At 37.0% G+C, this 72,089-nt stretch overlaps 4 protein-coding genes across 8 annotated transcripts; 2 read left to right on the top strand and 2 right to left on the bottom strand.

Moving 5' to 3' along the window:
• The first annotated feature begins 11,951 nt into the window (after nt 1-11,951).
• On the top strand, nt 11,952-21,650 carry LOC104110688 (uncharacterized). Of its 2 annotated transcripts, XM_009620225.4 has the most exons (5): nt 11,952-12,110; nt 14,120-14,246; nt 17,317-17,456; nt 20,304-20,486; nt 20,972-21,650. In XM_009620225.4, exons 3-5 carry the CDS (start codon nt 17,454-17,456, stop codon nt 21,026-21,028), a joined length of 243 nt encoding a protein of 80 aa, XP_009618520.1. In that variant the 5' UTR covers nt 11,952-12,110; nt 14,120-14,246; nt 17,317-17,453; the 3' UTR covers nt 21,029-21,650. The 2 variants fall into 2 exon arrangements, with proteins under 2 accessions (XP_009618520.1, XP_009618521.1); XM_009620226.4 differs by lacking the exon at nt 17,317-17,456 and having other exon boundaries at nt 11,953-12,110.
• Nucleotides 21,651-41,144: 19,494 nt separating this feature from the next.
• Nucleotides 41,145-44,792, top strand: LOC104110687 (F-box protein At2g26850-like). Of its 3 annotated transcripts, none has more exons than XR_011412782.1 (5): nt 41,145-42,478; nt 42,697-42,782; nt 43,224-43,396; nt 43,519-43,699; nt 44,200-44,404. XR_011412782.1 is itself a non-coding variant. In XM_009620224.4 (5 exons), the coding sequence occupies exons 1-5, from the start codon at nt 41,813-41,815 to the stop codon at nt 44,520-44,522; spliced, it is 1,182 nt and encodes a 393-aa protein (XP_009618519.1). In that variant the 5' UTR covers nt 41,147-41,812; the 3' UTR covers nt 44,523-44,792. The 3 variants fall into 3 exon arrangements, 2 of the variants coding, with proteins under 2 accessions (XP_009618519.1, XP_009618518.1); XM_009620224.4 differs by having other exon boundaries at nt 41,147-42,478; nt 42,703-42,782; nt 43,519-43,593; nt 44,335-44,792; XM_009620223.4 differs by having other exon boundaries at nt 41,148-42,478; nt 43,519-43,593; nt 44,335-44,792.
• A 428-nt stretch (nt 44,793-45,220) lies between these two features.
• Nucleotides 45,221-49,716, bottom strand: LOC104110686 (uncharacterized). Of its 2 annotated transcripts, XM_018775784.3 has the most exons (7): nt 49,292-49,429; nt 48,558-48,653; nt 48,103-48,195; nt 47,367-47,600; nt 46,827-46,929; nt 46,201-46,430; nt 45,221-45,665 (listed from the first exon to the last, which is right to left on the bottom strand). In XM_018775784.3, the coding sequence occupies exons 2-7, from the start codon at nt 48,596-48,598 to the stop codon at nt 45,443-45,445; spliced, it is 924 nt and encodes a 307-aa protein (XP_018631300.1). In that variant the 5' UTR covers nt 48,599-48,653; nt 49,292-49,429; the 3' UTR covers nt 45,221-45,442. The 2 variants fall into 2 exon arrangements, with proteins under 2 accessions (XP_018631300.1, XP_009618517.1); XM_009620222.4 differs by lacking the exon at nt 48,558-48,653 and having other exon boundaries at nt 49,292-49,716.
• A 1,479-nt stretch (nt 49,717-51,195) lies between these two features.
• Nucleotides 51,196-57,742, bottom strand: LOC104110685 (CDPK-related kinase 7-like). Its single transcript, XM_009620221.4, has 11 exons — nt 56,692-57,742; nt 55,893-56,023; nt 55,306-55,347; nt 55,120-55,228; nt 53,803-53,881; nt 53,423-53,719; nt 53,030-53,142; nt 52,434-52,541; nt 52,225-52,287; nt 51,933-52,100; nt 51,196-51,759 (listed from the first exon to the last, which is right to left on the bottom strand). The coding sequence occupies exons 1-11, from the start codon at nt 57,175-57,177 to the stop codon at nt 51,622-51,624; spliced, it is 1,734 nt and encodes a 577-aa protein (XP_009618516.1). The 5' UTR covers nt 57,178-57,742; the 3' UTR covers nt 51,196-51,621.
• Between the last annotated feature and the right edge of the window lie 14,347 nt (nt 57,743-72,089).

Raw genomic sequence — 72,089 nt, 5'->3', positions numbered from 1 at the left:
TGGTTGTCATACTATACCCTGCACCTCGTGTGCAGAACCAGTACCTACGGACACGGCGATTGCTAGTTTTTCGGAGCTTTATCTGTGGAGACTATCAAGGTAGCTGCTTGGCGTCCGCAGACCTTGACCCTTTCTTCTCTTCATTTGTTGTACTGTTCTATGTTTTTCAGACAATGTTTTTATCAGTCATACTTGTTATCATTTAGATGCTCATGTACTCAGTGACACCGGGTTTTGGGAATGTATTTTTATGTCATAAATTGTGAGATTTTCTATGAAATTCAATATTATGTTTTCAAACTTAATGGAAATTGCAGTTTATTGAGGTTGTCGACTTGCCTAGTATTGAGATAGGCGCCATCAAGACAGGTTAAGATTTTGGATCGTGACGATCTCTTAAAGCTAAAGAATATAGAGGGCATTTTTGTAAATAATTAATTTTAAAAAAATTATGCAATGCATTTTAATTTTTAATACACCACACCAAATAATGAATAAGAAATATTCTCTACATAACTAATAGTTGCATTACTAACTCATGCATTACTAATCCCCACATTACTATATCTTATTTAGCACTTGCCACGACCCCAATCCCAATCCGTTGTGATGGCGCCTAACACATCGGCTAGGCAAGTCCAAACATGATAACGAAGGCAACCTAATAACGAAATTCGTAGAAATATCATAAACCTAAGGTCTCAATACAATAAAAACTGCTAATACAAAGTAAATCCCCCCAGAAACTGGTAAGTACAAAGTCATGAGCTTCTACAACGGAGTACAAATCTGAAACTGAATAATAAATACATTGTCTCAATTGTAACAACCGTATGAAAAACAAACAAGTCAAACTGCGAACAAGGATGCAGCTCTACGTCGCCTCTAGCAGATAGTCCAATAAGCAAGCCTATTGCTGATAACTGGTCCTACAACTGGATCTACACAATTAAGTGTAGAGTATAATATGAGTACAACCGATCCAATGTACTTAATAAGTATTGTAAATAATACGGCAAGGTAAGAGAAGCACAAATTATTAATGATACTGGCTATCACCTGTTTAGTTTTATCCCTTAAACTGGTGCAAAACAATATTGAAATCAAATCATCAAGTTTAGTAAGAAAGCATCCATGTGTTTATGTGTACGGTTTCTCAATTACTCTACTCAGATAATGTCTAGGCATATAGAGGTGATATGCAGTTAAATCAGATAAATGATCAAGGAAATTGCAAGTAAAGATGAAATGCAAAATCCAACAAACACCGGTTAGATTCCCTCACTTTTCCATATCCGTTCCAAACCACTAATCAGTATTTCCAATATCCGCGTGTACATAATCAAGAGAGAAACAGGAGAGGGTGACCCTAGGGGGATGGATCTGTATCCACACACTGCATGGACCACTCACGTGCTAATAATAGAACCCCCACAGACAACTCACGTGTTGCACGGACAACTCATATGCTGCACGGACAACTCACGTGCTAATAACATCAATATATGGATCCGCACGGATAACTCACGTGCCAACAACACAATATGTCTGGTATGGTCACATGCACAACAACACAATCCATCCGGTATGGTCACAGGCCCCCAGTCCAATCATATCATACAAGAGCAAATAAACAAGTATACATGTATGAAACGAGTGAATAACAAATCTCACGCTTCTGTACTGGTATAAATGGCATGCTAGTGTAGGCATGTGCAAATGTACTATTATAACTCAAACCGGCAAATTTCATCAAAGATTAACATTTATGAGTTCATTCAAGGATTAAGCCCCTGCTTAGACTCAAACATGGCTCAAATAGTTCATAACAATTTCACAAGTGTGCGAAGCATCATAGCTTAAGGTTTGACAGTCAAATTCTAGGCTTATAAGAGCCCGAGCACAACCTGAACATGAATAAATAATCCCGATACCCGCACATGGGTTCATCCCCATGCATGTGTGCATCCAATAGCACATAACAATCAAGACAATTCAGGCAATCAGTGCCTCAACCAAGTTTATATAAGATACTTACCTGAAACGAATCAAATCACTCCGCTAGCAAGCCCTTCCCATGCGTATCGACCTCCGGAAGGCTCTAATCCCAATTGATTCCTTTAAAATCCCTCTTAAAATCACCACAAACCGAGCTCTCTAAGTCCAAAAGATGAAGAATGAAATAAAACCCTCGTTTTTGAAATTTATCTCTGCTGCCCAGTTATTGACTTTCGCGATCGCGGACCAACAATTGCGATCGCGGACCAACAATTGCGATCGCGTAGAACAAACTCACCCCAGCTCACAAATCCTCTTCATGATCGCATGAACTCACCCCGCGAATGCAGAGAACCACCTTCCCATGCTTATGCGATCACGATCTACCACACGCGAACGCAAAGAACATCGCGTGCCTCCCCAGCTGCCTCACTTCCTTATACGTGAACGCATTCCACTGTACGCGTTCGTGAAGAACAAGTTCCTCGACTTGCGCAATCGCACACATTACTTCGCGAACGCGAAGAGAAAGATCCACCAGTCCTCAAAGACCCTTCACAATCGCGAACCTTTCCTCGCGATTGCTATAAAGGATACTATAACACAAAAAATCAGCAGTCCCACAAAGGCAAAAATGAAGTCGAACTTGATCCGAATCACACCTGAAGCCCCCGAGACCCCGTCCAAACATACCAACAAGTCCTAAAATACGATACGAACTTAGTCGAGTCCTCAAATCACGTCAAACAACATCAAAAACACGAATCGCATCCAATTCAAGCTTAATGAAACTAATAAATTTCTAGCTTTTACAATCGATACCGAAACCTATCAAACCAACTCCGATTGACCCCAAATTTTGCACACCAGCCCTAAATGACACAACGTGCCTATTCTAACTTTAGGAACCAAAATTCGATCCCGGTAACCCAAAATTAAATCTCGGTCAAACTTCTCAACTCTCCAAACTTCAACTTTTTCAACTTTCACCAATTCAAGCCAAAATCACCTATGGACCTCCAAATCAATATCCGGACACACTCCTAAGTCCAAAATCACCATACGAAGCTATTAGAACAATCAAAACTCCATTCCTGAGTGATTTACACATAAATCAATATCCGATCAACTCGTTTAACTTAGGCTTTCAACTTTAGGACTAAGTGTCCCAATTCATTTCAAAACATCCCCAGAACCAAATCAATCACCCCGGCAAGTCACATAACAACAAATGAGTATAGAATAAGCAATAAATGGGGGAACAAGGCTATAATACTCAAAACAACCAGCCAAGTCGTTACATTCGGGTCTAGAATAATACATGAAGTCTCAAATAGGTGTGAATATCTGATACGCATCTCCCGTTCGGTCTCCCAAGTGGCCTCCTCGACTGGCTGACCTTTCCAGTGCACCTTCACTGAAGTTATGTTCTTTGACCTCAACTTTCGAACTTGCCGATCCAAAATAACCACCGGCTCCACATCATAAGTCAAATCTCCATTTAACTGAACCGTGCTGAAGTCCAAAACATGAGACAAATCACCGAAATACTTTTGGAGCATGGAAACATGAAACACTAATGAACACTCGGTAGACTAGGTGGTAATGCAAGCTTGTAAGCCACCTCTCCAATCCTCTCTAGCACCTCAAAAGGGCCAATATACCAAGAGTTCAACTTGCCCTTCTTCTCGAACCTCATAACACCCTTCATGGGCGGAACTCTGAGCAATACCTTCTCCCTCATCATGTAAGCAACATCACAAACCTTCCGATCATCGTAACTCTTCTGTTTAGACCGCGCCGTGCGAAGCTGATCCTGAATAAACTTAACCTTTTACAAAGCATCCTGAACCAAGTCAGTACCTAATAGCCTAGCCTCACCCGATTCAAACCAACCAATCAGAGACCGACACTGCATCCCATATAAGGACTCATACAGAGCCATCTAAATACTCGATTGGTAGTTATTATTGTAGGCAAACTCTGCAAGCGGCAGAAACTGATCCCAAGAACCCCCGAAATCCATGACACAAGCACGTAACATATCCTCGAATATCTGAATGATGCGCTCGGACTATCCGTCCGTCTGAGGGTGGAATGTTGTACTCAACTCAACTCGTGTGCCTAACTCTCGCTGCACTACTCTCCAAAATTGCGATGTGAACCGCGTGCCCTGATCTGAAATGATGGACACCAGCACACCGTGAAGGTGAATAATCTGGCGAATATAGATCTCAGCCAACTGCTCCAAAGAATAGGTAGTCCCAATTGGAATGAAATGTGCAAACTTGGTCAACCGGTCCAAAATCACCCAAATAGCATCAAACTTCTTCAAGGTCCGTGGAATCCCAACTACGAAGTCTATGGTGATACGCTCCCATTTCCACTCTGGAATCTCAAGCCTCTGAAGCAAATCGCCCGGCATCTGATGCTAGTACTTCACCTGCTGACAATTTAAGCACTGAGCTACAAAATCCATTATATCTTTCTTCATCCTCCTCCACCAATAGTGTTGCCTCAAGTTCTGGTACATCTTTGCGGCACCAGGATGAATGGGATACTACGAAGTATGGGCCTCTTTAAGAATCAACTCACGTAGACCATCCACACTGGGCACACAAATTCGACCCTACATATGCAACACCCCATCATCCCCAATAGAAACCTACTTGGCATCACCGTGATGAGACGTGTCCTTAAGGACAAGTAAATGTGGGTCGTTATACTGACACTCTCTGGTGCGATCATATAAGGAAGACTAAGAAACCACGCAACCTAGTTACTGACTAGGCTCCAAAACATCTAACCTCACGAACTCATTGGCCAAGGCCTGAACATCTGATGCAAGCGGTCTCTCACCAACACGAATAAATGCAAGGCTACCTATACTCACCGCCTTTCTACTCAAGGCATCATCCACCACATTGGCCTTCCCGGGATGATACAAAATGGTAATATCATAGTCCTTTAGCAGCTCCAACCATCTCCGCTGCCTCAAATTTAGATCATTTTATTTGAATAAGTGTTGAAGACTCCGGTGATCTGTAAATACCTTACAAGACACGCTGTAGAGATAATGCCTCCAAATATTCAATGTATGGATAATGGCTGCCAACTCTAAATCATGAACGGGGTAGTTCTTCTCATGCCAAGCCGAGAAAACTCCGAATCTCAGTAGCTGAAGATGGTCCGGGCCAACTCTGAATCGCCTCAATCTTTTTCGGATCTACCTTGATCCCCTCACTAGACACCACGGGCCCCAAGAATGCCACCGAACTGAGCCAAAACTCACACTTGGAGAACTTGACATAAAATTTCTCCTCCCTCAACCTCTGTAGTACAGTCCTCGCATGTTGTGCATGCTTCTCTTGGCTATGTGAGTACACCAGGATATCATTAATGGATACTATAATAAATGAATCAAGATATGGCTGGAACATACTGTTCATCAGATGCATAAATGTTGTTGGGGCATTGGTCAGTCCAAAAGACATCACAAGGACTCATAGTGACCATAACGGGTCCTGAATGCCGTCTTCAGAATATCTAAGCCCTGAATCTTCAACTGGTGATACCCAAACCTCAAATCAATCTTAGAGAACACTCTAACTCCCTAAAGTTGGTCAAATAAGTCATCAATGCTCGGCAAAGGATACTTGTTCTTAATTGTAACTTTGTTTAACTACCTATAGTCGATGCACATCCGCATAGTACCATCCTTCTTCACAAACAGAATCGGTGCACCCCAAGGCGACATACTAGGCCTAATAAACCCCTTATCAAGAAGCTCTTGAAGCTGCTATTTTAATTCCTTCAACTCTGCCGGTGTCGTACGATACAAAGGAATAGAAATTGGCGGAGTGCCTAGCACCAAATCAATACTAAAATTAATATCCTTATCGGACGGCATGCCCGACAGGTCTGCAGGAAACACATCCGGAAAGTCTCGCACCACCGGAATAGAATCAATGGTAGGAGTATCAGCACCAACATCCCTCATAAAAGCCAAATTTGACAAACAGTCCTTTCCAACCATCCGTTGGGCCTTCAAATATGAAATAACCCTACTACGAACATAGTCTAGAGAACCCCCCCCCCAACCCCACTTGATCGTAAGTAACCCCGACATCGCCAACGTCACAGTATTAGTGTGGCAATCTAGAATAGCATGACATGGGGACAACCAATCCATGCCAAGAATCACGTCAAAATCAACCATACTAAGAAATAAGATATCAACTCTAGCCTCCAATCCTTCAATAGTCACCATACATGATCGATACACACGGTCCACAACAATATAATCGCCCAGCGATGTAGACACATGAACAGGCGAAACTAAGGACTCACGGGGCATATCCAAATGACGAGCAAAATACGATGACACATATGAATAGGTGGAACCAGTGTCAAATAATGTGGAAGCATCCCTGTGGCATATTGATATAATACATGTGATCATTGTGTTTGAAGCAACGACATCTGGACTGACAGGGAAAGCATAACATCGAACATGTCCACTACCTGATCGGCCCCCCTTTAGGGCGACCTCTAGTTGTCTGGGCCCCACCCCGAACTAGCTGAGTGGGTGGTGTAGATGCTTGTGCTGGTATCATCAGTCGAGAACTCTGCTATGGAACCCCACTCAATAGTCTATGGCAATCCCTCTTGAGATGACTCAAGTCCCCTCACTCGAAATAACCCCTCCTTTGACGAAGTTCCTGCCCCTGATAACCTGAGGAACTGCTTGTAGAAACCTGAGAGGACGAAGCATGGCAAGAACTCTGCACTAGTAACGTAATGAATGATGTAGACCCAAACAAGCACTGTAATAACCATGGCTAACTGATGCACCACGATGAATCGGACGAGCCATCTGAGCAGGCCTATAAGGATGACCCATCCTGTGATGGGACTGTCCCCATAAGAAACACCGTTGAAACTGCCCGAACTACGAGGCCTCTTGGCCTCCCTCTCCTCACACTCCTGACTATGAACCTGCTCAAGTCGCCTAGCAATATTAACCACCTCGTTGAACCTAGCACCTAATGCAATCTCCTGAGTCATGACAAAGCGCAGTCCATATGTGAGGCCATCAATGAACCTCCTAATCCTCTCTCTCTCTCTCTCTCTCTCTCTCTCTCTCTCTCTCTCTCTCTCTCTATGTGGGAACCAACCAGATCGCGTGACGAGCTAACTCTGAAAATATCATCTCATACTGGGTCACGGACATACCTTCCCAGCGTAGCTTCTCAATCCATGCGAGTCTGAGGAACAAACTTCTCCATTAAGAGAACAGAGAACTCGTTCCACGTAAATAGTGTAGCACCGGCTAGCCTGCTCATTTCATAGGCCTCCCACCATCTCAAGGCTGTCCTAGACAACTGAAAAGTTATAAATGAGACTCAATTAGTCTCCATAATACCCGTCGTGCGAAGAATCCGCTGGCACCTATCTAAGAAGTCTTGAGCGTCCTCTGACTGAGACCCACTAAATGATGGAGGGTTGAGCCTCCTAAATCGTTCTAGCCTCTTTTGCTCCTCGTCACTCATAGGTGGACCCACCAGAGCCTGAGCTGCTATAACCAGTTGGGTTAGTAGTACCCCCGGTGTCTGAAGTCCCTGAACCACCTGCTCTGGAGTAAAGGCAGCGGGAGTCTGAGCACCTTTCCCGGCCTGAAAAGTGGAAGGTGCGGCCAAAACTGAAACCGCCCGAGCAAGGCTAGTGCATACAGTCAATATTTGGGCCAAAGCCTCCTGAAGGCCTTGATCACAATGGGCACAACTGGTGCCTGATCTGGTCCAACGGCTCAACCACATCTGGAATATGCTCCTGAGCTGGAGCAATGGATGGCTCCATAGGTGCTGCTCTAGCTGTTGTACAAGCTGCACCTCAGCCTCTACCGCGACCTCGGCCTCTCGTGGCCCTAGCTGGTGGTACTGGTGGCCGTCCACCCGATCCGGTAGCACGTGTCCTCACTATTTGTGAGAGAATAAAATAATTAAAGTTTAGTTTTCGGATTTAACAAATTCACACGACAGGACTACAAGAAAGCGAAGTTTTCCTAATGGTTCGGTAGCCTCTCAAAGATAAGTACAGACGTCTCTGTACCGATCCGCAAGACTCTACTAAACCTGCTCATGACTCATAATACCTATGAACCTAGGGCTCTGATACCAACTTGTCACGACCCCAAATCCTAACTCGTCGTGATGGCGCCTAACACACCGGTTAGGCAAGCCGAAACATGATAACAAAGGCAACCTAATAACGAAATTCTAGAAATAGCATAAACCTGAGGTCTCAATACAATAAAAACTGCTAATACAAAGTAAATCCCCCCAAAACCTGGTAAGTACAGAGTCATGAGCTTCTACAACAGAGTACAAATCTGAAACTGAATAATAAATACACTGTCTGAACTGTAACAATAGTATAAAAAAGAAAAGATAAGTCAAACTGCGACCAAAGATGCAACTCTACCTTGCCTCTAGCAGATAGTCCAATAAGCAAGCCTATTGCTGATAACTGGTCCTGCAACTGGATCTGCACAATTAAGTGTAGAGTATAATATAAGTACAACCGACCCAATGTACTCAATAAGTATCGTAAATAATACGGCAAGGTAAGAGAAGCACAAATTATTAATGATACTGGCTATCACCTGTTTAGTTTCATCCCTTAAACTGGTACAAAATAATATTGAAATCAAATCATCAAGTTTAGTAAGAAAGCATCCGTGTGTATGTGTGTGATTTCTCAAATACTCTACTTAGATAATGTCTTTGGCATATAGAAGTAATATGTAGTTATATCAGATAAATGATCAAGTAAATTGCAAGTAAATATAATGCAAAATCCAACAAAACAATAGTAGATTCCCTCACTTTCCCATATCTATTCCAAACCACTTATTAGTATTTTCAATATCTGCGTGTACACCATCAAGAGAGAAACACGAGAGGGTGACCCTAGAGGGATGGATCCGTATTCACATGTTGCACGGACAACTCACGTGCTAATAATAGAACTCGCACGGACAACTCACATGCTAATAACATCAATAAATGGATATGCACGTACAACTCACGTGCCAACAACACAATCCTCCCGGTATGATCACAGGCACAATAACACAATCCGTCCGGTATGGTCACAGCCCCCCAGTCCAATCATATCATACATGAGCAAATAAATAAGTATACATGTATCAAACGAGTGAATAACAAATCTCATGCTCCTGGATTGGTATAAACAACATGCTAGTGTAGGCATGTGCAAGTGTACTATTATAACTCAAACCAGCAATTTCATCAAAGATTAATATTTATCAGTTCATTCAGGGATTAAGACCCTATGTAGCCTCAAACATAGCTTAAATAGTTCACAACAATGTCACAGGTGTGCAAAGCATCATAGCTTAAGGTTTAACAGTCAAATTCTAGGCTTATAAGAGCCCGAGCACAACCCGAACATGAATAAATAATTCCGGTGCCCGCATATGGGTTCATCCCCATGCATGTACGCACCCAATAGCATGTAGCTATCACAATAATTCAGGTAACCAGTGCCTCAACCGAGTTTAGATAAGATACTTACCTCAAACGAATCAAATCACTCCGCTAGCAAGCCATTTCCACACGTATCGACCTCCGAGAGGCTCGAATCCCAATTGATTCATTGAAAATCCCTCTTAAAGTCGCCACAAACCGAGCTCTCTAAGTCCAAAAGATGAAGAATGAAATAAAACCCTTATTTTTTAAATTTATCTATGCTGCCCAGTTATTGACTTTCGCAATCACAGACCAACAATCACGATCGCGTAGAACAAACTCTCCCTAACTCATAAATCTTCTTCGCGATCGCGTGAACTCAGCCACGAACACAGAGAACCACCTTCCCAAGCTTATGCGACCGCGATACACCACACGCGAACACGAAGAACATCGCGTGCCTTCCCGATTGCCTCACTTCCTTATACGCGCGATCCACTGCACGCGTTCGTGAAGCACAAGTTCCTCAACTTCCTTAATCACACACCTTACTTCGCGAACGCGAAGAGAAAAATCCAGCAGTCCTCAAAGACCCTTCGCGATCGCGGACCTTCCCTCACTATTGCGATGAAGGAAACCAGAACACAAAAAATCAACAGTCCTACAAGGCTAACATGAAGCCAAACTTGATCCGAATCACACCTGAGGCCCCTGGGACCCCATCTGAACTTACCAACAAGTCCTAAAACACGATACGAACTTAGCCGAGGCCTCAAATCATATCAAACAACATCAAAAATACGAATCGTACCCCAATTCAAGCATTTCGGAGTCATTTACATATAAGTCAACATTCGGTCAACTCTTTCATCTTAGGCTTCAAACCTTGAGACTAAGTGTCTCAATTCATTCTGAATCATCCCCGAAACCAAACCAACCATCCTGGTAAGTCCCATAACAACAAATGAGCATAGAACAAGCAATAAATGGGGAACGATACCATAATACTCAAAACGACCGGCCGAATCATTACAACACTATTCTTATACAGCCTACCAAACGACCCCTATGAAGTCTTTAATAAGGGCATCTCCAATCCTTGCACCGTTTTTACACCAAAATGGTGCAAATTAATTCCAATCCATTACACCATTTTTTACACCAAAAAAGAATATCTTTTTTATGTTATTCTCTCTCTTCTATATTATATTATTTTCTTTTATTTAAATTTATTTTTTATTTCATAAAACAAATCCTTTCCTTTTTCTTTCTTACATATTTATTTCATATAATTCATATTCCTTTCTTATATAACCATTTAATATAAAATTATTTTATACCATAAATTTTAAATAATATAAATTATAAGCAAATATTATATATTATACATATTAATGGATAATTCAAATAAAAGTGAAATCATTGATAAAATATAATTAAATAAATATTACATTATGATAAAAATTAGTTTAATTTTTACATAAATATTCGACTTTCAGGATTAGTATGTTGCTCCCATAAATGCTCTATTAATGCATTACGAAGTGCAAAATGAGCATCTTTGCCCTTAATGTTCTGTGTCAAGCTAAAAATTATTCAAAACGATAATTTTCATCTACTACAATTTCTAGTGTTGGAGCTGGACCTTCCCAAGCATCTTGAATTGGTGCATTAAGATCACACTCATCCTCGATTATCATGTTGTGCAATATAATACATGTAGTTAATATGTCATGTAGCACCTTTTTTTCTCCAAAAATGTGACTGCCCTGCAATAATTGCAAAACGAGATTGCAAAACTACGAATGCATGTTCAACATCTTTTCGATATGATTCTTGTTGCATGGCAAAATATTTATTCTTTTGAGAACGTGGCTCACGAATAGTTTGCACAATAGTAGAACAAAAGAGAATAATGCATAAAAGAAGTCAACAATTTCAACAGCCACAACCACGCCAATCCTCTGCCACATACATCCAAATGTGGAAGCAACCTACCAGAGTACTAAATTATTGTAATAATTTTCTTATCCCATTATGTTATTTAATGTATTTTGAATTTTAATCTAAATCAGTCGCTACTGTATTAAATATTTGATTTTATGTTATTTAATGAACATTGTGTTATTTATTAACAATTATTATATTGTATATTTTCACTTTATATTTTTGTGATGGTTATATTTTTTTTATACAATTATAACTTATAATAAAATTAACTTATAATTTTATATAAAAATAATATATACAAAAATTAATTTATAAAAATTATACACTAAAATTAATATTATAATATGCAAAAAGTATAAGTAATTATAAAATATATAATATGTCAAATTAGAAGTGTTATATAATAAAAGATATATTAATAAATATTAATGATGTTGATTAATAGTGTTACAACTATTCACACGCCAAAATAGTGTGAAAAATGGCTTGGGTTGGAGCACCAAAATAACAAATCTTACTCCAAAATATCATTTGGCGTAAAAATTGGCTTAGGGTTGAGATGGTCTAAAGGCCCCTCATATACACGTCTAGCTCCGCACAAAATCCCTCGGCTCTTCAAAGTTTCTCGGTTCTGTACTTTTCTTCCTTGCTGAAGAATCAGTCTTTGAGGTACATCTTCTATTGAACTTGTGTTTCTTTTTCTTTTACTTTGCCCAATTACTGAAATTGTTTTCTTTCGATCGTTATGTAATTTTTGTTTGGGATTCGTGTCCCGCATCTTTTACTTAGGACAAACCACAACAATTCGAAAAATAATAAAGAAAGTTTGTTAAGTTTGAGAATTTGTTGTTTGTTTCCAGAACTAAAGGGTTAATTTCCGAGGTTTTACTCCTATTTTGTTTTGTTTTTTCCCTGGAGTTGATTGTATTAAGGAAGTTGACCAATCTTAGGGAAAGGAAAGAATCAATGTTTATACAAAATTTCTGATATTGGAGCTATGTAATGCTAGCAAGTTTTCTCAGTTAAAAGAAACAATTCTTTTTTATTAATTTGATGAAAAATCTTGGTTAAACGTATTAGATTTGTGATTTATGGGAAACAATAAATTTTACTTAAATTTATGAAAACATTTATCTATGGAACTGCCATTTTTTTTTATAGTGGGTTTTATAGGGTTCTTTCTTGTACTACAAGTGTGCAACTCAGTGGTATGTTAAGGGTGTTGATGACAAACAACATTTTTTTTTACCTGTACAACCTTCAGTTAAGTTGAAACTCTTTCCGGAGGATTATCATTTGGTTTACACTAACAAATTTGTGCTCTGGTTCTAGGTGGATGTAATTACATAAAGTATGTCATGGAATATTTTAGGCTAGGTTGAGCCTTATTACACCTAGGGTGTAGGATGTCATCAAATGCCTTTGCCGTGATTCATCTCCCTTCAAAGCTGATCTTTAGTGGTTATTAACCCGAAGAGTCAAAATGTGGTGACTGTAAGTCTTTGTATTGTGAGGTGTCCACCTCTAAGATAGGGTATGCCTTTAGGCGTCAATTTAGTCATCTTCAAGTTATTCATTAGAAGATAATATCTATTTGTTGTCTTCTAGTTAACTTTAGTTTGTAAAAGTCATTTGAAGTCTGGAGCCTCTATTTATATAAAGAGCTCGTTCGTTTCTTTTGTAAAAAAAAAGTGGTGGAACTCATTTAGAGCTTGCACAAAACAAGAGAGGCTCTTACTAGAATAGTTCTTTTATTTGTTCCTTGGAAATCTCCTAAAGCCCAATTAGATTTATTTGGTGCTTCCTTAACTCATTTAATTTAATGTGCTCTAGACTTGCCTCTGTGAGATGTATATTGGAAAAAGCAAGCTCGTGCAAGTTTTGATCCTTTGCTATGGTACTTGTAGTTGGTTCATATATAATAGGTAGGTCTTGAATATGAAAATATTAGAAACCAAAAGAGTTCTCCAGAATTGTCTGATGCGCATGAGGGACTTTGCGCTGTGATGGCTGAGCTTGCAGGGATCCCCACTAGTGATGCTACAGGAAAAACTCGTAGAGTCCAGGGTTCTGATCCCTTCTTGAGAAAGTTAAAAAACTCCGCATGTACTGTGGAGAATGGTGGATGTATACGTAGCCAGTAAATCAGCTTTATGGTCTATTACCGAATGGAATATTCACCACACCCTGCATGCAAATTTGTTTAACTTTTGTGAGGGTAAACTTGAACTCCGAAATGCACGACATCTTCCTGACTCTGATCCCACCCAGTTGAAAAGGATATCTTGTCCAGTAATGGGCTAGAAGCCAATTTATTTACTCGATGACTGGCCTATCAAACAAAGTTTGAAATACGATCATCTTAAAAGTTGAACTAGGACACCTAGAATTGCTAAATCAATTGTTGTTGGAGACTCAGAAAACCATTTGAATGTTGCAATCAGATTTCAATTTTGAACCCTTTTCGTTATCAGAAAATGTGATTTTCCCTTTAAAATACTTGCAGGGGTTAAAAAACCTGGTTGTAGGTGGTGGCTACATTCTGACACTTCAGTTACCAATGCATACACTTTTAACTCTCTTATGTCAAATGAGTTTACTGTAACTTACTTGAAAAGTATGGTTTTATACTGGTTTTGTAATTATCCTGATAATTTGCTGCTTTTGAGATGCTACAGAGTAAGTAATTCAGAATGAGTGGAACAAGAGAGAATTGATCAGCAACCACCAAGACTCCAGCAGATTTTCTGAAGTCTATTCATGGACGACCTGTTGTTAAATTGAACTCAAGTGTTGACTATCGAGGTTAATCACTCTGATGATTCCTTTTGTTTCTTATATTTTTTTGAACTTGCTTTCCTCTTGCTTATACATTGTTTTTATTTTGTAGTGTTATATTCAACAACATGACTAAGCCATAGCACAAAGTATACTAATAAGAAATGTAGCGTAGTTGCCCTTTTCTCACTTTAAGATTTGTATTTGGACCTCTAATAATTAGTAACAAGAGTAGATGAAAAGGTCCTTGAGATACTAAAGCTATGACACAAAATAAGGTTTTACTAGAGTGAGAAACGTTGAGTATTCTCGCGTTACAGATACTTATTTTCTTATCATCACATTTCAAATATTTGTTAGTCCAGATGACCACCATTTGCCTTATCAATCAAAAGATTACCGCCATTTGCATTGACTATGAATGGTCAGTAGACCAAACTAGCGCTAATCCCAGTACACCTGTGTAATAAATATCTAAATTGATGGATTGTAAAGTAGGAGTTGCTCTGTGATAAAAACTATACTAATACTTTGTGAAAAGTTGATCTTGGTCGTAGGCATCCGTGGCATCCATTATGAAAGTGAGACTAGTAGCCTGTTTTGCCAAGCTTCTAAAATCAACTTATTTCGAAAAGTACTTTTCTCAAAAGTGCTTTTCAAAAAAATTACTTTTGGTGAGAAGCAGTTTGTGTTTGACTAATTAATTGTAAAAGCACTTTTGAGCAGCAATTAGTATTTGGCCAAGCTTTTAAGAAGTGCTTCTAAGTTGGATATCTTTGGACATAAGAATTGTGAAATTCCGGAAATGGTATTTGAAAATTAGAGTTGTGTTTGGACATGAATACAATTTGAAGTTGTTTTTGAAATTTTGTGAGTGATCTGAAGCGAATTTTGAAAAAAACCTTTTGGAGTTTTTCAAATTTTCGAAAAATTCCGAAATTCAACTTCAAGTACAATTTGAAATGGCCTAACACTGATTCCGAAAAAAAAAAGTGAATTTTTCGAAAAAAGTGAATTGTTTAGGGTCAAACTTGCCCTAAGTGTATTTTGTTCGAAACTGTTTTTCAGAAAAATGCTTTGGGTGAGAAGCTACTTTTTCAGCTTCTCAAAAACTGTTTTTGCTTTTACTCAAAAACACTCTTTTTCCTTCTAAAAGCTTGGCCAAACTCTTCACTGTATCTTTGAAAAAAGCACTTTTAGCACCAAAAAAAAAACATTTGGTCAAAAAGAAGCGGCCAAACAGGCTATAAGCTTTTTGACCTGAAGTTAAGAATCATTTGATGCAATTAACATATTGAACATTAATTCTGAGAGATTTTAACCGTATGCGGAAGTTGGAAATACTGTTTGCAAAGTTTATGTGTTACTGGTTAGTATACTTTATTGTTCTCTAGATCTCCTGTATCAATGATTGATTTTATTAGTTGTTTTATGTATTTGCCAATGGGTTCCTGAATAAAATGTTATGTCGAGAGAACCATTTGCTTTTTGGTCCTTTCTTGGTGCTTATGAATGCTTCATTGCATTGTTATTTGGTATTGGTCTCCTTCTCTGCAATATATTCCTATATTCCTGATGTAGTGCATCTTGAAAAGGAATTATCAGCTACAATCCTTTTGAGCCATCACATTTACGGATTCAGCTCCTCTTGAGGGAGCATCTTCTCCTGGTTGTCCCGTTCCAATTAAATTTTTTGACATGTGTTCTTTTAACAATTCAATGAATTTGATTTATTTTATTAATCAGTATAGTACCTTTCCTATCATTCTGCCAATGACTTATACAATATTTTGGCAAAATGGTAAGAAAGATAATATTTTAACTATTGGTTAAACTATATTGATTAGTAAGAAATCACATGTTAAAAATTTAAACTAGAACTGGACGAACAAGAGAGGAGCTGAATCCAAACAATTTGACTCGTCAAAATGGGTGGGCAATTAAGTTTTATGGTTACGACGTCAATGAAAAATCATAACACATGACCCAAATGGAGACTGACGTTCGAAGAATACTTTAGCAAGAGTCAACCATAAAGTTCTACAAGTACTAATTTTGAGGTAGTATATGAAAATTAACCACCATGCTTGCCAACCGTAGTGTTCATTAAACATGGCGGAGGTCCTCTTGTTTATGGAAAGAGACTAGACAATATTAGGTTTTCTGAGGGAGAAAGATGGTTTGTAGGTGGAGGAGAAGAATGCTCTAACCGATTGAGCTAAATCAGTTCTATCGTGAGAAATTTGGAAGAAGAAGGATATAAAATTGAGTCTGACAGTGAAACGGAGAGAGGGAATGTGAAAGACTGTTGACCATGGACCATGGTTAAGACGTCTGAGCTAATACAATAAGTTTATCCATTGAATTTCACATGGGATGTGTCAAAAACTTAATATAGAACTGGAGAAACTTGGAATGGTTACTAACGGGATAGGAGCATAAGATGTTGGCGAAAGGAAAAAATCTCGTCAAGCGGATGGCAGAGAGTGGCTGCCCAATCAGGCCTTTAGCTTGGGATGGTCTTTCCAAACTTTATATTGAAGCAGGAGAAGTGGAGAAAGCCGACTCCATATTGCAAAAAGCTGCGGAACATACCCACTGGAAGCCAAAATTTACTTCTTTTATAGCTATTATGGAAAAATAAGCAAAGAGAGGCAACATTCATAATTCTGAGAGCTGTTTTACCAAATGAGACAAGCTGGATATGCTGGTCGAGTTCGCCAATTCCAATGTCTTATTCAAGCCAATAGCAATGCCAAAGAACCTTGTTATGGAATTGCTGAGAGAATGAATGCTGATAATGTGTTTCCAAGTAGAATGTTGGCAAACATGTTGCCAGACGCCGATCCATTTAAGAAGATCGATGTGTCTGAGTTGTTGATATCTTTCTTCTCGAAGCAAAAGTGCTTCTTGCTTCTCTTGTGTACCTATGTAATTATACTGTAGTAGTAGTGGTTAGTTGCATGATGAACACTTAACAACAGATATCATCAATTCCTCTTTAACTGGGTATGATGCTATTCTTGCTCTGCATGGATTTAAGATGTATTGCTGTCATTGGTTTGATGTATTGTAACTTTGGTTTAACTGTGTCTAGAAGCATTCCACGACACAACACGAATCTTCCTCTGCCTGCATTTGACTCAAGACTCGAGCTTGAAAGCTGTACAAATAAGTGCTGAATCTTATGGAGCACTACAATGACATGCCTTCTCACATAGATCCCCTCACGAAATGGTGTGTTTGAAAACTAAACTTTGCTTGAGTAACTTGACATTATGTTAGCCATCCCGCCATCTAAAACTTATAGCTAGTGCTAACCTTATTCACTAGCTAGGTTTAAAGTCAAGTTTCAGATTCCACCTTTCTCCGAAAATGATATTGCAATGTTCTAATGGTATATAAACAAAAATATTTGCCGTTCCCCGAAGTGATATTGCGGTGTTTTAAGAAATGATATTTGTTAAGATCATCCACTTCAGTTAGTGACTACAATCTCGTTACTTTACTTAACTCCATTCGTTTCCGTTGTAGTCCAAACAAACATGAAATATATGTAAGATCCATTGCTATAGATGTTGGAGTACCGCTTTTTCCTGTCCGAGAATCTCCATCTGCTCTAAGTGAGCGAGAGCTAGAGTCCTCATTCAGCTTGGTTATTCGAAAGACTTGTCTCTTTACCCCTTGCATGTTTGTCTTTTCAAAAGTCATACCCTTCTTCTAAATCCGCACTAGTCCTATTTCATGTGCAAAACCTCTTTAATAAGGACCTCTCTTTAATCTTTCTCCCTCATTCCTCATTTTGTTTATAGAAAGAGAATAAGTTCTATGTATTGAGTAACAACGTGTGTATGCTACTGGGATTTAGGCGGTTGGTGGTTCTGAGAGTTGCGAGTCCTACAGTCTCAACTTGCACTCAAATCTCATTCATTACGCGTCTTACTTGATGCACTGTGGTCCGCGTCTTGACGGTCGTTTGCGCAATTTGTACGTCTAATTGGTTCCAGCCACCCCAACCTTAATGAATGGATTGTGAAGGGGTTAGTCAAGCAGTTGGGGATTTTGGTTGGTTCCTGTTTGCCTTCCCTTTTCATAGTCCATTAGAGGGTAGGGTGGTCAACTTAGAGGGCAGCCACCTCCTCTTTTGTTTCAAAGACATTTAATCACAAACAACTTACAAGCAAATTATGCTTAGCGTACAATTAACTAGTTTTCGAAAATCTCTATAATTATCTATCTATCTACAACAACGGCCCAGTAAAATCCTACAAGTGGGGTCTGGGGAGGGTAGTGTGTACACAGACCTTACCCTTACCCCAAAGGAGTAGAGAGACTGTTTCCGAAAGACTCTCGGCTCAAGAAGACGGAAAAGACGAGAAGAGAAGGGACAATATATTAGTACCATCAGACAGAAATCAAAGAAATAATAACATCATAAGAACTAGAAAATAGTTGAAATGCAATAACAAAATCAGAAAATATACTATATTAAAAGCAGGAAGACCATTAATATAGTATACTATATCTATACTTTTAATATATTATATCTGTACTTTTAATATAGTGTAGATAGATAATTATCTTTTTCACGCTAAGAAGAACTTATTTTATTTTTCTAGTGTTGGCTTTAACGAAAGGAAGTGAACAACAAATGTAGAATAAAAGCAAAAGAAAAAGGCAAAAAATTGGCAATCTAAAAACATTTGGACCAAATTATAAGGAAGCGCAAATGCCAATTTACCTCGGCCCAATTTTAGAAATTCAAATTAGGGCTATCTCTTCAGCCCGTCGATTCCATTCTCCATTTCTTTCTGATAGAACTCAAATCTCCATTTCTCTTCGGCAAAATTGAGTTGTAAGTTCCCTCTTTCTCTCCTAATTTTTGTAGTTAATTATCTATTTGATTATTAATTATTTGGAGCTGATGTTAAGACTAAATTTGAGCATTTTTTAACTATTATTTTGCTAATAGAGATTAGAATTAGGAGCTGTTGGTTTAGCGGTTAGTTTTATTAGACAAGGTATTCTTGATTCTTCTCACACACACGGTGGAAAAAAGAAAGAAGCTATATTTGTTTTTACTTCTAAAGATTGAATAAAATTATAATTCTTTTTAACTTACAGCTTTTCCGATAAGTAACTGTTGTGATTTTATTGATGTATACCAGTAAAACTGCAAAAGAATGAGTGGTTACATCCAAAAAGACTCAGCTTTATAGTGTGTAAAGAGCTAAGAAAATCTATTAGGGGACGGGGGCTCGGAAACATTGGCCATGGCTAAGTTAGACCAAAAGTTAAGCAAAGATGGAGCTCATCCGGCATTTGATTATAAAATGGATTGACTAGCACTAGAGTACGAGCTAGAATTTGAAGTTTATGAGTTCTGGATTTTAGTCCTTTTAAGTTATGCAAAAGAATGAGTGGTTACATCCAAAAAGACTCAAACTTTATAGTGTGTAAAGAGCTAAGAAAATCTATTAGGGGACGGGGGCTCGGAATCAAATGTCCTGGCTAAGTTAGACCAAAAGTTAAGCAAAGATGGAGCTCATCCAGCATTTGATTATAAAATGGATTGACTAGCAGTAGAGTTCGAGCCAGAATTTGAAGTTTCTGAGTTCAGGATTTTAGTCCTTTTAAGTTACTGAGCTCTAACTTAATAATTTATACATATTCAATAGTTCTGTTAAGGCAAATACAGAGTTTGGATGAAAACTATTGCGTTGGCCAAACCTGTAACCAAAGAGCTCCCCCCGGACTAGCAGGATGAATTATCCTAAGTAAATGTTTAGGATTACTGTATCCTACATAGAGGGTGGAATTGATAATCTTTGTAAGAGCTTAATTGGACAAGAACTTTTAGGAAACCAGTGCCCCTCTATTTTTGCTGATGTCGGTATGATTTTTTGATTTTTTTTTTAAATCTACTTTATTTTTTAAAAAGTTGTTTGTATATAGATATTTCATTTGGAGCATCTTGATTAATGTTTGGTTAAACTTCTAAGTTGTTCAATGAGGGTTATTTGTTGGATGCATTTGTTTGTGTAATGTGATTTAGTTATCTGATTTTTTGAACTTGTTTTTCAGTTTTGTATACTGAATGTGAGCTTGTGTATTAAAGAGTTCAACGTCAGTCATATATCAGCAATGCCTCACAGAACTCGGCCTATGGCAGCTCTTCTACTGTTTACTGGACTTAATGTTGTTTTGGTCTCAACAATAACTCCTGTCTATGATTTCGTATGCTTCCATCCATATTGGGAAAGAAGAGTAAGACTTGTTCTTTGCATCTCCACTATCAATCTGAAAACTGTTCCTCTATTCAGCAATCATTGGCTTGTATTACGTCTTTACTGTTTCTTGTTTATAATCCTCTGTCCAAGTTATTGTTCGTGATGAGACATTTATTAGAATAAATGTTTTTGCTATTTGTATCTTTTTGTTAGTAGAACTCTTAGTATTTTGCCTTAAATGAATCTTACAATTATCATGAACGTGCTTTGCGTTGTTGTGGCTTTAGCGGGGCAGTTAGATTATGTTATGAAGTAAGTTGATTTTAGTAAAACCAAAACTTAAGTTTAGCAGAGAGTTTTTATTAAATATTTGCTAATTTGAGGTAGACTTTAATTCTTTTTGAACTTTCCCTAATCACCTCTACCCAATTTCGTATTAAATGCTCTAATTCTGTGTATTTTTTTTGTCTCTGTCCTCTTATTACCGTATTATTGATAACTTATTTCCTAAATCTATTTCAGAGAGAGCGTCGGCGTCAGGAACGTGAAGCAGCTTTAAGAGGTTCAGCAGCTGCTTAGTGTGATATCAGGGTTGGAAATTCTATCTAGCATACTCCATCCGTTACAATTTATGTGAACCTATTTCCTTTTTAGTCCGTGCTAAAAAGAATGACCACTTTCCCTATTTGGAAACAATTTACCTTTATACAATGATTTATAGCCACACAAAATATATGTGCCTCATTTTACACCACAAGTTTAAAAGTCCTCTCTTTTCTTAAATTCCGTGCCCAATCAAATGAGTTCACATAAATTGAAACAGAGGGAGTATTATTTAATTTAGCCTTGTCTCGAGAGAAAATCAACTTAATTAAAAAATATGAAAGAAATTGGAGCCATACACGATTGTACAACATGTTTTTGTTGGTTCCATGGTAAATATGGAGTCACAATCTGAAGTTGAGCAAAGTGCTGTGCATGGCTTACACTAGAAATGGAAGAAAGAAAAAAAGAAGATAATGCTTCTTACCATGCATGCCTGCTATTTTTGAAAAGCCTTGTGACAGAAGTTATTTAGAAGCTTAGAGCATAGTGCTAGATCGTTTTCAAAGTTGATTAGTGTTCTTTTGCTTTGTATGATGTAAGATTATTGATAACTTAACGATACTTGCTAATCTTACAAGCCATCGGATGGTTTTAATTCTTTGGTGTACCCCTTTCATTTTAGTTTAATTACAACTTTATCCCTTTTTTTTCTCCTTTTATGAAGATATTGTGTTGAACATGGATGCCAATCTAGCTTCTACTTTATCTTTCTCAACAGGAAAACTAAAATAGCTATGGTTATAGATTTCTTGCCATATCAGAAAACTTGCATAAAGTTATTATAGAGATCTTCGAAAATTAGTTAATTGCATGCTAAGCATAATTTGCTTGTGATTAATGTCTTTGAAACAGAAAAGAAGGTGGGCGCTCTAAGTTGACCACCCCATCCAGTAATGGACAATGAGGGGGTATATCAATCAAAAATTCAAACCGCTTGATTGACTCCAAGAGTCTGCGACGGTCATGCAACACTACCTTGAATTCTCCTGATAAACGAGCGTGCTCACTCTCGATGTCCATTATAACCAACGTCCTGATTTGCACAAAAATGTGCAAAAATATAGTATGAGTACATGACAACATGTACTCAGTAAGTAACAAGACTAACCTCGGTGAAGTAGTGACGAGGTTCAAGTCATGTGATACTCACTAATCAAAGAACATGTGCAACATTTATATAATTACTTGCGACAAGGATATTACAGGATGCAATACCATCAACTCAACAAATATGAGATATCAACTCAACATAGATAAATCAATCTTGACAATCAAATCATCAAATAATAACAGAGGCATATGATAGCATGTTAAGTGCAACGTGAAAATATGTGAAATGCATGACAACGCAACGAATTCACTTGCATGATCAAGAATGCCACCTTATACTACTCATTATCAACCGAGAATAGAGCTGTCAAAATGAGCCAGCCCAACCCAGCCCAAGCCTCGCGGGGTTTTAAATTTGGTGGGCTAGGGCTGGCCGGTCTGCCATCTAAATGGGCCTTAAAATGGCCAGCCCAACCCAACCCTAAGAGGGTTGCGGGCTAGGGCGGGCTGGCCCTTCGATTTTTTAGAAAAAAAAATTCTTCAAATCTTTAAATATTTCTTTGTGACATAGTCTCTTAATCATCGATTTCTGTTTGTTTAGAGCGTACAAGAATCTTGATATTTGACTTGTAATCTCGTAATTGAAATGCAAATTCTCTATATCTCTAACTCTTCTTTTCTAATGTTACATTAATATTTTTTTAATACTTTTCTTTTACTTTTTCCATGTTTAGGGATTGCTTCAATACGTTTATATGTTGAGATTATTTAATTTAGGTTTAACATCATTTGTTGATTTTATCATTATAATCCATAAAAATTTTAAAATTCATGAAATTTGCTAGTGTTGTCAATTTTCTTTGGTTATTAAAACTTGACCTTTTTCTATACTGAAGAGCAATTTAATTATTAGTGATATATTAAAGTAACTAAATTGATCATTGGCCACTTAAAATAATATTTTTTTTTTGAAAAAAATATTATTGGCCACTTAAAACTTTCCTATTTTGTTGTTAATTAAGCAAAAGAAAACTAATCTGTCATACTACATGCATATCAAAAATCTAAATTCTAATTGATATGGAAGGGTAAATGAGCAATCTAAGGTTGGGGAATGGAGATTATAGTTAATAGTTTTTTTAGTTTTTACTTTTTTTAAATATTAAATATTAAAATTTAAATGTAATTAGTTTTTGGCCCACGGACCGGCACAACCCAGCCTCGTTCAAGCTTCAAGGGCAAGTGGACTGACTTGGGTCGGACTTATAAGCCTCAATTTTAAATGAGCTAAAAAAATTCCAACCTAACCCTATCCAAGTAGCGGGCTGGGTTGGGCTGGCCTCACGGGCCAAACCCATTTTGACGGCTCTAACCTAGAATGCCATACTTAAACTCCCCATTGAAATCAATCACATCAATTTAAGTACCATAATCCGTGTGTAAGCCATCAAGAGAGAAACATGAGAGGGCAACTCTAGGAGGATAGATCTGTATCCACACGCTGCACGACAAAAATCTCATGCCATAGCAATAAGCGCACGACAAAAACCTCGTGCCATATCGGTAACCATATCATCATAATCGTATGTCAAAGACCTCGTGCCATAACATTATTACAATAACAATATTTTCATGGAAGAGACCTCGTGCCAACACCCAATCAATCTGCTCAACATGTCCATATGTGCCATGATCATAACAAATTCAAGATAACAATTTATCATCAAGAGACATATTCTCACAATTCATTAATAATGTGCACAAGGACATGAAAGCATTAAAATGCAGATGTGTGCTCAAGATATAAGACGTGATTATGACAAAATCAATTTAGCAATAATTTTACAAATGCCCATCTTGGCTAATTAGTAGATACTAACCCTAAAACATGATCTCTAGCATAAAAGGATAAGCTCACGCAGTCATACAAAGGATTACACATGTAACATAAATAGCACACAATTAAATTAAGGGATAGTAAAAGACTAGAGTCTAATTCGATTTTTTTCGTACATAGCACCCGCATATACGCTCGTCACCTCGCATATACGTTGCTTTATATACATAACAATTAAATAATTAAGGTCCAATCCTAAAGGTTATTCTCTGACACAAGATTAAGCAAGATACTTACCTCAACAAGCCCAACTCAACCCTCTAAAATCGACTTTCCCATAGAAATCACCTCTAACAGGCTCGAGTTTAGCAAAACATAACTCACTAACGTCAACAAATGCTATAGGAATCAATTCCAAATAATAAAGCTTCAATCTTTATTTAATTTCCAAAAAGTCAATAAAAGTCAACCCAAGCGCATACGGTCAAAATCCGAGTCAAGAGGTAGATCCTGACTACCCATAACCCCATGTATCCAAATATGTGATTAGATTTCAAGATGAAGTCCAAATCATATCTCAAACCCCTAATTTACATTTTCTTAAATAGTAGAAAAAATTCTCAAATTTTCCTCAAATTTCTATATTTTGGGTATTAATAATCCATGAGGAAACGCGATAGATTATCAAAATCAAGTAGAAATCACTTATCCTCTTGCTTTGTATAAAAATCCTCTTAAAAATTGTCCCTCTCCAAGTCTAGGGTTCAAAATATAAGATATGGGTCTAAGTCCCGAAATGACACTTAATAACAAGTTGTAGAAGTCGCAAATGCGACCTTCACAAATGCGAACTTGGTCCATGCAGTAGACTTCGCAATTGCGACCAAGAACCTAGCAAATGCGAATAAGTTGCGAATGAGAAGCACCTTTCGCAAATGAAGATGTCGCAATTGCGATACAAGCTTCACAAATATGAAGCCGTCCTTCACAGATCCATATCGCAAATGCGAGCAGACCATCGCAAAGATGATGTATGCAGCACCAGCAGATCTTCCAACTTTCAAAACTCAATCCAAAACCAATTCAAAACTCATTTGAGCCCCTCAGACCCCACACCAAACATCCATACAAGTATATAGACCACATACGAACTCGTTCGTAAGCTCAAAATACCAAAATAATATCCATAACTAAGAATCAAGCACCAAAACACATGTAGCATGCCTTCAAGTTCAAGAACTTCAAAGATTCACAACCAAGTGCCTGTTTTATGCCTAACCAACTCGGAATGCAACCAAATATTGCACGCAAGTTTCAAACAATAAAACAGACCTGTTCCAAGTCCTGAAATAACAATCTGAACCCCGATAGTCTCAAAGTCATCTCCCGACCAAAGTTGTGAACTTTTCAAACCTTCACATTACCAACCTTCGGCAAATAGAGCCTAAACATCCTAGGAACCTCTAAATTCAAATCCGAATATACGCCTAAGTCAAAAATCACCGTACGAATCAATTGGAAACCTCAAAACATTAATCCAAGGTCGTTTACACAAAAGTTATATGTTGGTCAACTCTTACAACTTAAGCCTCCAAAAGTGGAATGAATTGTTCCAATTCATTCCAAAACCTTCCCGGAATCAAATCAATAATCTTGTAAGTCATAAAACCAAAATCAAGCATACAAGAATCATCAAATGGGAAAGCGGGGCTCAAATATATAAAATAACTGACTGGGCCGTTACATTCTCCCCCTCTTAAACAAACGTTCGTCCTTGTATGAGTTTAGAATCATACCTGAAATGCCAAAAGGTGAGGATATCTACTCCACATATCATGCTTGGTTTCCTTGTTGCCTCATTGACTGGCTGACTATCCAGTGGACCTTCACTGATGCGATCTCCTTGGACTCGAGCTTCCGAACCTGCTTGTCCAAAATGGTCACCGGCTCTTATTTATAAGTTATATTCTCATCCAACTGCACAGTATTGAAGTCCAAAATAGGGGACTTATCTTTATGATGTTTCCGAAGCATAGAAACATAAAATATCGGATCAACTCCCGAAACACTAGGAGGCAAAGCAAGTCTATAAGAAATCTCACCAATTCTTTCCAACACCTCAAAAGGACAAATAAACCTCAGACTCAACTTGTCCTTCTCCCCAAACCTCATCACACCCTTCATAGGCAAAACTCTAAGAAGAACCTTCTCGCCTTCCATGAAAGCCATATCACAAACCTTCCGATCCTCATAACTTTTCTGCATGGACTGGGTTGTGCGAAGCCTCTCCTGAATTAACTTCACCTTCTCTAAAGCATCACGAACCACGTTCGATCCTAATAATCTAGTCTCGTCAGGCTCGAACTAACCAACCGGAGAACAACACCGCCTCTCATATAAGGCCTCATATGGAGCCATCTGGATACTAGACTAATACTCCCTTCGTTTCAAATTATATGATGTACTTTCCTTTTTAGTATGTTCCAAAATAAATTAAACATTTCTAAATTTGGAAATAACTCAACTTTAAACTCCTCATTTTACCCATTTTACCCTTAATGAGAAGCTTTTATAACCACACAAATGTCATGGCCCCACAAAGCTTTTACCCCTTAAGTTTTTAAAATCACAAGTTTCAAAAGTCTTCTTCTTTTTTCTTAAACTCCGTGCCGAGTCAAACTACCTCATCTAAATTGAAACAGAGGGAGTAGCAATTATTGTAGGCGAACTCCGTTAGTGGTAGAAACTGGTACCACTAACCTCCATAATCAATAGTGCATGCTCTGAACATATCCTCAAGGATCTAAATAGTTCGCTTGTACTGCCCGTCCGTCTGAGGGTGAAATGCAGTACTCAACTCAACATGCATGCCAAACTCACACTGAACCATCATCCAATGCGAAGTAAACTGAGTGTTACGGTCTGAGATGATAGAAATAGTTACACCATGCATGCGAACAATCTCTATGATATGGATCCTAGCCAATTGCTCCGAAGTGTAGGAAGTCATGACCGGAATGAAATGCGCCGACTTGGTCAACCGATCAACAATGGCCCAAATGAAATCAAACTTTCTTAAAGTCCATGGCAACCATACCACAAAGTCCATAGTAATGCACTCTCACTTCCACTCAGGTATATCAATCTTCTTAAGCAAACCACCTCGTTTCTGATGCTCATACTTGACCTGTTGGTAATTCAAACACCTAGAAACATGCCCAACAAGTCACGATACATCTTCGTAACACGTGGATGAACAGAATACCGTGAACTATGAGTCTTCTCAAGAATAAACTCTCTCAAGCCATCGACATTGGGAATACAAACTTGACCATGGAGTCGCAAAACAGCATCATCACTAATAGTCACCTCCTTAGCACCAGCGTGCTGCACCGTGTCTTTTAGGATAAGCAAATGGGGATCTTCATACTGATGAGCCTTAATTCACTCAAACAAGGACGACCGAGATACAACATAAGCAAGGACTCTACTTGGCTCCGAAATATCCAAACTCACCAATCTATTGGCCAATGCCTAAACATCCATAGCTAAAGGTCTCTCCACAATTGGAATAAATGCTAAACTCCCCATGCTTTCTGCCTTTCTTCTCAAGACGTCTGCTACCGCATTAGCTTTCCTGGATGATAGAGAATAGTGATATCATAATCTTTCAGCAGCTCCAACCATCTCCGCCGCCTAAAATTCAAAATTTTCTATTTAAACAGATGTTGAAGAATCCGATGATCTGCATATACCTCACAAGACACGCCATATATATAAGTAATGCCTCCAAATCTTGAGGGCGTACATAATAGCTGCTAACTCCAATTCATGCATCAGATAGTTCTTCTCATGAGGCTTTAACTGGCGCGACCTATAGGATATTACCCTACCGTCCTACATCAACACACACCCAAGACAAATATGCAAAACATCACAATAGACCGTGTATGGCCCCGATCTTGAGGGCAAAACCAAAACTGGAGATGTAGTCAAAGTAGTCTTGTGCTTCTGAAAGCTCTCCTCACACTCATCAAACTATTTTAGTTGAACACCCTTCTGAGTCAACCTGGTCAATGGATCTACAATAGACGAGAAACCCTCTATGAAGCGACGATAATAACTAGCTAAAATAAAAAAACTCCTGATCTCAGTAACGGTAAAAGGTCTGGGCCAACTCTGAAATACCTCAATCTTATTCAAATCCACCTCGATCCCCTCACTAAACACCACATGGCCCAAGAATTTCACTGAATCCAACCAGAATTCACACTTAGAGAACTCAGAATATAAATTCTTCTCATTCAGAATCTGAAGCATAATCCTCAAATGTTGTTTGTGCTCTTCCCTACTACGGGATTAAACGAACATATCCCAATGAACGTAATGATGAAATAATCCAAATAAGGCTAGAATACATTGTTCATCGAATGCATGAAATCTTCTAGGGCATTAATCAAACCAAAAGACATCACCAATAACTCATAATGCCCAAAACGGGTCCGAAAAGCCATCTTAGGAATGTATGAAACCCTGATCTTCAATTGATAGTACCCTGATCTCAAGTCAATCTTTGAGAGCACCCTAACACCTTGAAACTGGTCAAATAAGTCATCAATGCAGGGTAATGGATACTTATTCTTGATGGTAACCTTGTTCAATTGCTTGTAGTCAATGCACATCCTCATAGAACCGTCTTACTTCTTCACAAATAGTATCGGTGCACCCCTTGGTGATACACTCGGCCTGATGAAACCTTTATCTAATAATTCCTGCAACTGTTCCTTCGATTTCTTCAACTTTGCTTGAGCCATTCGATACGATGGAATAGATATGGACTGAGTTTTCAGTGCCAAATCAATACCAAAATTAGTATCCCAATCGGGTGGCATGCCCGGTAGGTCTGAAGGGAACACAATCTAGAAACTCTATCACTACGGGAACTCAATCAACAATAGGAGTATCAACACTAAAATCTCTAACAAAATCTAAGTATACCAAGCATCCTTTCTCAACCATCTGTTGAGCCTTCGGGAAAGAAACCACCCTACCAGGAATGTGACCAAGTGAACCCTTCTATTCCAACCTTGGCAACCCCGACATAACCTACGTCACGGTCTTAGCATGATAATCTAAAATAGCATGCTACAGAGATAACCAATCTACATCTAAAATCACATTAAATTCCATCATATTAGGCAACAATAGGTCAACCTTAGTCTCATTGCCCCCAATAGTAACCACACAAAAACGGTAAAAAGGTTCCACCACAATAGAATCCCCAACAGGTGTAGACACATAAATAGGAGTATCCAAAGAATCATGAGACATATCCAAATATGATGCAAAGTAGGATGACACATACGAATAAGTAGAACCCGGATCAAATAATGCTAAAGCATCTCGATTATAGACCGAAACAATACCTGTAATGACTACATCTGATATGATAGCCTTAGTCCTACTAGGGAAAGCATAACAACAAGCATGTCCTCCCTCTCTAGGATGACCTCTACTCACATGTCCCCCACCTCTAGTTGGTTGTGCAGGTGGTGTAGTATTTGGAACGAGAATTATAGCTTGGATACCCTATCAAGGTACACTAATCTAAATCCTGGGACAATTTCTCATTATATGCCTCAAATAACCACACTCGTAATAACTTCTCTACGGACGTGGGTGTTAGAACTGATTCTGCCTTGGACGACTGGAATAACCGTTGTAAGAACCCGGAGATGCACTGAAAGATGACTGTCCAGTATGAGTGCTCTGATATCCACGACTAATTGGAGCACTACGTGAAGCCTAAAGTGCTGATTGAACTAGTCGACTGACATAGCCCCTATCATAACGAACCTTGCCCCTAGAGTAGGCACCATTAAATCCTCCAAAAACCACGACGCTTCTTAGCCTCCCTATCCTCTCTCTAATGTATGCAGATACGCTCTAACCTCCTAGCAATCTCTATAGCCTGATGAAATGCAGTCTCAATCTCCATATCCCGTGCCATCTCAAACCTAAGGTTATAGGTGAGTCCCGTAACGAATCTACGGACCCTCTCCCTCTCAGTAGAAACCAAAGAAGTTGCATATCGTGATAACTATATAAATCTCATAGCATACTAGGTCACAATCACACCCTCTTGGCGCAAATGCTAAAACTCATCGTGCAACTCGTCCATGTAGATCTGTGGGATAAACTCCCCCAAGAAAAGATCTGAGAACTGGGACCATGTAAGTGGTGGTGCACCAGCTGGCCTACTCGACTCATAAGTCTGCCACCATCATGCCGTCCCGACAACTGAAAAATGGTAAAGTGGACTCTGTTCGAATCCACCAAATCTAAGGTACGTATAATACAATGACATTGATCCAAGAAACGCTATGAATCCTCAGTATCCCCTCCACTGAAATGCGAAGGATGAAATCTCTGAAACCTCTCCATCCTCTTCTGCTCCTTATCAGACAAGACTGGCCCTACCTCAGGCTGAACTATAACTATTGGCTGTATCGGTAGAACACCTGGTGTCTGATAAACATGAGCCAGTTGTTCTCGTGTACGTGCGATGGGAGTCTAGTATCCTCCCCCAGCCTGTGAAGTAGCTGGTACAATCGGAATCAACCTTGCCTTAGTCCAGCTCTCAAACATACTCATAAAGTGAGCCTAATGTGGCTCCGACAGGGGGCGTTGGTGCCTGCTCAGGTGATCTCGCAGAATGTGTCCTCACCATCTGTAAGAGAATATAAGAGTAAAGGTTCAAACATTGGGATGAATAAATCCACACGGTAAAGAATAAAGGAAAGAGACGTTTTCTTAATAGCCCAGTAGCCTCTCGAAGATCAGTACAGATGTATCCACACCGATCCACAAGAGTCTACTAAACTCTCTCATGACTTGTAGGACCTATGAAACTAGGGCTCTGATATCAACTTGTCACGACCAAAAATTTCATCAAAAGTCATGATAGCAGCTTAACCTTCAAGACTAGGTAATCCATTCACACTAATAATATTCAATCATCAAAGCATGATATAATAAGTCTGAATTATCACAAATAGCGGAATAAGTAATCGACATAAGCCAAAATAGGCAATACACATTACCAACTCACAAAACCGGGTAATACAGAGTCATAAGCTCTCAACCGAATATAGAACGAGTCTCAAAGTACAATACTGTCTAAAAGTAATACAACAATAGGAAATAGGGGAAGGGCACTCCAAGGTTCTACGACGACCATGCAACACTACCTTGAATCCTCTTGATCAACGAGCATGCTCACTCTTGAGGTCCACTGCAACCAATGCTCGGATTTGCACAAAAATATGCACAAGTATAGTATGAGGATAAGACAATGTGTACCTAGTAAGTATCAAGACTAACCTCAGTAAAGTAGTGACGAGGTTCAAGTCATGTGATACTCACAAATCAAAGAACCTGTGCAACACACACACACACACACACACACACACACACACATATATATATATATATATATATATATATATATATATATATATATATATATATATATATATATATATAATAATAATAATAATAATAATAATAATAATAATAATTTGCAACAAGTATATAACAAGATGCAATACCATCAACTCAACAAACATAAGATATTAACTCAACATATGTAAATTCATCTTGACAATTAAATCATCAAATAATAACAAAGGCCATAGGATAACATGTTAAGTGCAACGTGATAACATGTGAAATGCATGACAAAGCATAAAAAATTTACTTGCATGATCAAGAATGCCACCCTTGTACTCCACTGATTGTCAACCGAGTATGCTATCCTTATACTCCACTCATCATCAACCGAGAATGTCATCCTTATACTCCCCATCAAAATCAATCACATCAATCAAAGTACCACAATTCGCGTGTACGCCATTAAGAGAGAAACATGAGAGGGGACCCTAGGGGAATAGATCCATATTCACACGCTATACGGAAAACACATCGTGCCATAACAATAAGTGCACGACAAATATCTCATACCATATCGGTAACCATATCATCATAATCGCACAATAAAGACCTCGCGCCACAATATCATCATAATAAAAATATCTGCATGAAAGAGATCTCGTACCAAGACCCAATCAATCTGCTCAAATTCTCTATATGTGCCATGATCATAACAAATTCAAGATAACAATTTATCATCAATAGACATATTCCCAAAATTCATCAATAAGGTGTACAAGGACATGGAAATAATAAAGTGTGGATGTGTGCTCAAGATATAAGATGTGGCATCAACAAAATCAATTTAGCAATAATTTTACAAATGCCCGTCTTGGCTAATTAAGATATAATAATTCTAAAACATGATCTCTAGCATGAAAAGATAAGCTCATGTAGTCATACAAAGGATTACACATGTATCATAGAGAGCACATAACTAAATTAAGGCATAGTAGAAGCCTAGAGTCGAATCCGATTATTTTTCGTACATAACGCTAACATATATGCTCATCACCTCGTATACACGTCGCTTTACATACATAGAAATTAGAAAATTAAGGTCCAATCATAAGGGTTATTCCCTCACACAATATTAGGCAAGATGCTTATCTCAACAAGCCCTACGCAACCCTCTAAAATCGATTTCCCTTAGAAATCTCCTTCAATCGGCTCGAATCTAGCCGAAAACAACTCAATAACGTCAACCAATGCATATAGGAATCAATTCTAAACAATAAAGCTTCAATCTTTAATCAATTCCCAAAAAGTCAACAAAAGTCTGCCCGAGTCCACACAGTCAAAATCCAAATCAAGGAGTATATCCCGACTACCGATAAGCCCACGAGTCCAAATATGTGATTAGATTTTAAAATCAAGTCCAAAACATAGCTCAAAACCCATTTTTTCACTTTCTTAAATTGTAGGAAATATTCCCAATTTTTCCTCAAAATTTCATATTTTGGGCGTTAATAATCCATGGGGAAACAAAAAATATTATCAAAATCAAGTAAAAATCACTTAACATCTTGCCTTGTGTGAAAATTCTCTTAAAGTTTGCCCCTCTCCAAGTCTAAGATTCAAAATATGAGCTAATAAGTCTAAGTCGCGAAATGGCTCTTAATAAGCAATTGTAGAAGTCGCAAATGTGACCAAGCGTTTGCAAATACTAACCTCGCAAATGCAAACTTGTTCCTTGAGCAGCAGACTTTGCAATTAAGATTAGGAACCTCGCAAATGCGACCAAGCGTCGCAAATGCGAAGCACCCTTCACAAATGCGGATGTCACAATTGCCACACCAACTTTGCAAATGCAAAACTAGCCTTCACAGCTCCACAATGCAAACATGATCAATAGTCCGCAAATGTGTACTTTACAAATGCGAACAGACCATTGCAAATGCAATGTCTACAACACTAACAAATCTTCCAACTTCTAAAACTCAATCCAAAATCAATTAGAAACTCATCCGAGCACCCTCGGGCCCTACACTAAGTATTCACACAAGTATATAAACCACATACGAACTTGCTTGTAATCTCAAAGCACTAAAATAACATCCGTAACAAGAATCAAGCACCAAAACACATGTAGTATGCCTTCAAGTACAAGAACATCAAATATTCGCAACCAAGTGTCCGAGTCATGCTTAACCGACTCGGAATGCAGCCAAACTTTGCACACAAGTTTCAAATAATAAAACAAACCTATTTCAAGTCTTGAAATAACAATCTGAGTCCGATAGCCTCAAAGTCAACTCCCGATCAAACTTGTGAACTCTTTAAACCTTCAAATTGTCAGCTTTTGGCAAATAGAGCCAAAACATCCTAGGAACCTCTAAATCCAAATCTAAACATACGCCTAAGTCCAAAAGCATCGTACGAATATATTGGAACCATCAGAGCACGAATCCAAGGTTATTTATATAAAAGTCAAAACTTGATTTACTTGTGATGAGTTGATAACTTTTGTTTTGTTGAGTTGGTGGAACTACATCCAGTTATATTCTTGTTGCCAGTTATTTAATATATTTCACATGCCCTTTGATTAGTGAGTATCACATGACTTGAACCTTGTCACTACTTCACCGAGGTTAGTCTTGATACTTACTGAATATATATTGTCCCATACTACACTTTTGCATATTTTTGTGCAGATCTGGGTGTTGGAGGCAACAAACCTCGTGAGTGAGTTTTTGATTGTTCGAGAGAAGTCAAGGTAGAGCTACATGGACGTCAGAGAACTTTGGAGTCCCCTTCCTTACTTCATGTCGTTGTATTACTTTCATACAGTATGTACTTTTAAGACTCGTTATGTTTGCGGTTTAGAGCTCATGACTCTATAGTACCTGGTTTTAGGAGTTTGACTTATGTACCACTGTATTGGCTTTGTTGGAGCTTTATTCCGTTGTTTATGTTAAATTAAGACTTATTATATCTTATTTTACTGTTTTTATATTATTGTGTGATTGACTTATCTAGTCTAGGAGGTTAAGTACCATCACAATCTTTGGTGGAATTTTTGGATCGTGACATTTGGATTATTATATAATCCTTCACTTTCTCTTGTCTTTTTTCTCATATAAGATTTCTTATAATGTCATATATATCATTTTCCGGAAGCTTACCGACCTAAAAATCTATCAAGTCCTTTTTCTTTGGCGTCTCCTCATTAGCCCATCATCCGTTGTGTACGTCACAAATTATGTGTAACAAAATTTCGAATCATGTACAAAGTTCAAATTGGACCTTAAATATAATAATGTAGCGAAAATCGCTTTTAAATTTTGATTGCTCAAATATGATTTCTATATATGTTTCGACAGATGAGTAGTTAAAAAAAACTCAACAATTTCATTGAGCTCAAACAAAATTTCTCATAATGTATCAACTCCACAAAAGTATTATAAACCTCATGTTTGTCATGTTGTATATTAAAGATTTAATACTATAAAAGTTTATTTGGTCACTAATACCTCGAGGGCAAATTACATAAAAAAGTGATACTTACCAAAAATACGGCTCAATATCTTTCTATTGTAAATCCAGTCAAATCTGTCTTTCTTTTTTTTTTTTTTCATTTTTTCTGCAGAATATTAAAACAATGAATAGGAAGATAATTCAAACAATTTTTAGTAGAGTATATGTTATGTACACTAACAGGTAAAGAATTTTCTACATTATTTTATAAGTTGACCTACAAAAATAAATAACTTTACATTAGCCTAATATGGTAGTTCGAAAAATAAAGAATTAATAACATGCAATATATAATATAACTTAAACTTTATAAAATGTTAGTTATTCCAGATCCAGACGAATTAACTAGTCGTTTTCGTTCAGATTTTATGTAGCGATCCGGCCGGTCGTTTTAAGAATTAGAGCCCCGATCCCTAATATCTGCTTTCCTTATATTTGTTTCTGCTTTTGGGATTTGTCGGAGTGTTTGGTTATGAAATTCGGGGAGTTTTGGGTCACTTAGTCCCTAGTTGTGAGTTTAAGCCTTAGAGTTTGGACCGTAGTCGAAACCGTATGAAGACAGATCCGGAATGGAATTCCGTCGACTCCGTTAGCTCCGTTGAGTGATTTTGGGGTTAGGAACGTGTCCGGAATGTGTTTTGGAGGTCTGTAGTAGATATAGACTTGAATTGGCGAAAGTTAGTTTTTCGGCAATTTCGGCCGATAGTGAAAATTTTGATATCGAGCTCGGAATGGAATTCCAAAAGTGGCTGTAGGTTCGTAGTATCATTTGTGACTTGTGTGTAAAATTTGAGGTTATTCGGACTAGATTTGATGTTGTTCGGCGTCGTTTGTAGAATTTGGAAAGTTTTAAATTCTTAGGCTTGAATCCGTGCTTAATTCATGATTTTGATATTGTTCGACGTGGTTTAAAGGCCCGACTAAGTTCGTAGGGTATTTTAGGAGTGGTTGGTATGTTTGGTTGAGGTCCTGGGGGCCTCATGCTTAACGAGAAGAAATTTGAACTTAGGTAAAATCTGGTGCCTTTGCTGGTTCTGGTGTTTCGCACCTGCGGAAAAGAGACCGCAGGTGCACGAGCCGCACATGCGAAGATGGAGGTGCAGGTGCGAGAAGAGTTGGACTTGGCAGTCTCCGCAGGTGCGGAGAATTTGTGCGCATCAGCGGACTCGCACATGCGGAGATGGAAGCGCAGATGCGAGAAATCGAGAGTTGGCCTGGGGTCACAGGTGCGAGAAAGTTCTGCATCTGCAATGCCCGCAAATGCGCAAGATGCGCAGAAGCGGAAGGGATGTCCGCAGGCGCGCGCACGCAGGTGCGACCCTTTCGTCGCAGGTGCGAAGGCAGAGGGGGCAAGTGAATTGGGCAGATGCGCACGTTTTCCGCACAAGTGCACCCACAGGAGCGAGCCTAGGTTCCGCAGGTGCGGAAATACCTGGGCAGTGATTAAAACCGAAGGGTTTCACGATTTTTATTATTTTTGGCTTTGCAAACTCGGGTTAGGGCGATTTTTGAGAGCATTTTCAAGGCATTTCTTGAGGTAAGTTCCTTGTGCTTATTTTTGGTCAATAATCTTGCCCTGCCATGTATTTTTCCACCTAGTTAATGTGTATTTAAGGTGAAAATTGGAAGTTGGAGGCTAGGGATTTGGAAGTTTGAATTGTGGATTGGAGGACCATTTGGTGTCGGATTTTAGTAAATTTGATATGGTTAGACTCATGAGTGAATGAGCTTTCTAGTTTCGTCAATTTTGTCGGGTTTCGAGACGTGGCCCCGGGGGCCGGGTTTGAGTCAATTTTGGGTTTTGACCTAATTTATAGTTTTTCTTGTGGGATTCATTCCATTAGCGCGTATTGATGGTATTGTACTGTTTTGAATAGATTCGGGCCATTTGGAGTCGGATACTCGTGGCAAGAATATGATATCGAGTTGATTTGAGCGGTTCGAGATAAGTGGCTTGCCTAACCTTGTGTTGGGGACTTCTCCCTTAGGATATCTTGATATTATTTGGTGTGTGGGCGCCGTGTACGTAAGGTGACGAGTAAGTTCACAGGCTGTTATTGCAAAAATCCTGTTTATCCTTTTTAAATCATAAATTGCTTCACTTATTAAATTGTACTAATATGTTTAATTGTGTAGCTTAGACTAGAAAAGCATGCTCACGTATTTTAACTGCCTATTTGACATTTTATGCGTCATGCTTAGTTAAATCCCTATTTTCCTTATCTGTGTTCAGTATAAACTGTATAACTCGATCCCATACCTGCCATTTTATCTTGCGTTGCATATTTAAATTGGGACTACAGACATATTCCGGGAGATCCCCATGTCTTGCATATTTATTTTGGGACTACGGACGTATTCCGGGAGATCCCCCAGCACTGCATATTTACTTTGGTACTACGGACGTATTCCGGGAGATCCCCCAGCACTGCATATTTACTTTGGGACTACATATGTATTCCGGGAGATCCCTCATGTACTGCATATTTATTCGGAACTACGGGATGACATACCGGGGGATTTCCCACTGTGTTTACCTTATTTTGAGCCGAGGACTCCCTTAACTATTAAATTTTTTAAAATCTCTTTAACTGTGTCACCATAAATTTTACTTATATCTTTTACTATTTAATTTATTATATCTACTCCGGTAGGGCCTTGACCTGACCTCGTCATTACTCGACCGAGGTTAGGCTTGGCACTTACTGGGTACCATTGTGGTGTACTCATGCCCTTCCCTGCACATGTTTTCGTGTGCAGATCCAGGTGCGAGCTATCAGCCTCGGAGTTAGTACGTGCTGCTGATTTTAGAAGACGTCAAGATACCACTGCTTGCGTCCACAGATCTTCGGAGTCCCCTTCTACTCCCTCGCCTAGAGACTTTCTTTATTATCTTCAGACTTTACTAGGGTGGAGTTGAGCACAGCCTTTCACCCTCAGACAGACGGGCAGTCCGAGCGCACGATTCAGATTCTTGAGAATATGCTCCGTGCCTGTGTGATGGAGTTTGGAGGGTCATGGGACCAATACTTGCCACTTGCAGAGTTTGCTTACAACAACAGTTATCAGTCCAGCATTCAGATGGCACCGTATGAGGCTTTGTACGGTAGGCGATGCCGGTCCCCAGTGGGATGGTTTGAGTTGGGCGAAGCCCGATTGTTGGGTACGGATTTGGTCCAGGATGCCCTGGATAAGGTGAAGGCGATTCAGGAGAGACTTCGCACAGCCCAATCCAGGCAGAAGAGTTATGCGGACCGGAAGGTTCGTGATTTAGCATTTATGGTTGGTGAGCGGGTCTTGCTTCGGGTATTGCCTATAAAGGGCGTCATGAGGTTCGGGAAGAAGGGTAAGCTGAGCCCGAGGTTCATTGGTCCTTTTGAGATATTGCGGCGAGTTGGGGAGGTTGCTTATGAGCTTGCCTTGCCTTCCAGCCTAGCAGGAGTTCACCCGGTATTCCATGTGTCTATGCTCCGGAAGTATCACGGTGATCCGACTCATGTATTAGATTTCAGCTTAGTCCAGTTAGACAAAGATCTATCTTATGTTGAGGAGCCAGTAGCCATTTTGGACAGGCATGTCAGAAAGCTCAGGTCAAAGAATATTACTTCAGTAAAGATCCAATGGAGAGGTCAGCCGGTCGAGGAGGCGACTTGGGAGACTGGGCAGGATATGCACATCCAGTACCCTCATTTTTTCACAGTTTCAAGTATGTCTTTATACTCGTTCGAGGACGAACGATTGTTTTAAGAGGGGGAGGATGTAACGACCCGACCGGTCGTTTTGAGAATTAGAGCCCTGATCCCCTAATATCTGCTTTCTCCATATTTGTTTCTGCTTTTGGGATTTGCCAGAGTGTTTGGTTATGGAATTCGGAGAGTTTTGGGACACTTAGTCCCTAGTTGTGAGTTTAAGCCTTAGAGTTTGGACCGTAGTCGGAACTGTGTAAAGACGGATCCGGAATGTAATTTCGTCGACTCCGTTAGCTCCGTTGAGTGATTTTGGGGTTAGGAGCGCGTCTGGAATGTGTTTTGGAGGTCTGTAGTAGATTTAGACTTGAATTGGCGAAAGTTAGTTTTTCGGTGATTTCGGCCGATAGTGAAAATTTTGATATCGAGCTCGGAATGGAATTCCAAAAGTGGCTGTAGGTTCGTAGTGTCATTTGTGACCTGTGTGTAAAATTTGAGGTCATTCAGACTAGATTTGATGTGGTTCGGGGTAAGTGGCTTGTCTAACCTTGTGTTGGGGACTTCCCCCTTAGGATATCTTGATATTATTTGGTTTGTGGGCACCGTGTACGTGAAGTGACGAGTACGTACACGAGCTATTATTACAAAAATCTTGTTTATCCTTTTTAAATCATAAATTGCTTCTCTTATTAAATTGTACTAATATGTTTAATTGTATAGTTTAGACTAGAAAAGCATGCTTACGTGTTTTAACTGGCCATTTGACATTCTGTGTGCCATGTTTAGTTAAATCCCTATTTTCCTTATCTGTGTTCAGTATAAACTGTATAACTCGATGCCATACCTGCCATTTTATCTTGCGTTGCATAATTAAATTGGGACTACGGACGTATTCCGGGAGATCCCCTGTCTTGCATATTTATTTTGGGACTACAGACGTATTCCGGGAGATCCCCCAGCACTGCATATTTACTTTGGGACTACAGACATATTCCGGGAGATCCCCCATGTACTGCATATTTATTCAGAACTACAGGACGACATCCCGGGAGATTTTCTACTGTGTTTACCTTGTTTTGAGCCGAGGGCTCCCCTTAACTATTAAATTTTTGAAAATCTCTTTAACTGTGTCACCATAAATTTTACTTATATCTTTTACTCTTTAATTTATTATATCTACTCCGGTAGGGCCTTGACCTGACCTCGTCACTATTCGACCGAGGTTAGGCTTGGCACTTACTGGGTACTATTGTGGTGTACTCATGCCCTTCCCTGCACATGTTTTCGTGTGTAGATCCAGGTGCAAGCTATCAGCCTCGGGGTTAGTACGTGCTGCTGATTTTAGGAGACTTTAAGGTACCACTGCTTGCGTCCGCAGATCTTCGGAGTCCCCTTCTACTCCCTCGCCTAGAGAATTTCTTTATTATCTTCAGACTTTTGTATAGAGCTACATAGATTATAGCAGCTTGTGACTTAGTGATATTCCGGGTCTTGAGAAATTATTTTGTATATGCCGAGTGGTGCTACTCTTGGCTATTCATAATATGCTGTTTATCTTTAAAATATTGTGTTTTGTGTATATTTTTCGTAATATTAGGCTTACCTAATCGTAAAGACTAGGTGCCATCACGACATCTTACATAGGGATAATTTGGTTCGTGACATTTTATGACAATAATCACAACCTTCTTACGAGGGCATTAAAGTCGAGAAAAGTATAAAGAAAAGGAAAATAAAAGAAAGCTACAAAGTTGCTTAACCAGTGAACCATATAAAAACTTGTCCACCAATGTTGTTAAGTCTTTAAACATTAAATAACGTACCCTACTAATTTAGTTTGTACAATCTCCAATTCATATATTCTTTGCCATTTAAAATTTTTGCAAAAAAGATTTAATAGTCTTAATTATAAAAATATCTCTGTAATCCTTTTTTTCTCATTGTAAAAACATCATATCTTAATTAACACTGTATCAACTCAGACACAGTAAGGAAAGACTTAGAAAAAAGTAATAAATGACTTAAATGTCAAATATTTTAATTTGTTAAAACGACTAATATTTCGAAGCGAATATTTTTTTATTCATATTTTTTAGGGTGAGATTGTCTGCCACATTATTTTAATTCCACATGGTTGTGTCTGTGGTCCTTACAGTTGTTCTTGTGTAGTTGAGTAGAAGTTAGGCAACTTTCAGCTACCTTCCTATGAGGTCTCATAACTACATGGGTAACCACCAAAGGATGCGTGTAGCTGATGGGCTGCTCTTCCCTTTTTCGAAAGGTTTCGAATTCGAGCTCTGGATATGAAATTTTTTTTGGTAGGGAGCGCTTCCCCCAAATGGGACATATACGACGCGAATTCAGAGATAATTGGGTCCCAATACGAGTACGGGACACCGGACGAGAAACAAAAAAAATTGGGTAATGACTAGGTGAACTGTGACAACTACCTTTTTAATCTCTGCTACCTAAGTCTAAAGTCTTACCTATTGACCCTGTCAACAGGTTATTAGGACACTAGTTTAAATAGAGAATCATTTTATTAGTCCTGACAAAATCTTGGATGAAATTGATGATCCACTTTGTATTCATCCTCATCTTCAACTATCTTCCAAATTTTTTAAGACTGTTTTTTACTTTTCTTGGTTTGTGAACAAATGGTCTTGTTATATATTATATGACATAGATAGAAAACCGTTTGTTGTTTGTCTTTCATTGTCACTTGAGGAACCATCAAGATTGGTATTACCAAAGTTGATAAAACTTGAGTCTTTGAGGGGAGTTTCTTGCTACAATTTTATTCTTGTTTAATAACCAAAGTATACAAATCTTGGCTTGCATTTGACCCCACAAGATGTGTCATAGTACAATTTTTTGTTTCCTCATATCTCTGGCGGGCAATTCACTGTAGCTGGATACCAAAACAGTTAAGAAGCAACCTCTTTAATGTTGGTTTTTCCTTCAGTGAATTGTGTGGTTTTGTGAGTCACAACAATTAAAGCTTGCCTGCTGTGTATCTACCTATGCCCACTTTCTTTAATTGTACTTTTTGCCACAACCCCATTTGAAAACTCCGCCAAAATTTGCACAATCTAAGCACTTTGCTTTTTACCCTTTTTACTATATAGTGGTATAAAACTAGTGTGTCTCTCTAGCATTGCAGCAGTTCTTGAATTTTCTTGGCTCAGCAAATTTTTTTTTTTTTTTTTGAGTGCAATGCTATTTTTGTTGATTTCTTGTTTTCCTTTCATCCTACTATTTTCTAAGTCATTTCTTAAGCCACTTCCTACTTGGAAGAATACAATGGGAGCTTTCTCAAATCTCTGGTTTTGTGAAGAGTTTTTAAAGTTTTTGGATTCATGGTTCAGAAAAGGTAGGAATGCTATTAGTTACTTGAATTTGCCTCTAATGAAAAAACCTGTTAAGTCAAAACTAGAGAATGTTGTGGAGAAGGAAGAGGAGATTTCTTTACTGGAATTGCCTGATTTGACTTTGGAATGTATCTTCGAGAGGCTTCCACCAAATGGTCTTTGTAGTATGGCTGCAGTTTGCAGTTCTTTGAGAGAAAAATGCAAAAGTGATCATTTGTGGGAGAAACATATGAAGGAAAAATGGGGTGCATTGATAGGATCTGCTGCTTATAGAGAATGGCAATGCTACATTGCCTCAAGAAATAATGTTTTCCTCTTGGAAAATTCAAGAAAAAAGAAAGATTTACTTGGGAAATTTTCAGAAATTAGGCAACTTTTATGGAACAGATCAAAAGGAAATGAAGATAACAGCAAGGTTAGAAGTTCTTCAGCAATGAGCTCAATTATGGATTGGTATCTCTCCCTTGAGTCTGGCAAGTTTTGGTTCTCAGCTCAGGTTTTTAACCGCGAGGTAATTGCAGAAGAGTTTAACTTTTATACACTGATAATTGCGTAACAACTTTTACCAATATCATGTTGTACTAGGTTACCTGCATTATTTTTCAGGTTACTAGTTACACAAATCAGGTTACTAGTTTTTACAAACATTTTTCTTTTATTTATATAAAACTTGATTCTTTTAGTATCTCTTGAACTAAGTGCTGATGGATCATGCTTTTTCTTTTGAAGGTGCAGAATGGCCATGTTGGTTTTATGCTATCTTGTTATGATGCTGAGGTTAGCTATGATTGCAGCACAAATACTTTCAGAGCAAGGTAAAAATTTTACCCTTGAATGAGGAAGATAGATGTATAATAGGGGTGGCAATTTGAGCCATTTGACCCGCCCAACCCGCCCATTTGTTAAACTCAACCCATCTTGATCCAGCATATTCTTAGCCCATTTAAAGTTGGACTGATTTTTAGCCTAAATTGATCCATGAGTAACTTTGCTAAAATATCTTTAAAATAATCTTTTTTTATATATGTTATATATGACCATAATAAAAGAATTTTTTTTTTATTTGATAATTAAACAATTCATAAGAAAATAATACACATTAATTAAAGCTTGATAAGAGTTGGGGCGGATTGACTCAGCCCATTTCGTCCCGCACAAAATCAACCCAACCCGCCCATTTGACAGCTCTAGATGTATTCAAGATTTGTTTTTTCTTTTAGTCCTTTAGCCTGATTATGAATGGACTAATTTTGCAGGTATCCGACACAGGGGAGGCGAATAGTAGAGGAAAACATAGAATGGAATAGGCTAAGAGCACCAACTGTTGATACTCCTCCTTATGTTCTTCATATATCAGATTGCTTAAATGATCTGAAACCTGATGATCACTTTGAGATTCAGTGGAGAAAAAGCAAAGAGTTCCCATATGGTGTGTTTTTTGGTCAAATTAAAGGCTATTTGTTTTTCCATTAGAATTTAGCACTTTCTTGATTTCATGACTTTGTTTTTAATCTGATTAGCATTGAAATATACTCTTAAATTGTACTGCAGGTTGGTGGTATGGAGCTGTTGGACACTTGGAGTCCTGTAATGGCAATGAATTGAATTGCCATTGCCATTCCAGTGGTAAGAAAGATTGACCTTTCAATCACTAAATATCAGAATCATCTTTTCTAAAACTTTCATAACAGTAATATATTGTGAGCTCTTATGTTAACAATTGAAAATCATGGTTAAATAACTCTAGAATCTCTGTTTAGTTTCTTCTTAGAAAAACACTGAAAGTAGTTTCTTTTATTCCCCATTTCATTTGATACACTAGTCGAGTCCCAAAAATAAGGCGAAACTTTTTTAGGCTTCTTTTGAAGTATATAAAGTGTGCTGATCAAAGATCAAAATCAGGATAAAGAATTAGGTGTAGTTTCTTATATAATGCTTCTTCCATCATAAGTAGCTCCAGATCAACTTACTTTGAATTATAATCTCTACATTGCATCTCTAAAACTGGTAAGCGCAAACACTCTAAAATTGTGTTTGATTCGTAGTTGCAATCAAACATGAAGTAACATGTCACACACTTCATAAAATGTACTAGACTCTAGGATGCATTTTTAGCAGAGAAGAAGTCCAATATGCAAAGGGTGGATGACTAGGAAATCATGCTGTATCTTCTCATTATGCAAAGGGAGAAGACTAGGAGATCGTGTTGTATGTTTCGTGAAAGTATTGAAGTGCATGACTATCTCATCTAGAAGCTTAAACTGTTAGAGAGAGCACGTTTTTAATTACTTAATTATGTCTTCAACCTGTACGTATGATGAATGAGAATTTCATGATTACCATTCTCACGGCCAGTTTTATTCACAGACACAGTGCTACTGGAGTTCAAACAGTACACCCCCGGCTCGAGATGGAGGCAAATAGTGATAAACAGAAAGGAACACAGAGAAGTGGGCAATGAAGCAGATGGTTTTTATGGAGGAATCAGAAAGCTTTATAGTGACAAAGAGATTTCATTGTGGAAGAGCCTCTGGCCTAGCAGCACTTTGGAATAGCACACAAAGAGTTGAGAGCTCTCCATTTTTTCCCTTTTTCTTTTCTGTGAAGAGGCTCCCTTTCAGCTATTCTGATTTTTAATAGAATGCAGCTTATAAAGAGAGCATAATTGAGGTTTTGAATTTATGCTCACCTCTGGCCTCTGTGTAGAGGCTAGAGGTTTTCCAAATATATATATAGAATGAAGAGATCTTGTAAGAACATGTATTTTTGTGCATAATGAAAAATTTAGTTGGTAATAAGAAAGATGAAATAAAGCTTCTTCCTTCTATCTGTTTCCTACTTGGTCCAAAGGTAGAGAAATACTTTTTCCTTTTCTTTTTTGTCTTCTTTCTTCAAAATAAGGTATGAGTATTTGTGTTATAATAATGATTTTAGGGCTCATTTGGTACGAGGGAACCAAACGACCCCTTTAAAGTATTTCAGTGACTTTCATATGATTTTCTTGGGATGAGTACTAGAGTACCTGTTTTTTCCCCAACTTTGTGAGTTTTTCCTCTTCAATAACAATTAATTAGTGACTTAGTGTAATTGGTGAATAACTATGGTACTTTGAAATGAAGAGTCTCTAAAACAAGAGATTCTTTAAATCTAACACTGCAAGAAACGTAAATGTAGATATTACATATATCAACATATCTATAAATTTAACATTTCTTGATCAGGGCAGCACAATTTTCAAGAATTTAACAAAGAATGACTCAAACAATACTTTGCATATCTGCAATTGATTCCACTGAAGTCAATATGATAATTTACATACAACATGTAGAAACAGGCTATTCTCTCAAGTAGTACCTAACAACTCTGACATTCACAAAGAAAATTTTGATTTACAAGTGAATAAACAAAAATTGAGTGAAAAGGTGTAAAGAATGAAACGAGCATGCTCAAAAGAATCCAGTTAAGCATCTGAGAACTAACATTCTTCGTTGTCTCTTGTATAAACAGGTATTTCCCATTTCTTGGTATTCTTTTTAGGATCATCGCTAAGACTGAGATCAGTATCATCTTCTTTCATTGTTTTAATAAATGTTTTTGCTCCCATCATAATAAGCCTTTCTATCATGAAGAGCTGGTAATTATTCTCAATCACTGGATCCAAGATACTGCTGTAATTTGATGAATAGGCCAGCTTGTACCTGCAAATAGTAGGTACCAGAACAAAGATTATAGCAGGCAATGCTAATCATGACGTCCGCATGAAGACTAGAAAATTTAAACCTGCAGTAGTTAAGGTATTCCAGTAGATGATCAAATGCATTTTAACATGCAGCAATGAAACACAAGCTTTTATGATTGATACTTTCTCCTACTACAACCAGCACTATTCGTTTGACCAGGAACTTGCTTCTGTCTGATCCTTACAAGTTAGCAGATGTTTTCTTTTTAAGTAAAAGTATAGTCTTGTTTTTTTTATTAAAGAAGGTAACAGATTTTATATAAAGTAAAGGTATAGTCTTGTTAAAGATTTATACGCCAATAGAAAATGTAGAGAACTTCTAATGTTAGAGAAACTAATTTTTTTTATAATAGTGGACTGAGACACAGGCTAATGAGTTTTAGGAAGACCATAAGGAAATAAGAGTTATATAGCTTCAAGCAACCAAAAGAAACAGTGCATATTAATCTGGTAGAGGACATGAAGATTAACACATGAGTTGGAAGGTCACTAACCTCACAGCCAGAGGAGAAAAGAAGCCTGGTGTCCTCTCATTAGAAGCAATAAAAAGGGTTCGCCCACGCCGTACCCATTTTCCTATTCTGCAAAGAATGAACTCTGGACGTGTATCTCTGTCCAAATGAGGGTGCAAACTTCGATCAACCCCAAACCTGTCCTTCCTTGTCTTCAAAACATCACCTCTTCGAACATGTATAGCATCATAATCACCAAGCAGCACCTTGATCTATAAAAATGACAGAATCCATCAAACCACAGGAGAGTGTATCTATTAGTAGTTTCAAAACATATCGCAGTGAGGAGATGGAAAGGGCCTTTATGGCAGCAACCTCACACAGCCACTTATGCAACAAATGAAAAGTTTGAGGCATATTATATAAGGAAGCTAATAAAGAACAAAAACTATAAGTTGCATTTATAGTTTTGAACCAAAAAGCTTCAAGATATGATGTTTGATATTGAATCCAATGGACTCAATATATCGAGAAAACAGAGTAGGAGATGTAATAGCAATCTAGTTTTTCCGCTGATAAAGGATTTCAATTTCACAAATAGATGATAGAGTGTCAAAGTAAATTTAAATAGTTTGATTGAAAAAGTGAAAAGCATGCAGTTAACTAACCTTTTTTGCTGCATGCCGTAGTTTTTCTGCAGCCATTGAAGGAAGAAACGAATATGGCAGAAGAATGGAGCTGTGATTTTTCCTGTCCTTGCATTCCGCAAACCTGAATGATTACCATTATTAACTATACAGTAACTCTATCCGAATTCAAAAGTAGATCCATATAGGATTCAGAAAATTTTCAGAACATTTTATCCGCTATTACAAGCTCCATTTTTCCAGCAAATGAAAGCTTGCACATGAGTGAGTACTTAAAGTCTAACTGGTTTATAAAGGGAACAAACCAAAAAAATAACTAATAGTATGGCTTTTCAGCTGTTGTGAACTAATCCTCGCATAGCTAATCTTCTTGTTCGTTTTCTTGAACAAATTAAATTAAAGGTTTTGCAATCTGGCAAAACAATGGAATTAAATTCATCTATGGATAGCCTCTAATACTAGGAGGATACCATCCTTCCGCTAGACAAGAAAAATAAAGAAGAGAAAAGAGAAACTCGAGCAATCCAATATCGTATCACTTGAAGGGAGGCAACAATATACCAAGAAAGTGGGCTTGCAGTTTGATTGATAAGCAAAATGTTTGAGTACAAACTTTTTTCTTTGAGATCAGTCCTGCTAACTCCTTCAACGTGGGCGACCCCTCTAGAACCTAACTTCATGCTTGTTGCCAGGACATGATGCCACATTTCGGAGTTGTCCAAAATTACAGGTACAGTGTCAGAGATGAGATCCACATCATACAAAGAATCCATAGCACACGAACTATCGCCCCACCTGCCAATCAGATGGACATAAAGGAAGTTTATAAGCTAATATTGTTAAACAATTCATATTCTTGTCAAAGGCATATCACATTAGCACAAACCGAGTTCTTTGTAGGTTAGGCACAATTTTTTTTTTTTTTTTTGAAAAGGTAACATATAGCTTAGGCACAATTGAGAAAACAATATTTGAACACTAATTACTGCATAGGGCCATGCACGACTATGGTTATCACACACATACTCTGCAGTTCTATTTTGGTTGGTTACCTTTCTTTGAAACCAGAAAATTCCACAAGAGACAATATTTTTATATTTATTTTTATATTGTTTTGATAAGTTATAAGAGACAATTAATCAATTTTCTCATACCATCATACATACATTTTACATACTGTTGGATGCAACCTAATTAACAAACTCCACCTTGCCATTAATAAAGAATGCACCTTTCCTCAGAAGTCGATGCAACCTAATCTATGAATTGCAATGTGGCTATTATACAGAAAATGCACCTTTCCTCAGTGGTTGAATTGCTGGACCGATGAAGAATCCCTTTTTTGTTGTGGATTGGATTGAGACACATCCTTGAAGGCATAACAAACGTTCTGCAAAAAGCAGTAGTCTATTCTTAGATAAGAAGAACATCAAAACTATAAATGCTCGGACTGTTAACACAACTTAAAAATCGTTGGTGCCTTATTGCTGAATTTCTGGCTTGGAAGCAACACAAACATGGAATTCCATACACACAGATATGTGCTTAACCAAATTCACAGTAATATAATATTAATTGCTGCATGCATGTCAAGTCTTATGCCCATACTATTAGCATAAATGATCCTAGGATGACCAAATGAAACGGGCATAGAATTCCTATGCGCTCAACACTCAAGAGTACCATCTTTTGAATAGATTAAATTTCTCACCTATATAAACACAAAAGAAAGGTAAGATCTGAACCACTCACATATGTTGAAACAGCTGATTAATCCAAGATGCAGACTTCATTCTCTCAAAACATTCCGAAGTTTCTGTATACTTCTAACAGAGACATTAAATTGACCTTGAATACATGCATTACACAAGGTAACAAGAACTGAATCTCGGAAAAAGAATCACTTAAATTGAAACAATCATCAAATGCTAAAAAAGGGCAGCTAGGTGCACGAGGCATCCCGCATACACGCATACGCATAGTCCGAGGAAGGCCCGCACCCAAGGGGTGTGATGCAGGAAGCCTATCCTAATACAAGCGTCGGTGATTGATTCCACGGCTCGAATCCGTGGTCACACAGAGACAACTTTACTTTGCCCCGCTGCTCCCCTTCAAAAATCATCAAATGCTATTATTTATTTTTTTTCCTAATAAGGGAAACAAGCAATCATCAAATCCTATTCTTGTTATTTGCTTCAATCAACAAATGCTACTATTACACCAGCCCAGCTCAAAACAGCAGCAAATGCTCCGTAAACTATACAAAAAAACATTTTTGTATTCATAACCTGCTTATGTAAAGAATCCACTACGAGCTGAGCTACAAAGAAAAATACTAAACCAAAAATTTCTCCTTTTTAAAGAAATCAAGAAACAAACATGTAGCAAAGTAAAACCCACTTCAACATAAAAAAGATTCAAACTTTGCAAACTAAATTAGCAATTATCAAGAAACCCAAAATTGAGATACCATGAATTTTTTGTACCTCTGAAGAAACATAGCTTCTTCAAGAGCACACCTAAGGCTTGATTCTTGATGACCCAAACCTGCACAAGTATCACAATGTTTTCCAGGGCAGTCAATTCTATTGCCCCAATAAAGGTACTTGTGAGGCCCATTAAATTGTTTATGGTTTTTAGAGTACACTGAGTTTCTTAAGCTTTTTGGAGTTGTAAAAGAGAACCCATTTGGGTAAACTAATGGTGAAGCAATGTATAGTAAAGTTATCGCTGCAATTGCAACTGTGAGTATGAGTGTTGAGGATCTTGGTTTTGGCTTTGCCTTGTGGGTTTTTTGGATCGCCATTTCTGATTCTTGAGTAGCAGAGGAACAAATAAATATGAAGATCTAGAGGAAACTCAAATTGGTGCCTCAAGTTTTTAAATGTTTCAGTTTAGTACTTATCTTCAGCTACAACCTATATTTATAATGATTAAAAAAATGTCCCCATTCTCCATTTCCTTTTTGGACTTTTTTGTTAGTTACATAAGTATTAATTTTCTTTTCAAAAAACTATCGTTTTATTTATTATTCTCTAATAGGGAATGGCTTATATGAAAAAAAAAGAAGAAATTTCTCCTATATGGTATAACCTTTATATAATAATGATTTGTCAATTTTTTCGGATAAACACAGAGATTCACTGGTGTTCTTTGATAAATATAAAAATTCACTTATGCATATGTGTATCCAATAGTGCTTTATCAATTAATTTTTTAGGCCTTAGTAAATATGTTTTATGCTACATCGACGAATAACTCTTTACTTTATTTAACCTACGATAGGAGAAACCTTTTTAAAAAAAATCATTCTCTATCAAAATTATGAAGAGCTAAAATTTTAAAAAAAAAATTATGTAAAGAATGAGGATCCAACTAGGAATTGAGGATAGATAAACTATGAGGCATGTCTATCAGCGAACATAAATTGCATCCAACAAATACGTCTTATAAATCGCGTTCGGCATATGCCACTTATAAATCGTATTTGATATATGTGACTATGGCATGTATAATAAAAACTTTTCGTTATGCTTTATCGTTAAGGTGAATTCTACACATTCGTTTTGCATGTTTATGGTATTCTCTTAAAAATAAAACTGAAATATTGAGGCAAAAGTGAACATTTTTTGGAAAATCGTATTTACTTACGCAATGCCACAAAAATAGAATAAATCATCTATTATACTATCGCATTAAATAGTTTTATGTCCATTAAAATATAACTGTTGTATCTGCCGTTGTCTCAAAGGTTTAAATCATTTCACTGAGGATTATTGGCCCTCCTTGGACCAAACCTAGTTGTTTAAACTCCTGATGAAATTACTATGGATCATAATTTCTAAGAGTAAATTATGTTGGTGGGACATTTACCTATAAGTAAAACTCCCAACTGCCAGACAACAAATTCTTTTTTTCTTATAAACAAAGAAAAACTCAAAGCTCAAAAGCAATTGGCCCCTAAAAAGGTATGCATCAATTGCACATAACCTCCTATCATTTCGATTTTGGTAAATGCCCTATCATTTGCTCAAAAGACAAAAGCATTTCACCCTCCAACGTTATACATTTGAACCAAAATTTTCAGACGAATGTGTGAGGTAGTAGTAGTAGTAGTAATATTATACAGAGCAAAAACAATTATTACTATTGTTGTATTGGCTAAGGAATTAATATAGTTAATACAAAATTTAATGAGTTTTGTAAAATTATGAGATTATAAATCATCTGTGCCTCCTAAAGAATATTAACAAAATCGGAAACAAAAAACCCAAGATTAAGAGTTGCAAGCCTATTTTAACAGTAGAAATGCCAATTCGGGACATGAAGTGAAGTCTTAAGCCACCACAATCACATATCCAAACCAACTCACAAGCAAAACTGACTGCAGTTGCGGAATGGCTGTCCATATATTGACAATCTAAGGTTACAGACACAATAAAAGAGAGAATTTATTAAGCTAAGCGAAATGGTAAACAAGGCTTTACCCTCCAGAAGCCACAAAAACTCATCTCAGCTTTCAGCTGTCTTTTCTGACCCTACTTACACTTTTCTGTACAATCCTCTTAAGTGGTATGCCATCCAACATTTGAAGAATAGAAGAATTACATGACAAAATAAGACTTGACACCAAATATGCTGCTAATGCCATGCATTATCAAATAGGATCTGTAGCTTCGTCGTAAACCAGCTGTCTCACCATTTAACAGATCATCTTTTGCCACCATTCGATCAAGCAAAAAGACTTTGATTCTTCGATTTAGTAGTCTGAAGGCTAGATGAAGCATTGGATAAGTTCATAAAGGAAGGTTATATTCTAAGCTTTTTGAAATGTACGCGAAGAAACTCCATGCAGAAGCCGGACAAATCCCAAGAAACTGAGCTTCCCATCAGAATGCCTTATCCAGTCCTGCAGAACTACATGAACTGGAACTGAAGGACTAAGCCCGAGCTCCTGTTTGAAGAAATATAGTTAAAATTAGTAAGCTAGAAGCTGAGAATTAAAGATGTTTCCGCAATTTTGCAATACTCCAGTTAATGAAGTTCAGAATTCAATTTGGGCAAGTTTAGTCATGCCACCACCATATTAGAATCATGATAAGAAAAGGGGGAGGGGGGAGAATGTACCGAGGCAAGTTCCTCTATCATAATAGGCCTGTTCCCCTCCTTTTCAAAGAACTCATAGCCACGACGAGCATGTTGCTCCCAGCTTTCCATTCCCTCAAGCTGATGTACACTTATTGCAGCAGCACAGAATTCTTCAAAATCCAACTTTCTGTATTGAAGAGAACTAACCTGCTCGGGACATGAAAAAAGTCAGTCAATAAAATTCGTCATTACTTCACTATGCCCATCAGGATTGTAAGCATAAATTTCAAAACTTCAACAAGAAAAAATCAAAGGAGCTTCCTAAGCTTACCGTATTGACAAAGTCTAAAACCCTTGAATCCTTCATTGCATCAGTGGAGTTCTTCATCACAGCCTGCCAAGTCATTGAACTCATTTCAGTAGTGGAGAATCGTAAATAAAGAAAAAGTATATTGAAAGAAAAATAGAAAATCAGTCAACATTCTTTTTAGTTTCTTTTTATTTTTCAGTAATGATGATGGTTGAGGATAGAGCGCTTACCATTTTGAAGTTTGGTAGAGCTACAAGTCCACTTTTGCTTGGCCCTAATAATGTATACTGATCCCGAAGATAAGCTAGTTGTTGTATGGTCAATGTCTTAGCAAGAGCCTGTTACAGTACCGCAAACGATAAATCATACGGCTAACCAATCGAGCGGCTAACATTTTTTTAACAAGTCAAAATACTATCATTCATATTGCTCCAAGATTGAGTTCCTGTACAATATGGATAATCTACAGACTAGCATCTTGCACACAGATGCTTATGACATTGCATTTCTTTGCTATTTATATACTATAATCTCTCAGTAACAGGACAAATCTGTTTCCGTACATATTTAAAGGATCACAGAAACGATGAACAGGTTATATTAGAACCTTGCTGATCACATCATGCTCCCTTAGCTATTTGGTGCAGGGGCGATGGAAAGAGATTGAAGAAATATAACAGGAACTAAACATAAAAGAGCTTATATGACCTTAACATGCCTAAAAAAGCATGGCACTACTTACAGAAGTGCTCATATTAGATTTTTTGGCTAAATTATATGACTGCTGAACTTAGAAGACAAGTTCCACCAGAACAGATTTACATACCCTTAAAGCAGCTTTCCGAAGAGAAGACGAATATACATAAGCTTTTGCAAGCTTATATACTATCATATCCAAAGGAATCTTCACATCATGATAACCAGCCAACCAAGGATGACCTAGACAAGTAATGCGACAGGTTAAGAAATCAATAATACAGCGAAAATCTGATAAATTACTAAGATAATCAAACATGAAACCACATAGGTAATTTGGTTATATCAAGAAGTCATTATAGCTTCATCTATGACGGCGATGAGTTCTTCTCGAGACAAGACTTGACAAGGACATTAAGGAACTTGAAACTGGTAGAGCTATATCCTTACTCCACTATTATAAGTTCTACTACAGGATGCTGAGAGGATATACCCAAAATTGACATTGTACAAGGAGACTTACTGAGAGCCTGAGCTGCAGTTAGCCTTTTGCGGTAATCCTTATTCAGCAATCGTTTTACAAAGTCTACCGCATCAGAAGACAAAGAGGGCCAAGGGGCTTCTTCAAAGTTTGGATCAGTTTTCAGGATGGCCCTAAATATACCAGACTCTGTTCGCGCCCAGAAAGGTCTGCTTCCACAAAGAAGAATATAGGCAATTACACCAATGCTCCACATGTCCGCTTCTGTTCCATAAGATCTATGCAAAACCTCAGGAGCAACATAGTATGCACTTCCAACAATATCATTAAGCCTTTCATCTGCAAATATTTCCATTAGTCAACTATGGCATGCTACAAGAACAGAATAAAAATGATAAAAACGTTGCATGCATTAACATTACCTGGTTTTACGTAATCAGAAAGACCAAAGTCAATGGCCTTTAAAGGAGAGTTCTCATCCTTAGAAACAAAAAGGAAGTTCTGAATAAAACACAAAAACAGCTGTCAATATAATGAGCTCAGAAACCAAAGAAATAAAAAGAGCATATGAGGCAGAGAGCGAGGGAGGAAAGAAATGACACTACATTTGTTTCACTTGTAGGGTGGGATTAGAAGAAACCCCGGACATTTCTAGCAGATACTGTAAGAACAAATGCAGAGCATAAGTAATTTCTTCAGTGGTCTGCCCGGTAGACAAACCTCCAAAAGCAATTTGATTTGGTTGAGCTGATTTGACTCTCTCAATACTTTACAGGGGCTTATGCAAAATTATGATTGGGTTATCAGCATTCATCATGTGATATTATGTTACCGAAAATTTCCCGTGAATGCTCTTTTAGTCACCTAATTAGTTGAAAAGGACCCTAAATATCCTATATGAACAATTGAACATATAAAATGGAATCCATGAATACTCACTTCATCTACTGTAACTTGTTGCACAATTTTAATATATCAGTTATGATGTTGAGAGTCGTATAATTGCTACAATGATGATGCCTTGAGCGTTTTCTTTTGATATTTGAGGTTATTAATATGCTAGTGTGCTTGCATTCGTGCACTTAATGTCCATCGACAAAATTAGTGCAACACTTTCCTCAGTAAACTCGACCCTATTCATCAAGAAAATTTTATCAACAAATTACTAACCAGTTCTCACAGACACTGTCTTCTGATTTATTTCCATTCCACGTAGACGAAGAAGCTATACTAATATAAGAATATACCAATAAGATATCCGATTACGGTAGTGAAGCAATTCTACACAAGTTTTACTAGATTGACTTATTGATTGCACTATGCGTTTCATAATGCTTCAACTAATATGTAAGGATACATGTCAGATATTTACTGGAGCTAAAACAGCAACCAGTACTAACCCCCCCCCCCCCCCCCCAAAAAAAAAAAATGAATATGGAAGTTCAATCATTTAATCAAAAAGTTTAAAAACCTTAAAGATTTTCCCCCATTTTTTTCCTTCAAGTATCTTGAAAATAATGATTAAGTACCATCAACAAATATAAAATTGCCGAGCTTTTCGTAGTTGGATATACTTTTTCTTGCTAACTTATAGTTCAACAATAACTTGTTAGGTAGGCCTAGCCATTCAAGTGAGTAATCTGCTACTAGAAACAGAAGTTTTAAACCAAAGTAGAGGGCATATTGCAACGAATGGTTGATTATTGATATGTCATAAGGAAATAAAAAGAATTCATTACCTCAGGCTTTAAGTCACGGTGAACAACCCCTTGAAGATGACAGTACGATGTCACGCTGAGAAGCTGCACCATGACAGCTTTGGCATCTTCTTCTGAGTATTTCCCACCCCTTCAAAAGAAATCGGAAGTCAGGACATTTACATAGAATAACAAGCATGCAAAGCTGAAAATATATTAAGTACGCACCTTGCAAGTATCCGGTCCAGTAATTCTCCTCCTTTACATAACCTGAAGAAGATTTCACAAAGATAAGTATACACAAGTGGGTAAACATAAAAGCTAGAATTGATGAACTACAATAGATATCTCTCCTGGTTTGGCAAACAATTATAAAAACATTGGAAATATGAATCAGGGTGATTCTTTATGTATCTTAATCTACAACTCTGATATTAAACTAGCTTGACAATAGAAAACTCATATCATCCATGAAGATTGCTGGCATTAAATCATTTGCACATCCAAAAAAATCCTAAGTTAAATTAGCTCCCGACGAATGACGACCATTTATTTCAGTTTTGCCAACATTAATTATTCAAGCCAATGCAAACATTTGGAAGGACGTAGACCAAAATAAAACAATTTTTTTATCTGTAGTCTACAGATCTCCATCATGTAATTAAGGTGCCTAATAGAAAACAAAAGATCACATTTCTTTTATATCAGAATGCTGAAGTATAACATTGACATGTTACCTTGAAAGAAGGTCTACACATTCTGAATTCAACATAACTAAAGTAAAAACATCATTAAGATTGACTAATTTAACTTACTCCATGACTATATATACATTTTCCTCGTCCTCATAGGCATCATAGAATTGGACCAGATTCCTATGTCCTGTTAAAGCACGCAATATTTTGACTTCCCTCCTTACGTCCTCAATTGCAATTGCTGTAGTCATCTGCAAAAGATTCCTCAGTTTCATTAAAATGAAAGAACGAATATAATCAGGTTCAATACTGCTTTCGGCGTGCAAATAACAGGATAACATCATGTAAACACAGTTGACAAGAAAATGATTAGAATCATCTTCCACATAATGCTTTGCTTCAACTTTTCTATGTAATAATAGATAAACCCAGAATATTTTCAGTAACTAGAAACAATATCAGGGCTATAAGTCAACCTTTTCTTTTCTTGATAGGTACCAAACTATACAACATAAAATCCAATATCAGATATTCTGGACTGTCCACATAAAATCCACAATAATTTTCACTTCTGGCCAAGGTCAATTTCTCATAAACCTAATAATGGAAGTTCCAACAAATCTATCTAGCCCACTTGCCATCCTTATCAACCATTTCTGGAACCAGCACTTGTCGAAACAATGAGAATATCCGACTATTACTATATTTCTGCAGAAAGACTGCAGCTCATTCAAACCCACCAAACACTTTGCACCTCAAAGCACTTAGAATTGATGACATCTCGACCAGTCAAAATTACAATCAGCAGCAATGAAAAATGAAGACTTCAACAAGATTTAGCAATCAAACAAAATATAGAAATAGAACTCCTACTATTCTTCCTTTTTTTAAATAGGGAAAACAGCATAAAAGGGCAAACCTTTGATTTTGGGATAACTTTAACAGCCACATCATGCCCTTTCAAACTCCCTTTTTTCCCCTTAGCTGCAGAAGTATAACCAAAATGTCCTCTTCCCACTTCTTCTCCAAGCTCATAGTGGCTTAAGAAATTCTTTGAGTATCCAAAATTCTTATCCAACCCAATATCACACTCACTCCCCTCAGGAATTGTAGCTTCATTAGGCTTAATTGAGCCATGCCTCCTAGCAAGCAATGCCCTAATATGCTTAGCTGGTGATGGTGGTGGAAATGGGCGCTTGAGAAATCTCAAAGGGGTTGAAGTTACACTAGAATTGGAAGCAGGGGAATTCTTGAATCCACTAGGCAAAGGACTTGGGCTGTAAAAAGGAAACTTTGGTGTTTTCCCAGTGTGGGAACTCAATTCAGCCTCATTATCAATGGGAATTATGGGATTTTCAGACAAGTTTTTTGGGGGTTCAATGGGTTTTCCATGACAAAGTCCCATGGAATCAAGAACACAATTTAGATTGGATCCACAGAATTCAATTAATCAAAAGGAAAAAAAAAAGATGTAGAGTTAACAACTTTATACCAAGAACTAACAGGGAAATACAGAGAATTAGACCATTACAAGGAGAAAAAGAAACAAGAGCAAATTCTCAAGAGTTTGGAGCTCAAACAAACAGAATACAAACTACAAGTAACCAAACAAATGAGAAGAAAAAAAAAAGGAATTCTCAGACACCCAACAATTGGAGAAGTAAGAAAGTCACAATCTTGGAAATGAAAAACAAGAAAAAGTGGGATTTTTAAGCTTTGAACAGCAGAACCAAGAAGGGATCAACAAAGAATTTCAGTAAAGGTATTTAAGCTCCAAGCACAATTTCTGGGGAAAAGAGAAAATCCAAATAAGAAAAGGAATAAGACTTTGTGATCAAATGATCAATGCCAGAGAGACAAAGCTCATCAAGAATCAAAGATTTTACTAACAGGTTTCAGCTGAAGAAATGGAAAGAAATAAGAGGGAAGTATGGAATCAAAGTATCAAATTAAAGCAAGAGAACCTAAGGGAAAATACTTTTTTTTTCACCAAGAGGAAGGTAAAGAATGATAGAGGAGCAAAAAAGTGAGAAAAAAGATGCTTAGCAGAAGCAGGAAGAAAATAAAGGTGAAGGGGAAAAGGAAAGGAAAGAAGCTAATCTCCTTTAGTTGTCTGATTTCTCAACTTTTTCTTTAGTATTTGTGTTTTTTTTTTACTCGATTAATTTCACGAAATATTTAATAGATAAAAGAGAAGAAATCACCTTACATTTTTGCTTAAACACGAAACCTCATCATTTTCAGTTTCATTGACTTCTTTTGATATGTTTTTTTTCTTTTTCTTTTGTTGTGGGTGTTTTTTCTTTTTGGATTTGCTTTGAATGAAAATATTATTAATTGTTAATAATGTAAGTGGGGTTTGAGGTTTGGATCCTTCCAGCCTGTCTTTATTGAGAGAGAGAAAGAGAGAAGTAATTGTGTTTTGTTATGTGAACATTTGTGAACAACTATGCTAACCAATATTGCCTGTAAAGTTTGAGGTTTGACTAGTACTATCTGGCTTTTGTTGAACTTTGAATTTGTGCTGTATTTGTTGTAGTATTACCTTATTTCTGTTTTCACAATAAAACTGTCTAATATTTGACTTCTTAAAAGAGAAAAGAATAGTATCATAAACTTCTGCTCTTGAAATTACTATCTTTAAATATTTTTATTTGCCAATGGAAAATACTAACCTTTTTTAGCAGTCAGAAAACAGAAGAAATTTCGCTGTATGATTATTTTGTAAAATAGCACTTTCTGGCTTTCTGCTACATCTTTTCTTTTTTCAATGGAATCAATTTTATAACCCTTTTTAATGTATTGTCTCTCAAGGTATTAAAACTAAACAGAAGTTGTATTTGACAAACGAGAGAAGTATTTGATATGTAAGCTATTGTTGATAGTAGAATTTTCCATATTCGGTGAAAATTTATTTAGGATTATAAGCTTCCAAAAATGGCTTCAACCTATTTTTAATTAAGTTTAACTTACATCGTATTCACACTTAGTTTTTACATTAAACTAATAAATTCAAAACATGAATATATCATCAATATATATAGTCTCACTTTGCATAATTTAATGTAAATACCGGGTAAGATATATAAGTATTTATCTTTAATTTATATATACCGATAATATAAAGAATTTCTACACTATTAGAATTGTTATTTCACAAAGGAGAGAAGTCTTTAATATGTAAGCTATAGTTGTGAGCACCATTTTCTATATTTGGTGAAAATTTATTTAGAATTGTAAGTGTCCCAAATTGCTTTAACCCTATTCATAAATGAATACAAACTGTGTCAACTAATAAGTTGATAGTTTGAATTCACCATGTTAAGCTCATGAAAATTTCAATTTGTACAAAATGGTTGTTTCTTAGTAGTTATAGCTACTTAATATTTATCAATTTAATGAAGGGTTATTTGATCATAAAGAATACAGGAGACTCAACCACTTCAGTTTGTTCAACGTCTAGATTTAGCCCATGTCAAAAAGACTGTCCATAAGACTGAACATGTTGGATTATTCATACTATGATGCTCGTAAATTGATCTTGATATTAGTTGACAAAGAGAATATCAAATATTAATAGTAAAACATCTTGACTTTTATTAAGTAAAACGCTTCGCTTTATGTTCTCATTTTTGAAACACCGAACTCAATTGTACTTGTTCTATTCTAAATTATGAAAATGATTTGTAATTGTCTAAACATATTTGAAACCATGCTCATATCCGTAAATGTAGTAATCTATTTCACGAATCATTTCTCAATTTTCTTCCTCTTAGTTTGAATAAGTTTATAAATTCAAATCAAAATTATCAATCATAACCTTACTTTATTATTTTACCATAATAGTGCGTCCTTGTCTCACCACAATTTTTCTTTAAAAATAAAAGAGCAATAGGCGTGTTATCAACTTCATGATAACGATTGTTTGTGCCACACGCATATAAAAGTTTAAGAGTTAATTTATTATTAGAATTATAGTTTTAACTTGAATTAGCAATTGATGTTGATGACCAACCTGTAGCATGTTTCTCATGATTGGGTTTCCCCTTAAATCTTTATGCAATGAGAAAAGTGATAAATATGGCTATAATTGTGTAATGTCTAATTCATCTTGGATCATTTTTGGCGCTATTAATAATATATATTATTGTGTATAATATGTCAACCCTTTTAGGAATTTTCCTAAAGAGATTCTTAACCATTTTGAACTGTCACCATTGAATACTATCACGTGTATCATTGAATAATTTATCTTCTCAAAATTAGGTTTTACTTGATTTATTCTTCGAATGATTGTCTTAATTTGATTTTTTAATTGTAGAACATGTTGTCTTCATGCAATCATCTTTCTGGCATAATTAAAACCTTTCATACAGTAAGGATGCGCCTTAATCCGAAGAAGTGGGCATTTTGACAAAAAAAAACAACCCAAATAAGATAGCGTTTCAACATTTTTTTTTTTTTTGAGTTTTCCACGTGTCTGATATTTGCATTGGGATCCTAATTACTTCGAATTCACACCGTATAAGGTCCATTAAAGGTAGAAGCATTGCTAGCGAGATTTATTTTTTATGTACATGGCTCGATCTTCAGACATTTGATTAAAGGTAGAGGAACACAATTCATCTTTACAACTCTTATGATAATTTAATGTGTTTACCTGTCCTTTTTTTTTAAAACCGAAGATCACATTTTCGTTGCTCATTTAAAAAATTCTGAAAAAAAAAAAGGAGAACACGAGCAGTATTTACTTAATATTCTTCTTTATCTAGTACTCTCATCATTTTAATTTCCAAAAAAAAAAAAAAAAAGATTTTGTGACCATAGACTGGAGATTATACGGTTATACCTCCCAATTTATCACGTTAATATTCTGACATGGCCTAAGCTGGCATCACACTGTTATAGACATATATAGGCTTGTTATTATTAGCAGTGGTTAACTATCTCAAATCATTGAAACATAATTGGAGCTGCATTTGTTTCACTTATTCACGTCTTCATCTTTTTCTATTGTTCAATTCAAGGTCAAATTTTATGAAATGAACTACCACTTTATTAGCTGTGATGGTAACATGTAATATGTATTTTATAAAAATTGGTTGAGATGCACGTAAACTGGTCCGAACACAATAGTTAAAAAAAACTATATCAGCTAGGTATCCGTAGAAAGTTTGATAATATGAAATAAAACTCACCCTTAATTGTGTAGTCATCATTGACTTACATCGGGATCGAAGTACGTAGTCGTGATTAATTTTATTATTATTGACATTTCTAATTAAAGAATACATAGATACAGTTACTTTTTGTTAATAAATCTGAGAAGCCACGAAATATAAAATCCAAGCAGTGAAATCATCTACTTAGATTTTCTTACATAATTAATTGAGGCAGTCAAAATCCAACTTCCATCCGTTTCCATAAATTGCATTTAAATGGACACTCAAGCAAGAACCTTAATTACATTGTGGTGCATACCCTAATGGCTATATAACTACCCTTGTCAGTTTTTATTCAATCTCTTCACAGGTCAAAGTAGATCCCCACATAGTATAATTATTGAGAAAATTGACAAGGGTTACCTATGGTTTTCGGGAAGTTCTATGAAATAGTAGGTTTTGATTTTTTAGATTTTTTTTTTTTTTTTTGTGAAAGTTTTCTGCAATATTAAAATATACATAATTTCCCGATTACTAATAGTGGTAGTTTCAGTGTTAGTATGATTCACTAAAGAACTTGGTTCTTAACCGCGTTCCTTAAACTTGAAGTAAGGTCAACAATAAAGTAGTTTTTACGTGGAAAATCACCCGGCTCAAAAGGTGCAAAAACCATGACCTACTACATAAGATTTTCAATTTTGACTCCACTAGAACAATGAGCCAAAAATGTACCAATTACAAGACTGTAATTCAATACTCTCCAGTACTCCTACTATGACTATTTGATTTATAAGTTACTCTAATTTGTAAAGCAAACACTCACTCCAACTCAGTAATTGTTTGTGACACTTGATTACAAATCTATTTCCTAAAATACATTTGCTAGACTGACTCAAGAAGAATACAATACAAGTACTCGACTAGAGTGAACAACATATGATTCTTCAGTTGATGTGTAAAAGGATAAAATCAGAAGCCCAAAGTAGATTGTATATAAACGCACGAACTTGAGATCTTCTAGGAATCCTATACATAGTCATATTCTCCTTTGATAGGACTCCTATTGTTCCAAGGATTCCACAAGCTTTGGGACTCTTGTCTTTGACTGAATTATCCGTATCTTCTTGAGCAACAACCCTTATCTCATGTAGCAGTCTTCTTCCACCAAATTCGGACCTGGGTAACTTTGAGATAAAGTTACTGTCTTGTACAGACGTACAATCATCAACCTGAGGAGCTGGTCCTTTGTAACACCCCAAAAAATTTCGAAGTGTTTTAAGACCATTAAGAAGATTGATGGGTGCTAATTATCGTAATTCATGTATGAACAAGACTAATAATATGAAAGATATCAATTGATCATGATAATATATGTATGAGGTGCATTAAGAATGGTTTATGGTCTAAGAAGAGCCCTAAGGCTAAGTCAAGTTGGAAATTATATGATGGGGTTAAGTTTCAAGTGAGTTCGCGCAGGATCTAACTTCAAATGAGCATAACTCTCAAGATATGAAGAGTTATATGGTGTATGACCTATCAAATGAAAGGTATATGTATCTAGTTTCTAATGCTTCAAACCGTTTAGAATTTGGAGATTTCTACAAGAGGTTATGACCTTTTTATTAAAGGGTAGCAGAACAACTACGCGAGTCTTGCGTAGCCTACACAGCATAGTAGCGTAGCCTGTGCACCGTGCGTAGGTAAATCCAGCAGCTGCCAATTGAATAGGAATGGAAGGCCACCCTGCGTAGCCTTTGTGAGTAGCCTACGCAGGGGGCAACACACCTATGAGACCTATTTTTTAAAGTGTAGAAATAAGGGGTTTAGAGAGAGAAATTGTTAGTTCTTCAACTTGGAATGGATTTCTAGAGAGAAGGAGGAGCTCTTCCACTATGGATACACTTCAAGGTAAGTTATTTTGGTACAAGAATGATTGTATAACATCATTTAGGGATAACACTAATATTATTATTGTAACACCCCGAAAATTTTTAAAGTATTTCAGTGTAAAGCCCCGTAAATTTCGTAAGTGAATTCAAGGTTTCGTGGTGCCGGAGTAGGCTTACGTGTTTGTGGATGGTATAAACTCTTCGCAGCGAGCTTGCGAGCCGCGGTTTGGACTTTTTGGGTTGAACAATGCATCAAAAAGTGAAGGAAAATTTTTGGCGAAAAAGCGCGTTTATGCGGTCCATTATGCGACCGCATAATTACTCTGCGGGCCGCATAATGGCCGCAGAAGTGAGTAGGAGAAGGGTCAGTCTGGGGGCAATTATGCGGTCGGCTATGCAATCGCATAAATGTTATGCGGTGCATTATGCGATCGCATAACAATTATGCGGACCGCATACACGGACAAATTTCTGATCGTTTTGGTCTGTAATTATGCGGGTCGATATGCGGTCCGCATATCTATTATGCGGTCGCATATGCAACCGCAGAACCTGTTCCGAAGCTCCATTTTTGGGTTCTTACAACCCGACCCTACTTCGTTAAATACACGCAAAAGGGTCATTTTTGAGCAAAAAATCTGATATTTTAGAGAGAAGGGAGAGTGTTTTAGAGAGAGAGAAAACCCTAGGCTAATTATTCATCAAGTCTTGCTTAAAATTTGGAAGATTAACAAGGAAAACCCACAAGTTCTTCATCTAAGAGGTAAGGTTCCATACCCTAGTTTTCAATTTCAAATTTGGGTAGAAGATGGTTGATTAGGAGTATGATTCATAGGTATGAGATTATTATTTATACATGTATGTACCAATAAGAATTGTGGAAAGATTGTTGAGCTGAAATAAGTAAGGATTGGGTTGTGAGGTGAAGGAAATCTTGTAGAAGAACCTTGTGGTTAAATTTTCACACCTAGTGTCTGATAAAATGCTCAAATGAGCTGAGACCATGAATATCTTCCTAATTATGGTTCAATTTTGTTATGTCTCAAAATAGATCGGGATTGCTAAGAATTCCAGATCATTCTAGAGTTAAGGAAGCTCGATTGAGGTATGTTGGCTAAACTTTCTCTTTTGGAATTGAATTCCATAATATTCCGTAAGTTTCAAAGTATGGGTTGCGTATTAAAAGATTATGGCTTTGAGTCGTGTTTCAATGAAAGATAATATACCAAATTGTGTGAGAAAATCTCAATATTCTTAAGACTCTTAATTGCTCATATGTGTACCTAAAGTCTTGATTTGGAAATGTCTTATTGTTGATAATCTATAAAGATGGTTGGAAGTAAAATAAGTTAATTGGGGATATAGAGTGTGGACAACGTGCCAAGAATTTAAGTTATGATTGTGTCTAGTAGTGCAAATGATTTGAGAAGATGCGATAAAGAATATGAAATGAGCCTCGACTCAATTGTTTAAAAATGACTTCGAAGATAAAAGCTTTTGTACTCAATCCATGCCCATTAGTGATTGCTTTAACTAATGCTTTTCTTTATAAATATATCTAGTGTGATTCGAGTTCTATATACTCATGTGTTGAAATGATACATTGTCATTGCTAGGGAAGAGCATTGTAAGAATAAATAGTGTATTGATTGTTTATGATTTTCATGTGTGTTTCTATTGTTGGATGGTATGCCTCATTCTTTGGGAAGAAACCATTTGTGTTTGAAGTTTCTATTTCAAATGGATTTGAAGTATATGATTTCTAAAATATCCTATTTGTTGAGACTTGATGGTGATCTTTGAAATTTAAAGAGGTGAAAATGTGGAATATGAAATACGGCTATCGTGCCAGGAATAAAGAATCTTGTGAATGGCCTAATGAGCCAAGAAAATATTGTCGTTGTGAATGACTGGGAATGAGAATGAGAATTTATACAATGTGAAAGATGTTGAGGTGAGTACAATTGTATTTATGATATTTCTGTTTACAAATCAAATCAAAAATATTTTTGGGAGCATCATTAGCAAAATCGAGGAAGGGTGGGTCATAAGGCCCACACCTGAAACTACACGTGCCGGTGTAGGGGTGGATTGTGACTATTCCCCTTATTTGGGATGAAATTGGAACCTTTGGGAAATTGTGATATTATTCCCCTTAATTGGGATGAAACTGGAACTTTTGTAGATTGGAAAAGTCAACCCGCACGGCATATGTGGGAATGCGGCCTAGCTGATCGGGTGAAGATCAGACGCCATATTGCGCATATGGTGGTACTACTCTTGGTAACAACTTTCTTTAGCATCACATGTAAAACCACATTGTTCGTGGGGAGATGGCCTAGCCGATCGGGCGTGATCGGACTCCGTGCTAACAAAGACGGTGGTATATCAGTGCTAATGATCTCCCAACCAAAATTGTATATGAAGTCCGTATCTTGAAAATTATTATGTTTTAACTGAACATTTGGATATTGTTGATTATGATTTGCTGTTTCTATGTGCTGCCTTTTCTTATATGGGCATTCTATTTTGAAAGAGGACTTTTAGCTATGCATACTAGTGCTATTCAACAGTACTAACGTCCCTTTTGCCGGGGGCGCTGCATCTTTAATGGATGCAGGTGGTTCTACAGCAAACGACATTGATCAGTGATAGCAGTGCACTCTTTTCAGCTGATTTGGTGAGCCCCACATCATTTCGGGGTCATGTATCTTTTGTTTCTCATGTACTGTGTTTTGAGGTATAATCGGGGCCTTGTTGATGGCATTTCTATATTACTCTTCTATTATATTTAGAGGCTCTGTAGACAGGTTGTGGGTTGTGGTTGAAGTTGGGAATTAAACTAGAAATGTTGGTATTTGGAAATCATGCTTTTCTTTAATTCTATAAACTCGTAATATTTTGGAAATTATGAATGAAGCTGCTAATGAGAATGAAAAATGAAAAAGGAAGTTGTTAATAAAATCCTTTTCAGTGAATGATTAATGGAGTACATTTTCTCTTTTTTCATGGATGAGTTTGGGTAGAAGGAAATCTAATAGGCTTGCTCGGCCGGGTTCTCTCGGTTGAGTGCCGGTCGCGCTCTCCGAGTTTGGGGCGTGACAATTATGGATCAAATCCATTGAAAATGAGTTGAATCTTCAAGAATACCAAAAAGAGGAAAAGTGAGATTCTTCCACCAAGAAGTAATCTCTTCACTTGAGCTTTATATATATATATATATATATATATATATATATATATATATATTAGAGTATGGGTAGCATGTTTATGAGTTTTATTTGAATTTGTAATTGGATATTGTATGAACCCTAAGGGTAGCTCTTGAGAATGCCATTTTGGGTAAAGAAGAAGATTTATAGTGGTGAATTGATATAAATGGAATTAGTTTGAGTTTCTAATGATTCTAATAGACTTGATAACTTAATTGATGAACGAATTGAATTGAAAATCACCATTTGGATAAGATACAACACTAGTTCTTGAAATGGGTGTTCTTGAACCTAGGGTTTTGTTGGAGAAGGCAATGAATAGTGACTTGATGATGTTGGATAATTAACGTAGTATCAATAATGACTCCAAATGAGTATTAAATGATAAGAATGGAATTGGATAGGCTAATGGTTAAACCTATTGGATAATTTGGGATGGTTGGAGGCTTGTTGTCAAATTGTGAAGTCCAAATTGATATTTATGAACCATTTCGTATTTGTTTTGATGTAGCTGTCATATCTAACGGTTGATATTGAATTGTGGGCGATATTTGGATATTTTAATAAATTGGAGCATTGTAGTATTTTTTGGAGCTTGAAGTTTGAGGTAAGTTGATTAGGACTTACTCTTCTTGAGGGATTCTCTTTAAAAGCATGACTTAAGTTGATACATTGTACTATTTATAAATGTGCATCCGTACTTGTGGGGACAAGCGGAAAAGATATCACCATGTGTTTCTAAATTGTTGCTTATGAAGTGTCATGTATTTTTATAAAAATTTTGTTTTCAAAACTTGTTGGCATAATGACGCTTAAAGAAATTCTTATAAGTTTTATTAAAACTTATTTGTTGATAAGAGTACAAAACGCTTGAGTGCTAAATATATGTTTTCATGAAAAAGTTTCTCTTTTAAAATTTCAACAAAGGAAGCATTTGTTGTATCTTTAGATTGATATTAATTGCTAAAGGATTTAACATGAAAAAGGTTATTCATTTGATTTTGTTCAAATGGTTTGGATTGGCTATGAAAATCATGGTTTGATAAAAATAAATCCTTTGAGGCAATTATGCTATGAATCTATTTTTGATATGTCAAATATTTTGGGAGTTACTAGTGGGGACCACCGAGATTGGTTCGAATGTTGAGTTCGTTACCATGAAACTACACGTACCGGTATAGGGACACATTCCAAGGAAAAGCCGAGGTTTGTGGGATAAAGTCCCCCATTGAGAGGGAAGATGATCATTACTTAAAGTAATGAGGTTAAGTGGACTCATATGGCACTACGGGAAGCCGCACAGACAAGTAGGGTCATATACTTATTGCTAGGATGATCACCTAGTAGTTGTTCATTATGTCGGTGTCAGTATAGTACTCCCGGTGAAAGGTAAAAAAGAACTTTCTTATATTTAGGCCTAAGGAGCCGAAAATAATTTCAATGACTTAATGAGATTGAAATGGTTTTATGTGATTTCTATTAAAATCTTGGATTGACAGAGACATTCTAAAATTTTATAGCATGGCTTACATTTCACTTGTCTTTTATTTGAAATGATAAAGAGCATGGATTATAACTGTTTATCACTTTATGTCTAATATTGGTTGCATAGTTTTTGTAAAATCTTATCCCATGAACTTGAGTTAGAGAGAGTCTATGACACTTATTGAGTACCGCTGTGGTGTACTCAGCCCTTAAGGGCCCCCTCTAGGGCCCCACTTACTTTACATGTTTCGGGATAAGGTATGCTATGTGGCATGCAGACAGAGCTAGGATGACTCTCGCCCTGAGGTATATGGTGAGGCACCACTCCTATTTTGTGGTAGCTATCATGTTATTTTCTTAATTTATGTTAGTCGGGCATTAGCCCAAGTGTAGTTCTATTCCTTAGTATAGAGACTCCATAGATAGTTGTGAAAAGTTATAGTAATGGGGTTGTACACGACATACATGAAAAGATAATTATTTTACTTAGTCTCATTGTTATGATTATGAGAGGCTTCATGTATGATTTTGAATTGGAAAATTGTTCCGTGGTTTAACTTGAATATATATAAAATTTTCAAAGAGATTCCGCAATTAAATTGGTTTTCATGCATATGGTTTGGGTGCATTATACAAGTTAGTTCGCTCGGGTCGGATAGTGTGCCTGCCGGTCACGTGGATTTGGATCGTGACAAACTTGGTATCAGAGTACTAGGTTCTAAGTCGAGTCCTAGGAAGTCTATGGAGCCATGTCAAGTAGAGTCCCTCCTATCGGTGTGTTGCCAACCACACTTATATCGGGGAGGCTACAAGGACATTTAGGGAGTTTCACTTTTTCTTACTCTAGATCGTGCATTGTGCCTGAAATGAAAGACATGGTTCTCGGGCGTATTGACTACCTGGCGTGGTAGATACAAAAGTGACGAGCAAAAAGCTCAAGGTTCAAAATATTACATGTGTTGCTTGAAAAATAGCTGGGAAGGATCAGACTATCTATTAAAATATTAAATGATGGGTTAAGGTTGAGAACATATTTAAAATTGATACAGTCAAGATGTACAACTGTGGTGAACAAGAATCATAAGTCGAATTCTAAGAACTCATGGAAAAGAAAATGAGGTGACGATGTCAGTTGGTACTATTAGAATGGTGTCAGAACTCACGAAAGATTGTACTGAAGGTTGAAAAAATAGGTAATGCCTATATAGGAATGTTTTAAATTATAGTTCAAGGTATTAGGACAGCCATTTGCTATGACAATCATTGTTTACTAGTACAACAAAGGAATAAATAAATAAAAAGGAAACACAATGGTTACAAGATAAATGGGAAGGTAATACCTCAATTTACCGTGATGTGATATCGAGGAATGACAAGAATTGAATTGGTAAGAGAATGTGAATCAATCAAGTTTGTACCGAACACCTTGTAATTCATAAGGATGAGGATATATTTGGGATAACACCAAGAATGACCAAAAGTATCTTTTAGAAAAGAGGATGTAAGTAACCTTCATGATTTTCAGAAAAGTAAACAAGGAAAAACGCAAGAGATGACCCTTAGTTTCACAAGAGATTGGGAGACTCTCGACTTGGTAAGGTCTTCTCATAGTAGTGGCTCACGTGATGATGTAACTTACAAGAAATAAAGTGCCACGTGGGGGCAAAAATTGAGGGTATTTGAAGCATGTCATATGCACAAAAAAATAGGTAGGTGAACTTTGAATACCTCCCATATGTCAAATGCGATACAAATGAAAGTCAATCTTCAGTGATACACACTGAGGTATGTGAACTTAAATGGGTAAGTGAAAAAGTGTTAATACATGATATGCACAAAAGGTGTAATCTTAGAAGATTTCAAGAAGTGAATAAGTTGCCGAAGGAGGTGAAGTGATGTGTAATAATAACCTTGAGTTTGTCTAATTGGTATATGCATTATTTTGTCTTTTTGAATGGTGGGAATTAAGAATTTCCGAAGGTAAGCCCTAAAGCACCTCTACATATGTCAAGGGGAGATGTTAACTTGTTATTTTGATGGAACCTTAAGATTTAAGAGGAATAAATATTTGAAGTGATATATCAGGCCAAATTGGAACTTCGGGCGGATTATGAATATTGCTTATGTAGTTTAAAACTCAAGAGCTTGTAAACGATAATGGTACACATGTGAAGTTGATGAGTTACAAGTGATCCAAGGTTATGTAGTGATTCCACACGAATCCTAACATGTTATCTACTGCAACGAGATTGAAGACACCTCAAGATATGAAGGTGATTATCAAACGAATGATTGAGTACCCACAAGTAGAATCCATTGAATAATGGAAAAATAATGAGGTAATATTAATTGCACGAGGTATGATGATGTGAAGGTGCGATATTAACTATAGTCAGAAAAATTTTATGTTATGATGAGGACATGAAGATAGATTGCACGTTTCTTACATTCAGCATTGTGAAATAGTGTATGTTATGGAAAGTTATATGAAAATTATACGGGTATATCCTGAGATAGTTGTATTTAAATATATTTGAGAATGGACTGAAGGGCAAGATGCTAGAAAAAGATTTTTAAAGTAAAATGGGCACGAAAAGTGATATGCTAACTTTATTGTTGTTGTAAGGACATGAAAAGATGATACTTGGTAACATGAGTTGCGGCTAGAAGTGCCATGATACTTGGGTATGATAAGGGGTAAAGAAATCCTTGATGAGCATAACCATTTTTCTTCCATTGTCAGGATAGTAGGTACTACTAAGTGTAAGTGCAAAGTAGAAGTCAAGGCTTCGTGGAAATTTGAAAGGTGAAATAAGATTTTGAGTTGGGAATAAATAACTTGTAGTAGTATATGGGCGAGTGTATAATCAGATGGTATGGAGTACAAATTTAATTAAATCTTCGAGTATCATGTTCGAGCTTTAGATTTGGGTTTTACACCTAGGTGGGGAAGCGTTAGAGCAAGTAGAAATCACCTTAAAGGTGATGGTTGGAAAAATAAAATGGATAAATTTTATTCATAAGAAAAAGATTAAGGAAAAATCTTTGATAAAATTCCTGATGAAATGAGTAAAATTGTCATACAGTGCTGATATAGGGATCACATGTTTATCACGAGCAATGGTTAAGGTATTCAACATTGGGGTTATCAAAAGGTACTATCTAATAGTCAAATATTTAATGGGCTACTTGAATAGATTCTTATAACTTTGGAGCATGTGTCACTTGAATTAAATTCAAGCAAGGGCAAAAATAAGGAAGTACTTTGGTCATATGTTGGACTTAGTAGAACAAATGAAGGTTATAAATGAGGATAAAGTATGTGAACACTTGGCATGAAATGAGGCAAGAAAAGGCTATATTATGCGTATTCCCAAATACGAAATATTTTTGCAAACCAAAACAATGTGCTTCAGTAAGAAGCATAGGTTCAGAAAAGAAAAAAAAGAACTAAAAGGTGCAAGTTGCATCCTAATAGCATTGTCACTTGGGAGTTGAAAGCTACAATCTATGGTAGGCACAATGGCAAATACAACTTAAATTTCTGGTAAGAAAATATCATAAAGAACTTGGTTATATCGATTAGTTAATTAAGATTAAGAAAATAGAAATATGTACAGTGATATTCAAGAATGAATGGACACTTGTACAGTGATATTCAAGAATGAATGGAAACTTGTACAATGAAAGGGAAGGAAGTGGATTGAACATTTCCCAGAGAGCGGACTTGTTAGCAATCATATCAATCAATTTGGGATCTAAAGAAAACTCAAAAGGTTACAGGCGAGAGTAGCTCCATATGATGTATTTTGACTTGTGTGAATCGTCATTTTTGGTTTTCAGGTATTTCGTAATCGAATCGGAAGAATGGATTTCATTATTGAAGCTTTAAATTGGAAGAGTTGACCAAGTTTGACTTTTTAGCATTTGACCTCGGATTGGAATTTTGATGATTCCGTTAGCTCCGTTGGGTGATTTTGAACTTAGGAGCGCATCCGGATTGTGATTTGTAGGTCCGTGGTTGAATTTGGCTCGAAATGGCAAAAATTAAAATTTTAGAAAGTTTGACCGGGAGTGGACTTTTTGATATCGGGGTCGGATTCCGATTCTGGAAGTTGGAGCAGGTATGTAATGTCGAATGTGACTTGTGTGCAAAATTTGAGGTCAATCGAACGTGATTTGATAGGTCTCGGCATCGATTATGGAAGTTGAAGTTTCAAAGTTCATTGAATCCGAATTGAGGTATGATTCATCGTTCAGATGTTGTTTTGTGTGTTTTGAGGCCTCGAGTAGGTCCGTGTTATTTGTTGGACTTGTTGGTATATTCAGACGGGTCCCGAGGGGCTCGGGCGTGTTTCAGATTGTGTTCAGACTATTTTCCTCCATTTTGGCCTTGTTGGTGTGTTCTGGTTTTCTGGTGCGTGGATTGTTCTTTGCGATCGCGGATCAGTTGATGCGATCACGTAAAGAGAAAATGGAGCTTGGCTATTTCTTATTCGTGGTCGTGATTGGCCAGAAGCGATCGCGTAGCTTTGTGTTGAAGACTGTCCGCATTCATATATGAGGAAC

Source organism: Nicotiana tomentosiformis, chromosome 12 (assembly GCF_000390325.3).
Source record: "Nicotiana tomentosiformis chromosome 12, ASM39032v3, whole genome shotgun sequence".
NCBI classification, from domain to species: Eukaryota; Viridiplantae; Streptophyta; class Magnoliopsida; order Solanales; family Solanaceae; genus Nicotiana; species Nicotiana tomentosiformis.
The sequence above is the reverse complement of the archived record's forward strand: the minus strand, read 5'-3'. Positions and strand labels throughout refer to the sequence as shown.

Bases quoted from the DNA above. Each gene is read 5' to 3' on its own strand.
- LOC104110686 (XM_009620222.4), bottom strand. From the start codon at position 49,611: ATGGCGATCCAAAAAACCCACAAGGCAAAGCCAAAACCAAGATCCTCA. The intron at 46,930-47,366 runs GTATATTGTTGC...GTAATCATTCAG, and splicing joins ACTGCAAGCCCACTTTCTTG to GTTTGCGGAATGCAAGGACA. The intron at 46,431-46,826 runs GTTAGTTAACTG...TCATTTTTATAG, and splicing joins TACGGCATGCAGCAAAAAAG to ATCAAGGTGCTGCTTGGTGA.
- LOC104110687 (XM_009620223.4), top strand. From the start codon at position 41,813: ATGCTATTTTTGTTGATTTCTTGTTTTCCTTTCATCCTACTATTTTCT. The intron at 42,479-42,696 runs GTAATTGCAGAA...TTTCTTTTGAAG, and splicing joins CTCAGGTTTTTAACCGCGAG to GTGCAGAATGGCCATGTTGG. The intron at 43,397-43,518 runs GTGTGTTTTTTG...ATTGTACTGCAG, and splicing joins AAGCAAAGAGTTCCCATATG to GTTGGTGGTATGGAGCTGTT.
- LOC104110685 (XM_009620221.4), bottom strand. From the start codon at position 57,177: ATGGGACTTTGTCATGGAAAACCCATTGAACCCCCAAAAAACTTGTCT. The intron at 53,143-53,422 runs GTAAGTCTCCTT...TTACTTGTCTAG, and splicing joins AACTGCAGCTCAGGCTCTCA to GTCATCCTTGGTTGGCTGGT. The intron at 52,542-53,029 runs GTATGTAAATCT...GTACTGTAACAG, and splicing joins TTCGGAAAGCTGCTTTAAGG to GCTCTTGCTAAGACATTGAC.
- LOC104110688 (XM_009620225.4), top strand. The intron at 20,487-20,971 runs GTAAGACTTGTT...AATCTATTTCAG, and splicing joins ATCCATATTGGGAAAGAAGA to AGAGAGCGTCGGCGTCAGGA.